Source organism: Myotis yumanensis, unplaced genomic scaffold (genome assembly GCF_028538775.1).
Source record: "Myotis yumanensis isolate MYYU_CA2020_CCGP unplaced genomic scaffold, mMyoYum1.0.hap1 SCAF_3, whole genome shotgun sequence".
Taxonomy (NCBI): domain Eukaryota; kingdom Metazoa; phylum Chordata; class Mammalia; order Chiroptera; family Vespertilionidae; genus Myotis; species Myotis yumanensis.
In genome coordinates this window covers 101,773,942-101,841,856 of record NW_027223754.1, presented here as the reverse complement: position 1 = coordinate 101,841,856, position 67,915 = coordinate 101,773,942, and the positions used below count along the sequence as shown (strand labels likewise).

Below are 67,915 nucleotides of genomic sequence, written 5' to 3'. Positions count from 1 at the left end.
AAATCCAGTACCCTTTCTTGATAAAAACTCTCAGTAAAGTGGGAATAGAGGGATCATACCTCAACATAATAAAAGCCCTGTATGAAAACCTACAACCAACATCATACTCAATGGGCAAAAACTAAACCCATTTCCCCTAAAAACAGGAACAAGACAGGGATGCCCACTCTCACCACTCCTGTTCAACATAGTACTAGGAGTACTAGCCATAGTGATCAGATGAGAAGAAGAAATAAAAGGCATCCAAATTGGAAAAGAAGAAGTAAAACTGTCCTTATTTGCAGATGACATGATATTGTACATAGAAAACCCCAAAGACTCCATCAAAAAACTACTAGACCTAATAAATGAATTTGGCAATGTAGCAGGATACAAAATTAACACCAAGAAATCTATGGCCTTTTTATACACCAATAATGAACTCACAGGAAGAGAAATGAAAAAAAAAACCAAACAATCCCATTTACCATTGCAACAAAAAAATTAGGATACCTAGGAATAAACTTAACTAAGGACGTAAAAGATCCGTACTTGGAAAACTTCAGGACATTGAAAAAAGAGATAGAGGAAGACATAAACAAATGGAAGAACATACCATGTTCATGGATTGGTAGAATCAACATCATTAATATGTCCATACTACCCAAAGCAATGTATAGATTCAATGCAATACCTATTAAAATACCAATGGCATGTTTCAAAGATCTCGAATAAACTCTCCAAAAATTCATCTGGAATAAAAAAAGACCCTGAATAGCCATAGCTATTCTGAGAAACATGAACAAAGTTGGATGGATCACAATACCAGACATCAAACTATATTACCAAGCCACGGTTCTCAAAGCTGCCTGCTACTGGCACAAGAACAGACATATAGACCAATGGAACAGAATAGAGAACCCAGAAATCGACCCAAGCCATTATTCTCAATTAATATTTGACAAAGGAGGCAAGAGCATACAATGGAGTCAAAACAGTTTCTTTAATGAGTGGTGCTGGGAAATTTGGTCAGATACATGCAAAAAAATGAAACTAGATCACCAACTTACACCATACACAAAAACAAATTCAAAATGGCTAAGGGACTTGAATGTAAGACGGGAAACCATAAAAATCTTAGAAGACTCCAAAGGCAGAAAAATTGCAGACATATATCATAGCAGTATCTTTACAGATATAGATCCTAGGGCAAGAGAGACTAAGGAGAAAATAAACAAATGGGACTACATCAAAATAAAAAGCTTCTGCACAGCAAAAGAAACCATCAACAAAACAACAAGAAAGCCCACTCCATGGGAGAACATATTTGCCAATGTTATCTCCGATAAGGGTTTAATCTCCAACATTAACAGGGAACTCATACAACTTAACAAAAGAAAGATAAACAATACAATAAAAAAATGGGCAAAGGACTTAAATAGACACTTTTCAAAAGAGGACATTCAGAAAGCCAAGAGACATATGAAAACATGCTCAAAGTCACTAATCATCCGAGAGATGCAAATCAACACAACAATGCCGTACCACCTCACACCTGTCAGCATGGCTATCATCAACAAATCAACAAACGACAAGTGCTGGCGAGTATGTGGAGAAAAAGAAACCCTCCTGCACTGCTCATGGGAATGCAGACTGGTGCAGCCGCTGTGGAAAGCAGTATGGCGTTTCCTCAAGAATTTAAAAATGGAAGTGCCATTTGACCCAGTGATACCACTTCTAGGAATATATCCCAAGAAAACAGAAAAACCAATCAGAAAGGATATATGCACCCCTATTTTCATAGCAGCACAATTTACAATAGCTAAGATTAGGAAAGAGCCTAAATGCCCATCAGCAGATGAGTGGATTATAAAATTGTGGTACATCTACACAATGGTATACTATGCTGCTATAAAAAAGAAAGAATTCTTACCATTTGCAACAGCATGGATGGAACTGGAGAGCATTATGCTAAGTGAAATAAGCCAGTCAATGAAAGAAAAATACCACATGATCTAACTCATTTATGGATAATTAAGACCATTATAAACTGATGAACAAAAATAGATACAGAGGCAGAGCAACATCGAACAAACTGTCAAACTACAGCAGGAAGTCCGGGGAGGGTTTGTGGGGGGTGGTAAGAGATCAACCGAAGGACTTGTATGCATGAATATAAGCATAACCAATGGACACAAGACACTGGGGGGTAGGGGAGGCCAGGGGAAGGTCAAGGGGAGGGTAAAAAAAGGAGACATATGTAATACTCTTTGTAATACTTTAAGCAATAAAACAAAATTTAAAATAAATAAATAAATAAATAAATAAATAAATAAATAAGAAATAAGCCAGGCAGTGAAAGAAAAATACCACATGATCTCACTCATTTATGGATTATAAAGAACATTATAAACTGATGAACAAAAATAGATACAGAGGCAGAGAAGCATCAAACAGACTGTCAAATTACCGCAGGAAGGCTAGGTGAGGTGGCAGGGGCGGGGAGGGGATGTAAGAGATCAAGGGAAGGACTTGCATGCATGCATATAAGCATAACCAATGGACGCAAGACAGTGCGGGCGGGGGGGAGGTGAGGGAATGTGCTGGGGGGTAGGGGTGGCTGGGGGAAGGTCAATGGGAAAAAAAGGAGACATATATACTACTATTTGTAATACTTTACACAATAAATTAAAATTTAAAGAAAAAAAGTAAAAATAAAAAAAAATAAAAAGCTTCTGCACACAAAAGAAACCATCAACAAAATAAGGGAGCCCACTACATCGGAAAACAAATTTTCCAATATGACATTTGATAAGGGCTTAATCTCCCAAATTTATAGGGAACTCATATAACTTAACAAAAGGAAGATAAATATTCAAAAAAGTGGACAAAGGACCTAAATAGACACTTCTCGAAAGCGGACATACAGAAGGCCAAGAGGGATATGAAAAAATGCTCAAAATCACTAAACATCTGAGAGATACAAATCAAAACAACAATGTACCAGCTCACACCAGTCATAATGGCTATCATCAACAAATCAACAAATTACAACTGCTGGTGAGGATGTGGAGAAAAGGGAACCCTCGTACTCTGCTGGTGTGAATGGAGACTGGTGCAGCCACTGTGGAAAACATTATGGAGTTTCCTCAAAAATTGAAAAATGGAACTCCTATTTGACCCAGTAATCCCACTTCTAGTCTAAGAATATATCCCAAAATATCAGAAACACCAGTCCAAAAGAACATATGCATCTCTATGTTCATAGCAGCACAATTTACAGCTAAGATTTGGAAACAGCCTAAGTGCCCATCAGCAGATGAGTGGATTAGAAAACTGTGGTACATCTACACAATGGTATACTATGCTCCTTTAAAAAGAAAGCATTCTTACCATTTGCAATAGCATTGATGGACCTGGAGAGCATTATGCTAAGCGAAATAAGCCAGTCAGAGAAAGATAAGTATCACATGATCTCACTCATTTGTGGAATATAATGAACAACATAAACTGATAAACAAAAATAGACCCATCCCTAGCTGGTTTGGTTCAGTGGATAGAGCGTCGGCCTGCAGACTGAAGGGTCCTGGGTTTAATTCCAGTCAAGGGCACATGCCAGGGTACAGGCTCGATCCCCAGTGGTGGGTATGCAAGAAGCAGCCAATCAATGATTCTCTCTCATCATTGATGTTTCTATCTCTCTCTCCCTCTCCCTTCCTCTCTGAAATCAATAAAGACATATTTTAAAAAAATAGATCCAGAGACACAGAATCATCAAACAGACCATCAAACTTCAGAGGGAGGGTGAGAGGGGCAAGGGTTAAGAGATCAACCAAAGAACTTGTATGCATATAAGCATAACCAAGGGACACAGGCAATGGGAGGAGGGGGGTTAGTGAAGGCCGGGGCTTTGGGACAGGGGCAGGCTGGGAGAGGACTACAGGGGCAAAAGGAAACATATGTAATACTTTCAACAATAAAGGATTAAAAAATAAATAAAGGTAATAACACCCACAAACAAACAAACAAAACTTTCAGATTTCAACAAAAGGACCTTCCCTCATTCCCCACTCCCCAAACCACTTTGATTATAAAATGGTATATATTTTAAAATTTTATCTTAGCTGCTAACGACAGAATTCTTTAAAAGGTATTTAACATCAATGTTTTAGAAAAATATGGTAATAAGTTTGGTTACTTAGTTTTCCTGGCATTTCAAACTATAGCCATGAAAATAATGTACTTACTTTCTCAAGGTCTTCAAGCTCCTAATAAAACAGACGTACATTTCTTTCAACAAAATCATTCTAAGCACTTAAATTTCTTTCCTACACTTTGTCTTAATTTAAAGATTCCATAAATCAAATTATCTTAAAAATCTAAACACTGATTACAAAAGTAATCAGATTTTTAGACACATTTCAAATTATCCAAATCTATTATCATTCAATTCTATACATATTTCCAAATAAATTACAAAACTTATATCAAATCCTCTTGTGTTAACATCACAAGTATAATATGTCAGATTCTCTAATGTAACATTCTTCTAAATATTTCATATGCCTTAGAAGCAATACATACAAATTACCATAATGATTTAAAATGTTATTTCTAACCCTAACATAAAGTGGATTCACTGTACTTTTTTGTTAACTCCATGCTTATTTCTAAATCTTCAGAGCAGTGTATTTATACTCACTAACAAGTAGATGAGAATTACCATCTCTCTTTGGCTGGGACTACCAAGTTCCAAATTTGGGACTAAAATGAGTTACAGATTCCAGTGATAGAGACTTTGAATTATAACTGAACAGTTGGGTCTACTTCCAGGGCAATCTTTCCTGAGCCCCATAAAAATAAGGCCAGGCTTTTCTTGGAGTCTTATAGTAATGGAACAGTTTAAGTTCATGCCTTTTCCTTGCAAATCAGTACCTTCTATTCTAAAGGTAACCTCTTAGACAACTTTCAGCTGCCTGATTGAACTTTTCCTGTTTTAGTAAGAAAAATTTCAAACACAGAAAAACTGTACAGTGAGCACCCATATACCCACCATCTAGATTCCACAAACTAACATCTATCTATATAAAACCCTAATATGCAAATTGACCGAACAGCAGAACGACCTGCAAAACAACTGGTCAGCGGGGGGCGGGGCCAGCGAGCAGGCGGCACCAGGCCACCAGCCAAGGCAGATGCGGGGGGGGTGGGGGGGGGGAGGGCAATCGCCCTGCCAGTGGCCCCGCAGATCAGCCCTGATCGCCGGCCATGCTTAGGGACCCTACCTATGCACAAATTTTGTGCACCAGGCCTCTAGTTTTATGATATTTGCTTTATTGAATATCCATTCCTTTATCCATTCCTCTATCCATCAATCCATCTCATTTTTATGCATTTAAAGTAAGTGCCAGACATCAATACACTTAGAACTTTGGCATGCATAATATTTACTAGAGTTCAATATTTGTTCATGTTATTTTTAAATAACATTCACAATTAAATACAGACATTTTAAATGTACTATTCAGTACTATTCAATAAATGTACTATTGGATGAGTTTTGACAGACATGCATACATGTGTAACCCCAACTCCTATAAGATATAAACATTACCATCACTCATTCCTAGGATGGCCAGATTTACAAAGAAAAATAATAGGATGCCCAGTTAAATTTAAATTTCAAATAAAGAATGGATACTTTTTAGTATAAGTGTGGGAAATACTTAAGCAAGAGTTGCACAAATTACTGTTTAACAAGTAAGTATTGGTGAAACTGTGGAGAAAAGGAAACCCTTGTGTACTGTTGATAGAAATGCAAATTGGTGCAGCCACTATGGAAAACAGTTTGGAGGTTTCTTAAAAATTAAAAATGGAACTGCCTTATGACCCAGAGACTCAACTTCAGGGTATATGTTTGAAGAAACCCAAAACATGATTTTGGAAGAATATACACACCCCTATGTTCATTGCAGCATTTATAATAGCCAAGATATGAAAGCAACTCAAGTGCCCGTCAATAGACAATTGAATAAGAAGATGTGGTATATACAATGGAATATTACTTGGCTGTAAAAAAAGAAGAAATCTTACCACTTGCAACAACATGGATGAACCTCGAAGATATTATGCTCAGAAAAATAAGTCAGACAGAGAAAGAAAAATACCATATGATTTCACTCAATGTGGAATCTAAAGAACAAAATAAACAAACAGCCCTAACCGGTTTGACTCAGCGGATAGAGCGTCGGCCTGCGGACTCAAAGGTCCCAGGTTCGATTCTGGTCAAGGGCATGTACCTTGGTTGCGGGCACGTCCCCAGTGGGGAGTGTGCAGGAGGCAGCTGATCGGTGTTTCTCTCTCATCGATGTTTCTAACTCTTTATCCCTCTCCCTTTCTCTCTGTAAAAAATCAATAAAATATATTTTAAAAAATAAATAAGTAAACAAACATACCTATTAATACAGAGAACAAACTGAGGGTTGCCTGAAGGGAGAGGGGTTCAGTGAAAAAGGCGAAGGGATTAAAAGTACAAATTGGTAGTTACAAAATAGTCATGGAGATGTAAAATACAGATTAGGAAATATAGTCAATAATGTTGTATGGTGCTAGCTCGGTACTTGAGTTATGAGGGGAACACTTTGTAAATTATATAATAGTACTAGAGGCCAAGTGCACGAAATTCGTGCACGGGGTGGGGGGCTCCCTCTACTTGGCCTGCACCTTCTCCAATCTGGGATCCGTCTCGCAATCTGGAACCACTGGCTCCTAACCACTCACCTGCCTGTCTGCTTGATTTCTCTAAGTGCTCCCCGGCCGGCCTGATGCTCCTAACTGTTCCCCTGCCGGCCTGATTCTCCTAACTGCTCTCCCCTCCTGGCCTGATCGCCCTAACTGCCTATCTGCTCTCCCTTCCTCTTTGCGCCCTTTGGACCCAGCCCAGGCATGCTGAGAGCTCTCCACAGAGGCCCCGCCTCCGTCCTGATTGGTCGTTCCATGATAGCATCCTGGCCAATTTGCATATTCCTCTATTATTAGTATAGATAACTACTACACTGTACACTTGAAACTAATATAAAATAATACTGAATGTCAACTGTAATTGAAAAATAAAATGTTTACAAATTTAACTGGGAATCCTGTATTTTGTCTGGCAATTCTATTCATACTCCTTCCAGTCAGTCCTAGATCCTTATCCTCTAGATGCAACCACTGGTTTGATTTGTTTTTTTCCACCATAAATTAGTTTTGCCTGCTATTTAACTGTCCACATTTATAAATTGGAATAATAAAGACTTTTTTCACCGACATATCATTTTTTAGATTTATTCATTCTGTTGTATCTAACAATAGTTTGAACCATTTTATAACTATACCACATTTTATTCATTCTCCTATTGATATATACCTGAACTGCTTCTAATTTGGGGCTATTATAAATAAAGCTTCTATGAACATTTTTACATGCCTTTTTGTGTACATAATTTTTTATTTCTCTTGAGTAAACATATAAGATGGAATAGCTAAATTACAAGGTAGATAGATGTATGTTTTGCTTACATTTCCACCAACAATGTATGAAAGTTCTATTTGTCCAAATCCTTGGTGTTGTCAGAGTTCTTAATTTAGCGATTCTAGTAGACATGTGGTGGTTTTTCATTGTTTTAATTTGTATTTCCCTATTGAATAATAATGTTAAGTATTTCTTGTGTGCTTATTGCCTATTTATATATATTAATTTGTAAAGTAGCTGTTGAAATGTTTTGCCTATTTTTAAAACTTGAGTTGTCTTTTTACTATTGAATTAAGGAGATCTTTATATATCCTGAATATCAGTTCTTTGTCAGATATATGGCTGAGCTACCAGAAGTCAGGACCATTTTGTAGCCTAATCTTGTAAGTGGCAGCCTGTTAGGGACAGAAAGAGAATAGTAGGGACTAGGTACAGTTATAAGAAATATTAATCATATTCTATTAACTGTGATTGTTCTGTTCTGATTAAAGAAAGCACATTCGATCTGTCTGAGAGTTGTATGCCCCAGGACATGGTAGTTAACCTCAGAATATGCTTCATTCTCCTTTCCAAGAACTTCCTATCATCATGGAAAGATTAACAATCTTGTTGCCAAAACAATCTTGTCCAGGAGGTGCCTGCCCTTTGCTACCCCTCAGCCTACATTGCCTGTCCTGTAACCATTATACCTTGACTACTTCCCCATGCCTGTAATTCCTACTTTCCTATATAATCTTTGTCCTTTTACCCAATATAAGCACCTGGCTTATGGTAGGGTACAGAGCAGATTTTTGTGGATGACCTGCTCTCTCCCATACTGCTGGCATTAGTGGAATAAATGTTCATATATGATTCAACCCTGTCTCTGTTTCTGCTTAATTGGCTCATGTGGTGACAAGCAGCCATGACCTATTGGTTATCTGGTTTCAATCCATGTTGGGGGCCAGATGTAAGCACCTGAAGGGGCTAGCAAGGCTGGGACCCTTACCCACACAGTTTTCCCAGACTTGTTTGGATGGTGATTATCAGTAGAATGAGAGCAACATTTGTAGAATGAGAACAGCCTTTCATAGCTTACCAAGAAGTCTGTAACTATTTACTGAGATATGCTGTACTGAGAACTTGTCCTTCTGCTATGTCTCTCCCTTAGAGATTAAGAGGAACAAAGAATACATTCCTCTTGACAGACCTCCTTGAAAGGGTGAGGGCTATGCGCTCCCCGCCATCTCCTCCATGTTGGGGCCACGTGTAGCCTTCTTCCCGGAAGCCCAGGCCTCTGCTGGCCACGCCCGGGATTTTAAACTAACCAATGACAATCAAGGGAAGTGCGCGCCATAGATATGACCACATCCTGTGTAACAAGACCCGGCTCACACCTGGCCAATCGGCAGGGCCCACAATCCCCTTGCGTCACCCCCCTATTTAAGCTGGATTTTCCCATGGGAGGGCACTCTCTCTTCCTGTCACCGGGCTGGCCGGGAGCAGGGCCGGGCCGGCCGGGAACGGGGGGTCGGTCTAGCTAGCCCAAAAATAAAAGGTCCTTCTGCTGTTGCATCGAACTGGCTCCCAGTGTGGAATTTTCTTTGGGGATCTTGGAATCTGGGCACAACATTTGGGGTCTCGCCCGGGATCCTCAAACCCCATTCAGGGACGCCCAGCTCGGAGGACTTGGCTGACCGCGGTATGTGTCGTTTATGTTTGTATTTGTTTGTTTCTGTGTGAGCTCACTTCTGAAATCTGTATTCGCCCACATTGATCGTGGACGCACGAGGACAAAGGGCGGGAGGAGTCGGGGGACGCCTCGATCCTCCATCTGTATCTGTAGAACTAGCTTTGCTTCCGAGGTCGGGAAATCTGTAGGTGGGTAGCTTCCGCTGGCTGTAGAACTAGCTTTGCTTCCGAGGTCGGGAAATCTGTAGGCGGGTAGCTTCCGCTGGCTGTAGAAGTAGCCTTGCTTCGTTTTCGGTTTTTACCATCATGGAGTTGGAAGATTATTTTGGTTTCGCGTCCATGGAGTTGGAATACTGTATTTTAGGGCCCCTTAGTTGTCTGTGTTTGTGTTTTTTTGGTTTTATTTTGTGGATTTACTGGATAGACATTATGGGACAGACTCAAACTACTCCTTTAAGCATTATGGTCTGTCATTTTAAAGAGGTAGAGGAAAGAGCCAGCAACCTCAGTGCGGAGGTTCGGAAGGACCGGTGGCGGGCCTTTTGTTCCAGGGAGTGGCCGACTTTTAATGTCGGGTGGCCGCCGGAGGGGACTTTCGATCTCCCTACCATCCGCCGGGTTAGGGATATCGTCTCCCAGCCCAAGGAGGGACATCCTGGTCAACTCTCTTACATTGTTACTTGGCAGGACCTCGTGGAAGATCCACCATCTTGGCTTAGGCCCTTCCTACCTCCACACCCTCCGGAGCCAGAACCCATTCTTGCCTTGCAGGAAGCGGAGAAGAGGAAGGAGAAAAGAACCACCCTGCCGTCAGCTCCAGCTCCCCCCTACCCGGTTTTGCAGGGGGGAACTGAAGAAGAGTTAATTTTTCCTCCCCCTTATCATTTCCACAGGATGCCGGAGAGATTTGATCCTGCCCTGTGGCGGGAAGCTGACGCAGTTCCGGGAGTACCTGGGGGCGGAGTTCCTGGAGTGCCTGGGGGTGGAGTTCCAGGAGTGCCTGGGGACGCAGTTCCGGGAGTGCCTGGGGACGCAGTTCCGGGAGTGCCTGGGGGCGGGGTTCTGGGAGTGGCCTCAGTTCTGGTTCCGGTAGGAGGCCCGCCTCTCACCCGGCAAAGAGCTCAGCGGGAACTGTCTGTCGCAGCCCCCGACTCCACTATTAAGACCTTGCCCTTACGGGCCGCTGGACCTCCGGATGCGAATGGCAACCAGCCCCATATCTATTGGCCTTTCTCAACTAGTGATTTGTATAACTGGAAGGCACAGAACCCTAAGTTCTCTGAAAAGCCAGGGAGACTTATTGACTTGCTAGATTCTGTTCTTTTCACCCATCAGCCCACATGGGACGACTGTCAGCAGCTTTTACAGGTTCTGTTCACAACGGAAGAGAGAGAAAGGATCCTCAATGAGGCCCGGAAGATGGTTCCTGGTGTGGACGGAAATCCAACCACAAACCAGGCCCAGATAAATGCCTCTTTCCCTTTAACTAGGCCTGAATGGGATTTCAACACGGCAGAAGGTAAGGAGAGACTCTCAGTCTACCGTCAGACTCTAATGGGGGGTCTCCGTAGGGCTGCTAGGAAGCCCACCAATTTGACCAAGGTAGGGAACGTACAGCAGGGAAAAGATGAGTCTCCAGCTGCCTTTCTAGAACGGATCATGGAGGCATATCGCACCTACACCCCCATGGATCCAGAAGCCCCTGAGAATAAGGCAGCTGTAATCATGAGTTTTATAAACCAGTCAGCCATGGACATTAGAAAAAAACTGCAGAGAATAGATAGATTAGGAGAAAAGAGTTTACAGGATTTACTGGCAGTGGCAGAGAAGGTGTTCAATAACCGAGAGTCCCCTGAGGATAGACGAGCCCGCGCCATGGTGGCTGCCGGTGACAAGCAGACCCGAAACCTGGCCAAGATTCTGCTAGCCACCACCACGGAGTCCCCTGAGGAGCGGACCCGCCGCCTTCGCCAGCTTGCTGATGGCCAAGAAAGAGGTAAGGAAACCGCCCGGAGTGGGAAGAAAAAACTGCAACAGAACCAGTGTGCTTACTGCAAAGAGATAGGGCACTGGGTCCGAGAATGCCCAAAGAAGGCCGGTAAAAGGGGAAGCAAGACGGACCGGGTGGAGGTCTTGGAGCTGGAAGGACTGAGTGATTAGGGGAGTCGGGGTTCGGACCCCCTCCCCGAGCCCAGGGTAACTCTTAGAGTGGAGGGGACCCCTGTTGACTTCCTTGTCGACACTGGAGCACAACATTCGGTTCTCCGCACACCTCAGGGGAAGCTTGCTAATAAAAAGTCCTGGGTGCAAGGGGCAACTGGCATAAGCCAGTATCCATGGACTACCCGAAGAACAGTAGATCTAGGAACGGGCCGGGTATCCCATTCCTTCATGGTAATACCGGAGTGCCCCTACCCCCTTTTAGGACGGGACTTGCTAACCAAGATTGGAGCCCAAATAACCTTCAGACAAGGGGGGCCTCAGGTTACCGATAGCGAAGGCCACCCCATCCAGGTTCTGACTCTGAGACTGGAGGATGAATATCGCCTACACCAGGGGGCGCCCCCAGTAGAGAACAATATAGATAGATGGCTGCAAGAATTCCCCACAGCCTGGGCAGAGACGGGGGGAGTAGGACTGGCCGCCCACAGGGCCCCAACCCTGGTTGAGCTAAAACCAGGAGAAAGCCCGATAAGAGTAAAACAGTACCCTATGTCCCAGGAGGCTCGGAAGGGAATCCAGCCTCACATCCGGAGACGGCGAAGCCTAGGGGTACTGGTTCCATGCCAATCTGCCTGGAACACCCCCCTCCTGCCGGTCAGAAAGCCCCACACGAATGACTATCGACCAGTCCAGGACCTCCGGGAAGTAAATAAAAGGGTCCTGGATATACACCCAACCGTTCCTAACCCATACACTCTCCTAAGCTCTCTGGCACCCTCTAGAGTCTGGTATACCGTACTAGACTTGAAGGATGCCTTTTTCAGCCTGCCGCTAGCGCCTCAAAGCCAGCCCCTGTTTGCCTTCGAGTGGCACGACCCAGAGGAAGGCTACAGTGGACAATTAACCTGGACGCGATTGCCCCAAGGATTCAAGAATTCACCCACCATCTTCGACGAGGCGCTGCATGAAGACCTTGGTGAGTACAGGAGAGAGCACCCCAATCTCACCCTCCTTCAGTACGTAGATGACATCCTGATTGCTGCCGATACTGCCAAAGATTGTGAACAAGGGACCAAAGATCTGCTGGCCACCCTAGGGACCTTAGGGTACCGGGCCTCTGCGAAGAAGGCTCAGATATGCCAAAAGAGGGTGAGTTACCTGGGGTACATACTGGAGGGCGGACAGCGGCGGTTGTCAGATGCTAGAAAAGAGACAGTCTTGAAAATCCCTGCTCCCACCTCCCGGAGGGAGGTGAGGGAGTTCCTAGGATCGGCTGGCTATTGCCGCCTCTGGATACCAAGTTTTGCTGAGATCGCCAGGCCCCTATATGAAACCACCAAGGAGGGGAAGGCCTTTAAATGGACTGAGACAGAAGAAATGGCCTTTAATCAGATAAAGAAAGCTCTTTTAGCTACTCCAGCCCTGGGCCTACCAGACATTACAAAACCCTTTCACCTCTTTGTAGATGAGCGCAAAGGAGTGGCAAAAGGGGTTTTAACCCAGGCTTTAGGCCCCTGGAGTCGCCCAGTAGCATATTTGTCTAAAAAGCTGGATCCTGTAGCCGCCGGCTGGCCACCGTGCCTAAGAATCATTGCAGCAACCGCGCTCTTAGTCAAGGATGCTGACAAACTGACCCTGGGGCAGGAGATCTGGATCACAACCCCGCATGCCATTGAAGGGATCCTAAAACAGCCTCCTGATAGATGGATGAGCAATGCTCGCATGACCCACTATCAAAGCTTGCTGCTCAACCCCCCTAGAGTGCGGTTCCTTCCCAGTGCGGCCCTCAACCCTGCTACCTGACCCTGGCCTAGATGCCCCACTACATGACTGTGCGGGAATCCTGGAGCAGGTACATGGACTTCGGAAGGACTTGACCGATCGGCCCCTCCCGGATGCAGAGGCCACCTGGTTCACGGATGGAAGCAGCTTCGTGCGGAACGGGTGCAGGTACGCAGGTGCGGCGGTGGTTGCCAACACAAACACTGTGTGGGCGGAGGCTCTGCCCCCTGGGACATCAGCTCAGCGAGCAGAACTCATTGCACTCACCAAGGCACTGACACTGGGGGCTGGAAAGCGGCTTAACGTTTACACAGACAGCCGTTATGCATTTGCTACAGCTCACGTTCACGGGGCAATCTACCAGGAGAGAGGGCTATTGACAGCAGAGGGACGAACAATAAAAAATAAGCAGGAAATCCTCGACCTGCTCTCAGCCTTATGGCTTCCTGCCAAGTTAGCCATAATCCACTGCCAGGGACACCAAAAAGCCAATGACCTGGTCGCTAAAGGTAACCAAAAGGCTGACCAGGCTGCAAAGGCAGTAGCCCTTACCTCGGTCCCTACCATGGCCTTACAACTACCAGACCCAGGGGACCCAGTCCTACCAGACCAGCCCAAGTACTCCCAGGAGGAGTTGCAACGTATCAAAAAGCTCCCTAAAGCCCAGGAAATAAAGGGATGGTAGCATACACCAGAAGGAGAACTTATACTGCCGGACTGGCTCGGGGACACGATATTAAAACATATGCACCAATCCACTCACCTGGGAGCCCGGAAAATGAAGGACTTAATCCAACATGCCAGGATCAAAATTCACCAGCAGAATACCAAGATAGACCAGGTTGTGTCAGCCTGCAAGACCTGTCAACTCACAAACGCAAGGGTTGGATCAAATAAAGAAGGAACCAGGCTCAGAGGCACCAAACCTGGAGCACAATGGGAGGTCGACTTCACTGAAATTAAACCAGGGAAGTATGGTTATAAATATCTTTTAGTATTTATAGATACCTTCTCTGGCTGGGTAGAAGCATACCCAACCAAGCGTGAAACAGCTCAGACGGTGGCCAAGAAGCTGCTGGAAGACATCTTACCCAGAGGGCTCCAGAGGGCACACGAGGACATTTGGCCACGCCTTCGCGCCATCTATGAGACCAGCCCAATTCCAACTCCTCATCGACACAGACCAGGAGATTGGGTCTACGTCAAAAGGCATCATCAAGAAACTCTTGAGCCACGTTGGAAGGGTCCCTACACTGTGGTGCTGATGACCCCCACTGCTCTCAAGGTAGACGGCATTGCGACCTGGATCCATCACACTCACGTCCGGTCAGCGGACCCGTCCACGGTCCAAAAAGACTTCATCACCAAATGGAGCGTCGAAAGAGATCAACGCAACCCACTGAAGCTCAAGCTACGGCGTGCTCCACCTGCCTGATGCTGGTGACATAACTCGCGATCACTCCTGTCGCCAGGAGCCCCCACAATAGACTTAGATGATGCCTGCATCTGCATGGACATGGCTCCAAAGAGACAGGGACAATTTATAGAAAAATCGGGGATAGACTTTAGTATCACATGTTTAATAGCGGAAGATTTGGCTGCCTGAAAGCGGCCATGATGCCAGTGTTATGTTTCATTGTGTTAATATGTTACATTAACCTTTAATTCTCTTGCAGGTTTGAATGTATATTGATTATCCTAAAAAAAGAACTGTGCGGGATGACCCCCGAAAGTAAGGAGTGCCTAGCTGCCAAGAGGGCAGGTGCCCAACTGAACAGGGAACGGTGCCCATCAGGTTTTGGTCGCTGTTGAGAGACAGTTGACAGTTGACAGCCTGTGTACTGCTTGCAGGCCTGCATGACCATGCCCATGTCAGGGGTAATAAAGCTAGAAAAAGCCTGGTTAGAATAAAAATCTAAAGCATGGTTATGCATGAAAAGAAATTAGCAAAGAAAATCTTAGAATAAATCAATATATTTTTCTTCTTATATAATTCCTCCGAAATCTGGCAATACATCTCTTTGCATAAATTCAATAAGACCAGTTTCTAATGATGATTTTCAGTTACCGTTCTTGTTGTATTTATGCAAACATCAGAATAGTAGATAAATTAATCTCGATTTGGCTTTTTAATGGCCATGGAGGAATTTTAAAAAGAAAAATCCTATTTCAATAAAAATTGTTACTTTCCCTTCCACCAGACCATTTGTTAAGATATGCCCAGTACAGGCCTCTAGCGACGGTGGAATAGAAATGCAGCCCGACTCATGATTGAGCCGGAAGTTCCAAGACAAGGGGGGAATGAAAGGGTGAGGGCTATGCGCTCCCCGCCATCTCCTCCAAGTTGGGGCCACGTGTAGCCTTCTTCCCGGAAGCCCAGGCCTCTGCTGGCCACGCCCGGGATTTTAAACTAACCAATGACAATCAAGGGAAGTGTGCGCCATAGATATGACCACATCCTGTGTAACAAGACCCGGCTCACGCCTGGCCAATCGGCAGGGCCCACAATCCCCTTGCGTCACCCCCCTATTTAAGCTGGATTTTCCCATGGGAGGGCACTCTCTCTTCCTGTCGCCGGGCTGGCCGGGAGCAGGGCCGGGCCGGCCAGGAACGGGGGTCGGTCTAGCTAGCCCAAAAATAAAAGGTCCTTTTGCTGTTGCATCGAACTGGCTCCCAGTGTGGAATTTTCTTTGGGGATCTTGGAATCTGGGCACAACACTCCTATTCAGTGTGTTGTGGATAAATAAGATTGTGTGACTAATAAACTCGCTTCAGTTCATCAAGAGAACTGGAGTCCTCCCGATCCCGCTTTCCTGTCTTTCTTTCTTTTCTCAATTCCCACCTCCCTGCCTCAGCCCGGCTCAACCTTGTCAGGCTGGCCCTGACAAATCCATTGTTTTTGTCTTATTCTATTCATATTCTAATGTTGCAAACAAGTCATTAGGCCCAGCCCACACTCAAGGGGAGACACAAAAGGATGTGGCTATCAGGAGGTGAGACCATGGAGAGCCATTTTAGAAATTGCCCACTACAAATGTCAAATTTTAATAACAATTAACATCTATTTAAACTTAGGGTGAAAATTTTTGATGTCATCTTAAAGATGTATGAGTGGATGCAGTGTTTTCCAAAATTATTTTAGAAATAAACAAGTAAAGATGTTTGAAGACCTCAGAGCTTCAGGCCTAATGCAGCAGGGTCCTTTTCGGCGGGAGGGGGTGGAATGGGGTGCGAGGTGGAGGGTCTGGGGGACATACGGGACCCACAGAGATGGTTACCAGGAGTCTGCCAGCAGTGAAAACGGCAGTGGATGCTTTGGACAGTGAGAAAATCCATACCGCCCATTTCTGGGAGCTCCAATTCAGGTGGGTGGAAAGTACAGGAAGATGCAAAGTGCGTCTAGATTCCATGGGCATCAAAGGCAAGGAAATGCGGCTGGTTGTGGGTTTAGGATGGAGGGAGAAAGGGGATAAAAATGCAGTTTTCGAAACGCAAATGTGTCTGGAGTGTGTAGGATGAAAAGAGAGGGCAAGGCTGGAAGCCAGGATCCGGCAGGAGGGATGGCGGGAACCCAGGACAGGGGATCGCACCCAATTGCAGATGGAGAGGAGAGGATGCAGTTGGCACATGTTCGACAGGAGACTAATAGAAGAATAAGGCCAAAGATAGTCCTTCAGCAGACCAGGAGTAAGTCTCTTGGGAAACACGGCACTCTGAGCGCTGTTGGGAACTAATAGTACGAGGCCAGGGATCTCATCTCCCCAAGTTCCCGTCACACTTGAGGGAAATGACTGCTCCGACTTCCTCTCGAGCGGAACAGGAATGCGCTGGAGCCCAAGCGATCCCTGCCTCCTAGAGAGAAAAAAAGAAAAGCCAGAGAATAGGAGGAGGAAGGGGGCGAGGGGGGAGAGGGGGAGGGAAGGAGGCTGGGCGTAAAGAGGGACCAGGACTAAAAAGAAAGTCTTCCTTTGAGTCTCGAGTAGGGAGGGACCTGGCGTCGAAGGGCCGAGAAAAAAAGAGAAGTCTGATTGGGGGCGACAGCAAAGAGGTAAAGGATGGAAACCGAACTTTAATCTAGCGTGACGATAAGAGCGGCATGAAATGTGGAGCAGCCCGAGGGTGGAAGGTGAGCTGATGGCCCGCCCGCGGGCGGGGTCTGCTGTGGGGAGCCGGCCGGTGGGGACAGGGAGTCCGGTGTCCGGGCGCGCTGGGAAGGTGCCGGAAGTGGGGGAGCGCGCACCTCTCCCGAGCGGGCTGGGGAGGGACTAGCCTAGGGACGCACCCAGCCGGAAGCCCTCCCCTCGGAGCGGCCCGCCCTTTGTCTGTGTTGGAGGCCGGAAGCGAGCGAAGTCTGCCAACTGGGACTTGGGGAAGACCCGGGCGTTCCTTCCCTGCGCCCCCAACTCTGGACCGCGCGCTCCACTACAGTGCTGGGGGCTATGGGTGCTCTGTGCCGCCGACCTCTTGTCCTTCTGGAGCCCCCTCTGGGGCTGGGGCTGCTGCTACTGCTCCTGTACCGTCTGGCTCCGTGTCGCGCTTCCCCGCGGCTCTTGGACCACCCGGCACCAGTTTGCTCCCAGCAGGTGAGACCCCGTCGCGCCCTGGAGGCGCGGGAGTCGCCAGGATGCTGCGGGCGGGAGCGCGGATGGACGGCTAGGCTGCCTGGCTCGAAGCTGGCGCGGGGCCGGCAGGAAGTATGTGTTGGGATCTCCGAGAGGGTTCGCGGCTTGGGCACAAGGAGTTGGCTCACCAGGGAGGACACTCGAAGCGTTGGGAGTTGAGGTTTGGACCCGGGAGAAGAAGGAGTTTGCAGGGAAAAGAGATCGCGTGGTGTATGTTGCACCACCTGACTGAAGTCCTGGGCGGGAGGCGGGAGGCGGGAGGGACATCTCTGCTGGGCTCCAAGGTTTGGGGAAAGAAATCGAGGCGTGCGGCCCGCCCGAGAGATAGAGTGGAGCTGGTTAGAAAGGGCAGGGGGAAGGGACTGCCCCCCCCGCTCCCCGCGCCGTGCACCCTGCAGACCCCCTGCTAGTCCCGAGTGGCCGCCGCATGTAGAGCCCTGGAAGATAATTTGACCCTAAGGCTACCTCTCCAGGGGAGCCCGGCAAGCCCGCAGCAACCAGATGGGTGGAGGCCCCAGCGGATGTTAGCCCGCTCCCGCGGTGGGGGGGGGGGGGGGGGCGGGGGGGGGCGGAGGAGGAACACTCTGGATGGACAACGCTGCGCACTAGCCTGGGCTGCCTCCGGGGCTCAGGGGTCAGAGCCTCCGGTGAGTCGGTGAGTCGCGGCCTGTAACCTTCAAGGAACAGCTGTGCAGAGAGCGTCTAAGGGCGGCCGACGGACTCGGGCAACTTGGTGCCACCTCCCCAGCAGGGCTAAACCCTGAGAATATGCAGATGATTAAGACACCGCCTCTCCAGCGCCCTGCATCACAATCACCACCACCACTCGGGCCTGGGCCTGGGATCTCCGTTTTACAACTGTCGAATAGTAGCCACGTGTGCCCACAGGAGGTGACACACCTACCCTTGGGGTAGTGGCCCTGTTGTGGACGACAAACTTAAGGGGTTCGGGTGGGGGGTAGGAAAGAAACAGCAGCCTGGCGGGTGTTGCTTAGTGGTTGAGCGGGGACCTATGAACCAGGAGGTCACCATTCCATCTGATCAGGGCACATGCCCGTGTTGGGGGCTGGGTCCTCAGTGTGGGGCGTGCAGGAGGCAGCAGATAAGTGATTCGAATAATTGATGTTTCTGTTTTTCTCTTACTCTCTGAAGTCGATTAAAAAATATATATTTTAAAAGGAAGAAACAGCAAAACACAGTGCCCGCCTCCACAGCTTCTTTGCTCAAAGTGTTCCCCCTCTTTCCTCCACTTTCTCTCTGGTTTCTTCAGCTCCCTCCCTGCTCAGTGTCTGAGTCAAAGTATGTGAAACAATTATAAAGATATTTCTCCTTATCTAATTTTTGTAGAGAATTTACCAAAAGAGGATGGACTGTGAGTTAGTTTAGCAGAGGAAATATATGTCCTTGTGACTCCCACTATTGGGCAAAGCAGAAGATATATGCTCAGCAGATCCTTCCCATAGATTTGGTATAGAACTATTCTACCATGGAAGATTCCAAGTTCATATTTTGATGGCCATTTGTCAGGTGCCTGCAAAGTACAAGGTACTTTGGTGGGAACTGAAACTATAAAGAAATCCTAATGTCCAAGGGACTTGAATCATCCAAGAGGGAAAAGGCTTGAAGATGGTAATTATGATACAAGGTAGCCTGAAGCAAGTGCTCTTTGTACAACCAGTGCATGTACAAAATTCCAGGGAAAGGAAAAATTACTTCCAGCTGGGGTGTTCTTTCCGGCAGAGAAGACAGTGCAATAGCCCTGAGGGGTAAGTAGAAGCCTCCTAGAGTTGTTGAGCATCCCATGTGGTGGAAAGGGGCTGAGCCACAGCCCTTGGTTGGGCAGGATAAAGTATGTGGTTGAAAGTGAGAAAAGAAGCTAAGGAGGGAGGGATTCTCTCTGGCTGGTGTGAGAGCTGGACTAACTGACTTTGACATTAATTGCTAAGTGGGAAGCTACTGAGAGTAGGGAGCAGGGGCACAGAATGATTCCAGAGAGAGCTGGGAAGAGATGCTTATTGGCCAGGTTTGCCTGCTATCTCCATGCTCTTCCTCCTCCCACTTAACTCTGCATAGAACTGGCTCACCAACAGCGCACTTCTGTGACAAACAGCTCCCCTGCATCATTGACTGAGCCCTTTAAAAAGAAAGAAGCTAGCCCTGGCCTGGTGGCTCACTTGGTTGGAGAGCCATCTTGTACACCAGGCATGTCAAACTTGTGGCATGCTGCCTGCTGTCTACGAGTTTGACATGCTTGTTGTACACCAAAAGGTTGCAGGTTCAATTCCAGTCAGAGCACATGCCCAGGTTTGGGTTCAATTCCCCATGGGGGCACATTTGGTAGGCAACCGATTGTTTCTCTCTCTCTCTCTAAAAATAAATAAGAGGATTAGAAAAAAAAAAAAAAAAGAAACTACACCCCTCAGATTTCTCTCTCTCTGCTGGTGTTGCAAGGAGAGTTAAAGCCACAAACTTGATCTCAGAGGACCCGGGTTTACACCCCTCTTCATCACTTACAGTTTCTGCAACCTTGGGCATTTTAGGCTGCCTGCACCTGGCTTTCCTCATTTCCACAATAGAAGGGCTGGTTAGGTGAGCCATCTTAAAGTGGGCTCATAACACTTTACCGAATATAACTGTCTATCCAAAGCCCAGTTTGGTTTAGCTCTCAGTGACTCTCTCATTGACAGAGAGGAGCCTATTCTGTTCCTAGCCCAGTGCTACAACACAGGATGTGGGAGCTTGATAAATATCTGGAATAAAAAACCACAGGGATAAGTGAATTATGAGTGAATGGTTAACTCTGCTTGAACAGCAATGAAAAACTGGCTGCCTGGATTGGTACCTCAAAACCTGATGACATTGAGTTCCCACAGAAGTTGGTACTAGAGAAACCTTAAGTAATTGCAGTTCCCTGGGTAGGCTTTATCCAAGGTTTCCCTTGGCTACCAGCTCAGAAGAAAGCCCACAAAGATAGACCGTTAGCACACAATGTTTCAGACAGAATGTGTATGGCATTCTAAATTATTTCTTGGTGTGAGCACCTCTGGTTTTGACTTGTGGTACAAGAGTTGTTTAGTTTAACCCTTACTGATTTCCAAAAGCTGCTTTCAGCTGGGCCACTCTTCCAAAGTGTACAAAGGTATGTTCTGTGTATGCTCTTGTGCAGTGTAGGCATTTAGGCAGTCAGGGCTGCTGTCACTGCTGGCAGTAGACCCAGCAAAGTTAACAGGTTCCTTTGCCATTATGCTGGACTTCTCACTTCCCTTCTATGCTAGCCTAGAGACTAACTAACATCAAAGAGCTACAGAGGCAAAGTGAGAGGTGATGCAGTGCAGGGGAGAGGACATTTGGCTTAGAGTGAGACCTGGGCTCCCCTCACCAGCTCTACAGCCCTTGTCTGTTACTCCACTGCTGTGAGCATGTGTTTTCGTCTATAAAAGGAGGTGACCCTCACCTACAGGCTTATCAGGAAAGTGAGTAACTTGCTAGATACATGAAAGGGCTAGACCACATGGGTTATAGTGTGGGAAGGTGCAAGGGGTACTAACATGTAGTCTAGCTTTGTTCAGGCACTATGCCAGGGGTGTTAGCATGTATAACTTCATTCAGAGCTCACAGTAACTTGCCAGGCCTACATCACGTGTTAGAGAGGCTAGGTATTGGGCCCAGGATCACACTGCTGACCCTGGTGAGTGCAGAGCTGAGAACCAAAGCTCTGCCTGGCCCTGGCCACCATGGCTCAGTATTTACAGCGTCAGTCTGCACACTGAAGGGTCTCGGGTTTGATTCCCATCAAGGGCAAGTACCTGGCGCACATGTGGGAGGCAACCAATCCATGTGTCTCTCTCACATCGATGTTTCTCTCTCCTCTCTTCCCCTTGCCCCTCTCCACTCTCTCTGAAAATCAATGGAAAAAATATTCTCAGGTGAGGGTTTTAAAAAAAAAAAAGCTCGGCCTGGGACTTCAGAGTTTACTTCTCTTTACCTCGCACTTGGTAGTGGCCACTAATGCACAGGGTGAATACAGCCTTTTATTTCTTCCTTTTAATCTTCACCACTATGGGTAGATAATGTTGGCCCACAATTTTTTATTGAGAGGCAGTGTAGCAATGATTAGGAGCATGGGTCTGGAGCATAGTTGCTTGAGTGTTAGCCCTGTGGGACCTTGAGCCCTGTGGGACTTAGGTAACCTACCTGTGCTTCAGTTTTTTCACTAATAAAAATGAGATAATGGTACTTACCTCAGAGGGTTGTTGTAAAGATTAAATAAGATATGTGTATAAAGTGCTTAGCATGATGCCTGACACAGAAGAAGAGCTTGATAAATATTAGCTGCTACCATCATCATCATAAACATTCTCCTTCTTGGATTTCTGCAGGAGGCCTTAACATAATGTCATTAACAAACAGGTAGCTTGTAAATAATACCCTGATCCTACTATTTTTTAAAAATGGGCATTTGAAATAAATTAGGAATGATTTAGTGCAGGGGAATAAAACAAGATCAAAGACACCAAATGTATTTTTTAAAATATGTTTTTATTGATTTCAGAGAGAGGAAGGGAAAGAGTCAGAAATATCAATGATGAGAGTGAATATTGATCGATTGCTTCCTGCAAACCCCCTACTGGGGATGGAGCCCTCTACCCAGGCATGTGTCCTGATTAGAAATTGAACTGTAACCTCCTGGTTTATGGGTCAACACTCAGCCCCTGAGCCACACTGGCTGGGCCTGAATGTATTTTTTACATTATTAAAATGTTTTGTTAATATAAATTCTATATAGAAATTAAATTATAAGGAAAAAATGTCTGCTATTCCTTCCCCTAACAAATTAATGTTTTCATTTGTTTATCTCACTTTTCAATCCTTTCATTTGTTTGGAGTAACATCATAGATAAAATTCTATCTTTTAATTAATTTTTATCAAGGTTGATCCTTTTAAAATGGTACAAAGATGTTTAAAACAAAAAAGAGTTAATCCTTATTTCACCCGTTACCCCTTTCTAAATGATGGATCCACTTATACTTATTTTAGTTAATTTTACATTTGTCTCTGTCTTTCTAAATGTACTTAGATTGTTACTAAAGGTCTGGTGCACGAATTCATGCATGGGTGGGGTCCCTCTGGGTGGCCTGCATGGATCGGGCTGAAACCCGCAGTCCAATGCCGCCTGCAACTCCTACCTGCTGTTCCCGCTCATCCTGGCCCGGCCCCACAGTGACTGCCAGGGGCTCGCGCCCAATCACTACCTATCAGGAGAGGCTCACGTTGCCACAGCAGCACTCGCCAGCCATGAGCCCTGTGTCTGCCCCCCCGCCCCCCCAAGGGGAGTGGCCTGCGGGATCAGGCTGAAATCGGCTCTCTGACATCCCCCGAGGGGTCCCGGATTGCAAGAGGGCACAGGCCAGGCTGAGGGACCCCACTGGTGCATGATCAGGTCGGGGAGGGACCGCAGGAGGACTCCAGGGCATGTCTGGCCCATCTCTCTCAGTCCCAATCGTCCGGACCCCAGCAGCAAGCTAACCTTCTGGTCAGAGCATCTGCCCCCTGGTGGTCACTGCACGTCATAGCGAGTGGTTGAGCAGCCTTAGCATATCATTAGCATATTATGCTTTGCTTGGTTGTTTGGTTGTTTTTGGTCTGTTTGCATATTACCCTTTTATTATATAGGATTCTTAATCTGTCAATTTTAGATATTATCTGCTGACTTATAATAGATGAATATCTAAATGTTTTATATTAACCTCCTTCCACTCCTTCTCCCCATCTTTCCATTGTAGTTATATCACAGTTTTAGTTAAATCAATGGTCAGTGTTTATTATGACAAGTAAATAATCTTCACTGATGAGGCAAGTATGTGTACTTTTGATTATATTTCTTTTTTGTTATAATTTCTTTTCCCATGGAGGTAATAATTGCTTTAATTCTTCATTTTCATAATTTTCATTGTAACTAGTCTTAGTTTTTTCTATCAGATTTGTCATATGGTTTTTTCCCACAAACATTAAATATCCCATCAGTTTCATTCCCCTGTCCCCAGAGAACTCCCTCCTGGTGCCCTCTGTCCTCAGCTCCAGTCTGGAGTGATTACTCTCTAGATCTGTAGCACAACTGCCATACTAGATATTTTGTCATGTTTACAGCTCCCAGGTCCTGGACCCTGTGTTGTCTTTCTCAAAGATTACCTCCCTCATTTTGCTAGAGCATATCCTCCTGCAATTTCTTAAGAAAAGTTATGAGGGTATGAGGGCTGGATACATAAAGAGGTAGAAAAAATAGTTGTGAGTACACAAAACACAGTTTATTCTTGTATTTATTAGCATTACAACTGTAAACCTACTTTTGCCAACCCCTGTATAAAATATATATATTAATTTATTTAAGTCTTTACATATCTGAAAAAAAGTCTTTATTCTGCCCTCACTTTTAAAATATATTTGGCTGGCTATAAAAACCTTAGTTTAAAAATTATTTTCCTTCAGAATGTTGAAGACATTGGCATTTTTATAGGAATTGCATTGAATCGATAGATTGCTTTGGACAGTATGGACATTTTAATTATGTTAATTATTCCTATCCATAAGCACAGTATATGCTTCCATTTATTTGTATCTTCTTCAGTGTCTTTCTTTGGTGTTTTATAATTTTCCAAGTACCGGTCTTTTGCCTCCTTGGTTAGATTTATTCCTAGGCATTTTAATTTTTTTAATGCAATTGTAAATGGGATTATTTTCTTAGTTTCTGTCTCTGATAGTTTATTATTGGTGTATAAAAATGCAACAGATTTATGAATATTCATTTTGTATCCTGGTACTTTACTGAATTTTTCAGTTCTAGTAGGTTTTTTTGTAGAATCTTTAGGGTTCTCTCTATATAGTATCATGTTATCTGCCTTTTATTTCTTCTTGTTTGATTACTGTGGCCAGGAATTCTAGTACTATCTTCTATATATATAAAAGGCAAATATGCAAAGTGTCCCCTTGGGAGTTCGACCGGGAGTTTGGTCGCTTGTTATGATGTGCGCTGACTGCCAGGGGGCAGCGCAGAACGAAGGGAGGTCCCAGCCAGCAGGTTCCAATTGGCCCTGATCGCTGTCCAGGCCTAAGGACCCTTCCTGTGCATGAATTTCATGCACCAGGCCTCTAGTGTTGAATAAGAGGACATTGCTGTCTTGTTCTTGATCATAAGAAACTTTTAGTTTTTTCCCAAAATCTTCTTTTTATTTCTACTATACCAAAAATTTCATGATATTGGGCCTTGGTCTAGGTCTCTTTTTAATCTGTGTACAGACCATTACAGTGGACCTTTTAAATTTGAACATATGTGTTCCTTTGTTCTAGAATCTTTTATTTTTAATAATTTTTTCCACTCTATTTGCTCTGTAATCTTCTTCTAGCAATCCAGTTAATAATACCATATCCTTCCTGAATTGATTCTCTAATATTCACATTTTCTCTCTCCTATTTTTGTTTGTATTTGTTCTACTTTCAGACAAATTTCCTGAATTTTATAGCCCAACTCTTCTGTGAAATTTTTATTTTCAAGGTTTATTTTTATTCTCTGCTTGCTCATTTCCCCACAGTATCTTGTCCTTGTCATATGGTTTCTGTGTCCTCTCTTAACTCTTTAAAATTATTGTAATTTTTAAAAATTCTATTCTGTTCCCAACATTGTCTTATTTCTTCCAAGAACGTTGTTTAAACTTTGTTTTGATCTATTTTTCACACCAGAAACCTCAAATATCTGGTACTATTTGGCTGTCTGAGATTATTTTAAGAAGAATCTTAAAATAAAAGGTCTAAAAGGCTGATTGAATGCTCTGTATAGATAGGACTTATTGATCATTGGGTTACTATAGGGACCAGGTAAACCTGGCCTACCTACTGGTTGACTCTCAGATGTCCAAATCTGGAGATCTTTTCTCTGGGCTTGGCACCAGCATTCTAAAGTCAGGGCAGGAAAAGAAAGGCTAAGGTTCCCCAAATCTCATTTGTAGACCTTCATATAACCCCACCCCCTGCCTGCTTTACACTACCTACCAAGTACCTGATACCTTTAAGACCTGATTTTTGCCCTAGCCGGTTTGGCTCAGTGGATAGAGCGCCAGCCTGTGGACTGAAGGGTCCTGGGTTCTATTCCAGTCAGGGCACATTCCAGGTTGTGGGCTCGATCCCCAGTAGGAGGCATGCAAGGGGCAGCTGATCGATGATTCTCTCTCATTGATGTTTATATCTCTCTTCCTCTCCCTTCCTCTCTGAAATCAATAAAAATATATTTAAAAAAAAGACCTGATTCTTAGAAGGGTTCTATGAGTCTTTGGCCTCTTTCTTGTCTGCATCTCCATTCTGCAGCGCTCAGATTGAAGTTCTTCCCCTGGGCTTGCGCCAGTCTTCATGTTATTTTTGAAATTTGTTCACATCTCTTTGTCCTTGAGTGGCTATAAAAATTTTCTCTTTCCTATAACTTTCATATAGTTTAGGGATGGGGAGAAGATAATATGTATACATGTCAACATTCTGTGATCTCTGATGGAATTTTATAGAGATTCCATTTTATATTCCATTAGAGATCACAGGACAGAATCTACAAAGTTATGTTAATAAATGCTGGACAGGTATTTGGTAAGGTTCAGGAGCTGTTTTATATTTCACTTATATCATATTTTATTTTGATTACATCCTTTCTACCTTATTATCCCTCTCTCCATCTCTTCCATTCCTTCATTCCTCAGTAACCAGTGTGTCTGATATATATCTGTCCACATGTTTTTCTATGTTCATACAGTTATATTCATGGATTTTTTCATCACTTATTTCCATAGAAAACGATTCTACAATAAAAAGTTTTTGCAACTTATTTTTCTTACCCTTTAACACATTTAGTCATCACTCCAGCTCAATAGACATCTATGTATCTAATGCTCTTTAATATTTGCATAATCCAGAGTAGAAAGCCATCTATTTAACCATTTCTGTTTTGATGGACATTGAGATTTAAGTTAGATCTTACTTTATTCAGCCATACCCTATGATGGGTATTCAATACCACAGAAAAAGAGGGGGAAGGTATTTTTTAAAGCTAGCAAAACTAAATTCTAAAACTTGATAAGTCATATACAAAAAGAAAACTACAGACTGATCTCACTTATGAATTTAAATGCAAACAATTCTATTAGTAAATATTAGTAAATTTAATAGAATATCAAAATTAAAATATTAGTAAATTTAATAGTAAAATATCAAAAGAATAGTGTTCCATAATCAAGTAGGATTTATTCCAGGAATTCAAAATTGGTCCATTATCAGCAAATCTATCAACATAATTCATTATATCAATAAAGGACAAAATCTATGAAGTTATGTTAATAAATGCTGGAGAGGTATTTGATAAGGTTCAGGAGCTGGTTTATATATAAACTATAAAGAACATATTTATATACAACAATGGCTATCAAAAACCAAGACCAAAAATAGTATTAAATTTTTAAATTTTTAAAAAAAATATATTTTTTAGTGTTGGTAGTATTACAGATATCTCTGGTTTTGCCCCCTTTTAGCCCCACTCCCAGCCCTTACTCCTACCCCCCTCCCCCACTTACTGAGCACTTATTATAAGAAGAGGAACCAGTAATTAAAGAGCAGCCATTATGTGCCAGACACTGGACAAATTTAGTCTCATTTAGCAGGCAGTGAGATGGGTATTGCAACTTATTTTTCTTACCCTTTAACACATTTAGTCATCACTCCAGCTCAATAGACATCTATGTATTGATCATTATCACCCCAGAAATCACCCCCGATATTATTTCACTTTATTGCATAACTAGTACAAGAATTCATTCCCTTTGTTCAGAATTTTTCATAATACAGACAGATTAGAAGTGAAAAGCACCATACATACACCACCATCACTACTAGCTCACTTCCTGCCCCAAGATCTTTATTTCTATTTGTCTCATTTAATTTTCAAAAACACTATGAAGTTGGTATTGTGGTTATTCTGATTTTACCGTTGAAGAAATCAAGGCTTGGCAATGTTATATTTCTTGAGGCAACTCAACTCCAGGGGTTTTATGAGGATTCATGAAACAATACAGTATATAACTCATGCAGTAAACAGTCTGGCACATCTTCCTTAGGGAATTTGTAGGGACTTAGTGAAATTTCTGTACCAGGGACTGGAGTTTTTCATCTCCCCTCTTTCAGCACTGTTTCCAGACTGAAGATTGGAAGCCTCAAGGGATTAGAGGCCTATCACCAGGGCACCCCAGAGGAACTCTCAGTGTTTTTAAAGTTGGAAGGTTTGTCCTGCTGGTGTGGCCCAGTGTTTGAGCATCAACCTATGAACCAGGAGGTCATGTTTCGATTCCCAGTTGGGGCATATACCCAGGTTGCAGGCTTGATCCTCAGTAGGGGGTATGCAGGAGGCAGATCAATGATTTCTTTTTCATCATTCATGTTTCTATTTCTCCCTCTCCCTTCCTCTCTGAAATCAATAAAAATATATTTTAAAAATAAATAAATGAAGTTGGAAGGTTCCCAGCTCATAAGAGTTAGGAAACAGCAGTTCTGTTTTGTTACCCACTATCCCCACTTCTCATCCTATTTCTCATCATGATGAGAAAGTGTGAGGATAATATCGTCCCCCTTCCCAGGCTGGCCCCCAAAAGTGAGAAAGCAGGGCCAGAATGAGCCAAAAAAAAAAAAAAAGTGTTTGGAGCCCAACTTGTGAATTAAAGTTCTTTTCCAGCTGTAATGACCTCCTTTTTTTCCCACAGGGGCTAAACTGCACAGTCAAGAATAGTAAGTCATCTTTTTTGTTGTTGTTGTTCTTGTTGCTTTGATAAAGTGCTAACCTCATGCTGATCGCTGACAAAAGCGCTGCCCTTCCTCTTCCAGTCTGGGATGAGGGCTGCACTTTCCAGCAGGAGGTACCCTTGAGAGCCTTGAATGCGCACACTTGCACTTCTTATCAAGAATATTCATCATCCATGCCCTGACTGGTGTGGCTCAGTTGGTTGGTCCACATCCAGCTCACTGAAGGGTTGCTGGTTTGATTCCTGTCAGGGCACGCACCCAGGTTGTGGGCTTGATCCCCGGTGTGGTGCGTGGGTGCGTACAGGAGGCTGCTGATTGATGTTTCACTCTCACATTTATGTTTCTCTCTGTCTCTCCCTCTCCCTTCCTCTCTCTAAAAATCAATAATAATGCTTTTTTAAAAATTAATATTCAACTCTAGCTGGTTTGGCTCTGTGGATAGACTGTTGGCCTGCGGACTGAAGGGTCCCAGGTTCGATTCCAGTCAAGGGCACATGCCCAGGTTGTGGGCTCAATCCCCATAGGGGGCATGCTGGAGGCAGCTGATCAATGATTCTCATCATTGATGTTTCTATCTCTCTCTTTCCCTCTCCCTTCCTCTCTGAAATCAATAAAAATATTTAAAAAAACACCTAAAAAAAAGAATATTCATTATCCAAAGTCAGGAAGTGAGAAGCTAAACTGCCCTTTGGATTTTGAGATTATCCTTAAGGTGCTGCCATGGTGTGTCAGTAATTCAGCTTGATTTGCCAGAACTTGTCACTGTAACATGAGAGACAACTATGGTTGATTTTGTTTTAATTCAAGAAGGCACATATTTTAAGTGTCTGTGCTAATTAGGGACCCTGGCATATAAAAATAAAACAACTCTTTTCATTACCCCATCCTTCCTTTGTCCCCATTTCCAACCACTATTTCATTTCAAAACCAACTTGTGATTTTTGTGTTCTCTCTTGATATACCTTTGAGATTTCAAAGCTTTACAGTGACCTGGGACAAGCACAAGAAAAGAGGGGGCAGTATGGGAAAGCTGAGAACCCCACCCCTGATGTTTAAGGTCCAGCTCTCTGGATGTACTGCTGGGCATCTAGCTTGCATGCTTTAGTTTCTTGTAGTGTCTTGCAGGGCATGCAAGTCTCTGATTTCTGCTTTTCCTGGCTTCCAGGTACCTGCCTGGATGACAGCTGGATCCAGCCTCAAAAATTGACCCCCTCATCCCCAAAAGATGTCCAGGTCCAGCTGCACTTTGCCCACACCCAGCATGGAGATTCTGTCCCTGTGGTTCATATTGAATGGACACTGCAGACAGATGGTGAGTGGCCATGCCAGTGAGACCTGAGGGATTCTGCCCACCTCCAGGTGAACCCTCAGACTAGACCATCTGACTCTCCCATCTGACTCAGAATTAGGTTTCCAGTCCTGTGCTCAGACGTGAGGGACCAAATTAGTGCTGAAAGGATCCATCATTTCATACAGTGAATACTTTTTCAGTGTTTTAGATATTGGTCCACAATATAGTCTCATGCTACTATCCTTTATGAAAGACCTTCCTTCAGCCTAAAATCATTATCACCCCAGAAAAAAAAGTCACATGGTTAATTCTGTGACCACAGTACCAAACATTTAATGGTTAATACTTTTGTCAGCCTGCTTTTTCCCTTACTTTAGAGGTTACCGTTTCTTCAAATGACACCCCCCAAAAAACTCTTAGGGATAGAGAGTTGTGTTACAGAATTGAGAAAATTGAGGTTAATAAGAGCCAGCCCTAGATTTGTGAACAAGGCCTGGGGGAGTTCTTTTTGTAAGTCCCCAGCCACTGCTGCTGTTGCAGCATCTTCAAGGATGGTGGGTGGCCATATTAAACACCATGCCCTGTTGCCAATGCCTTAGCCACAAACTTGCAAAGCCTTTGTTTTTATACCAGTATAAAGTGTTGCTTGTCCCTGTGTAGCTGGGAAGTAACTATCTGCAGGGCAGGAGGCTAACTTAGACCCAAGAATGAGCTGGGAGGAACAGGAAGTACAGGGTTGGGTAAGATGGGCAGATTTTCTTTCAAGAGTGAGCAAGCCTAATCAACAGGGAAGTGACACACCCAGTGGTTTGTCTTATTCATCTGAATCTGTGTCTCCTCTCCTCCCTTTGGTCTTCAGCCAGCATCCTCTACCTGGAGGGTGCAGAGCTATCTGTCCTGCAGCTGAACACCAATGAGAGGTTGTGTGTCAAGTTTGAGTTTCTCTCTAAACTGCGGCATCATCAGAAGCGGGTAAGAATCAAGCTCCTGGATGGATTATGTTCCTCTGATGATCACGAGGAGCAGAAAATGTTTTTGAAAACTTCCCAGACATGCCAACCCCCTGCTTTTCCTTTCAACCTTCCCTAGCCAGTCATTGTAAAGTAAGTTGAATGAGGAGACGCCTTCCCCTGCCCTGCTTCCTGCCACCTTTATTTGTAACTGAGATTAATCTGGGCACTGCCTTTGGAAAAGAACAACTTTGCCAAGACCAGAAAACTGCAGTGGGCGGGGCACAAGCAAATGAGTTCTGTACAATTTCAGCTCACATTGCTGTTCATGGCCAGATGGTAAAATGTTGATTCTTATTTAGTTTGTTTAAAGCGGTTGTTTTCAAAATGTGGTTCCAGAACAGCACATCAGCATGACCTGGGCTTGTCAGAAATGCAGATTCTAGAGCCCTACCCTAGACCTGCTGAATCAGAAACTCAGGTGGCAATCCTTCAACAAGCCCACCAAGTGATTCTGATGCAAGCTTCAGTTTGAAAACTGCTTGTTTACATCTGCAAAAAGTGGCCATTTGCAGATTTCCCACAAACACATTTCCCTCTCCCATGTTTCATTAGCCCCCAAACTTGAGTGCATGATGAGGACCAGGTGCCTAGATACTTAAAGCAAAGGATCCCACCAGGGTAATTAGAATGGAGGTTGAAGTCAGTATCTGTTATCTGCACCCTCCAGAAAATCTCTCCACTCACATTCTGTCATCTCTGCAACAAAGGTGCCTGCAGGCCCAGGATGACTAGGGCTTTTTCTATCCCTCCCTCTGCACTTTCATGCTCTGGAACAATCTTAAGAGATTCCTGGCTTTCCCATTTAAGGAAGAAGAGTCACTTAACAAATAGTTTTTAGCTGCCTCTTGTGTGCCAGCTCTCTAATAGCCCTGAGCTGGCTTCCTAACACCATTGTTCTGCACTTTGGGAGGGCTGATGTAGGAGGAGGGCTTTCCCCAGATTCTCCTGTATATGACACTTTATTTATGAGGCCAGGTTTAGGTTTTTTGAAATAGGAAGGAAAGACCAGAGGAAACAAAGAGCAAAGATACAGAAACCTCTGATTTTGGATCTTGTTGTGATGGTTATTTCTTCTTATTTTTTGACTGATCTTTTGGGAGTGGGTAGGGTGGGGTTCTTTGGGCATAGCTGTGTGAGAGGTATGGTGTGTGACCTGTCCAACCTCCCCTTCCTCCCTTCTCTTCAGTGGCATTTTACCTTTAGCCACTTTGTGGTAGAACCTGGCCAGGAATATGAAGTGACCATTCACCACCTGCCCAAGCCCATCCCTGATGGGGACCCAAACCACCAATCCAGGAACTTTCCTGTGCCAGGTAAGAGTGCCATACCAAGCCCTTCCCTTCACCACATGGCTCTGCAGAAGAAACCAACAAGTGGCCCAGACATCAGCCACCCTGCTCAGCTGGACAATGGCTGCCATTGTCAGCATGTGGTACCCACAGAACAAACAGATGCCCGGGATAGGGAGCCCTTCTGTATGTGGCCTCAACTTCTACTCCCTGAAGGCAGAGCCCGTTCTCTGTTGGCACAAACAGTGGATATTGGCCCAAGACCCCAGGAGTTTTATGGGAACTGGAGTTCCTTCCTATCTAGAGAAGCATGCTCCTACCCAGAAAGTATCAGGAGGACAAGCCACTTTTGGAAGAGTTGTAACCCTTGATCCCAGTCTCGTCCCAGCTTCCATCACCTTGTTCTTCACTTTTATCCCACATCCTGCCTGCATTTATCTAACACCACCCAATGTAGGATACCATCTCCCCCACTAATCCATTCTGCCTATGAATACTGCCAGGTTTATCTACTAAAGCAGCATTCAATGTGCACCTTCTATTTTTCTGCCCTCCCCAGAATCTCAGCCACTACTTACAAAACTTTTTATTGTTCAAAACCAACTATATCCGGAACGCCAGACTCTCTGAGGACAGGGTCTGGGTCTCACACTCGTTTGTGTAGTCACTAGAACAGGGGTGGGCAAACTTTTTGACTCGAGGGCCACAATGGGTTCTTAAACTGGACCGGAGGGCCGGAACAAAAGCATGGATGGAGTGTTTGTGTGAACTAATATAAATTCAAAGTAAACATCATTACATAAAAGGGTACGGTCTTTTTTTTTTAGTTTTATTCATTTCAAATGGGCCGGATCCGGCCCGCGGGCCGTAGTTTGCCCACGGCTGCACTAGAACCTCACAAATTGGCTTGCATTTAGTAGGTGATCAGGAAATGCTTTTTAGAATGATGATGACCTTCATCTGTGAGCGATTCCACACACACACACACACACACACACACACACACATACACACACACACACTCACTATCCACATACCTTACTTTATTTTCCTTTTTCTTACTCATCACTCCCTGACATTTCATAATATATTTGTGACATTATTGTTTGTTTTTATTGGTTTCTTTTACTGGAATGTAATCTCTGGAGGACAGGGACTTTGTCTTATTTACCACTGTATCTCCAGTTTTTAAAATGATGCCTGGCACATATTGAGAGCTCCATAAGTATTTGTTGAATAAGTGAATGTCCCCCAGTCCCCTCCCCTGTCCTTAAAGTAAACTGACTCAGTCTCTGTCACTCCATGGTAATTCATACCTGTCACGTGTCTTCTTAAACCGAAGTAAAGCCTGGCTGACGTGGCTCAGTGGTTGAGTCTTTACCTGTGAACCAGGAGGTCATGGTTTGATTCCAGGTCAGGGCACATGCCTGGGTTGTGGGCTCGATCCCCAATGTGGGGCATACAGGAGGTAGCCAATCAGTGATTCTCTCTCATTGATGTGTCCATCTCTCTCTTCCTCTCTGAAATCAATAAAAATATATTAAAAAGACAAAAAAAAAGTAAAATTACAGTCAAGGAAATTGGTGAAGGAGATCAAGAAGATATCTATGGAGCAGTGGTCCTTAAGGTAGTCCCAGAACCAACAATGTCATTGAATGCAGATTCTCAGGACCCATTCCAGACCTGCTGAATCAGAAACTACTGATGATTGTGCACATGGAAGTTCAAGAAACACTGCCATGGAGGAACAAAGAACAAACTTCTCCCCTCGTAAAAAGGCAGAGGCAACTCTAGAGAGGAAGCTGCAGTGGGGAGAGATGGTTATCTAAAGCAAGCTCATAAAAATAAATAAATAAATAAATAAATAAATAAAGCAATCTCAGGAGAAATACACTTGAAACTAGACAGTTCCCTGGTAGAGGAGGGATGAGACAACCAGGTCAGCCCCAGTGCTCTGGGGACTCTGGTCAATGGCCACAGTCCAGTCCTAGAGCTTGCTTTGAAGGGGCCATCCTTGAATAGGCTCCTCAGAAGGAAAAGGATGTTGTCTTTGGTATCAGCATTCTGGAAGAATAGCAAACTTTATAAGGCAGAGACTTAATGGTGTCATTTTTTTTCTGGGTCTGCAGACTGTGAGGACCCCAGGATGAAGATAACCAGGCCCTGTGTGAGTTCAGGTAACTTTGGCTGGCATGCCAGGGGAGCTTTATTTGGGTACACATACATGCCCTCTCCTCACTCCCAGCCTATGTCTGTGCCCTGGGCAGGCAGCCTGTGGGATCCCAACATCACCGTGGAGACCCTGGAAGCCTACCGGCTGCGGGTGAGCTTCACTCTGTGGGATGAATCTACCCATTACCAGATCCTGCTGAACAGTTTCCCACGCACAGAGAATCAGAGATGTTTCAAACACATACTGGATATACCTGCGGTAAGTCTGCCACTCTTAACCCCTCAAACATAGCTCAGAGCCACCTCTCCAAGCCTTCAGCGTCCCCTTATCAGTCCTGACAAAACTATTGCCAGAAGTCTAGTGCTCAGTGCTGTGCCCTTTGGTATGCAGTTGATACATACTAGTAGTTGATTCTGTGGTTGAGGTTTCCTTTTGCTCTTAATATCTGTAGTTAGCCCTGCTCACCATTCCATCCTTTTTGTCCTTCCCTCCCACATTCTCCACTGTTCTCTTTTTGTTCCACTTTGTTTATTCTACTTATTTCAAAAAGATTGGAAGATTTTTAAAATGTGGAAATGAAGACAAGGGGAAATAAAAATGAGGCAAGTAAGATGGAGCCAGGGTGAGATGAGTACAGAAAATGTATGCAACGCTGCTGGGGGTGAGCACAGATCTGTCTCCATGGTCCTTAGCAGCCAATACAAAGAGGGAAATACTGGTCACCAGCTGTGTTCATAAGTTAACAACAGGCCCGATGCACTAGGGAAACATCGTTTTCCTGGAGCAGAAACCTGAAGGCATTTCTCTTGTGGCCTTTGTGAGGCACACTGACAGTAGTAGGGAATGTTGTCATCAATTCCTGCAGCACTGTGGCCAGCTCTCATCCAGCTTGCCTCACCTATCCTCTCCCCTCTCTTCAGCCCACACGAGAGGACTCCCACCAGCGATCCAATGTCACGCTCACCCTACCAAACTTTAATTGGTGCTGCCACCACCGAGTGCAGGTGGGTGAGTGTGATATAACAGAGAGCATGCACAGGTGGGCATTCCTTCTAGAGGGATGAGGGAGGGGAGGAGGGCAGTTTGTGACTGGTGCTCTCTCTGAGGACCCAACGCCACTACCATCTGGGACTCCCTGCCTGGAAGCCCTTCTCTCCCAGCCTCACCTGAGCAGGGCTCCTCTTGATGATGGATGGATGATCACCTAACCGCCACATTGAGATACTGAAGCAGTCAGCCAGGGTCCATTACTCTTCTGTCAGGAAAGCATTGATGGGAGTCCTGTGTCTCCCAGTCCCTGTCTTCCCTGCCCTTCTCTGGTCTCACAGATCCAGCCCTTCTTTAGCAGCTGTCTGAATGACTGCCGTAGACACTCCGTGAATGTTTCCTGTCCAGAAATTCCAGGTAGGAAGCAGATGTCTATCTTGGAACACAATTGGGGTGAGAATTAATGAAGGTCAACAACTTGAGCTGAAGCCTGACATGGTCCTAAGGGTGAGGGCAGAGTTTAACTTGGAGTTATTCAGGCCTGTGATGCAGGGCTTTAGAGAGACACTCCTGGGTTGGACTGCTGACTGCATTGTATTAGCTGTGTAGACTTGGGTAAAGTACAGTACTTAATCTTTCTGATCCTCAACTTTTGTGACTGAAAAAAATGGGGATTGTTACTGTCATAGAGTTACAGTTATATTCCATGTACAGAACAAAATCTTCATAAATTGTGAACCAAAGTACCAAGAAGTAGAAACTCCTGCCCCCAGGTTCATAGATGAAGAAACTGAGGCCCAGAGATGTGTAACTTGTCCAAGATCATACACCAAGGAAGTGGCAGAGGCTGTTCAGAAGCCTGACTTGTGGCTATAGTCAAAACTGAGCAGAAAGCAACAGGCATTGCACTGGTTTTGACATAAACCCCAGTCTGCTAAGTGAAGGGAGGGGCATTACTTGGTAGCCTAGAAACTCAGGTGTTTTGTTTAAATGGTTTCATCAAGTTTAACCTGTATCTAAAGTGGTTGAGCCCTAGCCGGTTTGGCTCAATGGGTAGAGTCTTGTGGACTGAAAAGTCCTGGCTTCAGTTCTGGTCAAGGGCATGTACCTTGGTTATAGGCTTGATCCCTGGCCCTGGTCAGGGCTCATGTGGAAGGCCACCAATCGATGTGTCTCTCTCACATCAATGTTTCTCTCTGTCTCTCCCCCTCGCTTCCACTCTCTCTAAGAATCAATGGAAAAATTTTCTCGGGTGAGGATAAATAAATAAATAAATAAATAAAGTGGTTGGTATAGGGCCATGGCTATTAGCAGGTCCTCAGTGAATGTCAGTAATGGTTTTGTGATTACTGTTAATAATTGAAATACTATTTTCCTTTGTTCTCATAGCAGACCCGATTGCAGGTAAGGCCACTGATCCTTCCCATAGTGTGCTGCAGGAGACCCAAGGGGACATTCCTCAGGGGCCATATGAGAAGTTCCTGACTGAGCCTGGTGCCGGGCCAGGCTTTCAAAGTTGCCCAGGGGTGGGTGAGATCACCAGTATGTCATGGTGCAGGCCGGAGAGGCCAGCTTAGGGGCTGGAGGACCTCAGGGCTGGCATAACAGGCCTCCCTGCCACATCCCTCATGCTGTTCTGCTCGCCACAGAGTACATACCCCTGTGGGTGTATGGTTTCATCACGGGCATCTCCATCCTGATGGTGGGCTGCATCATCCTGCTGATCCTCTGCATGACCTGGAGGCTATCTGGTAAGGGGCAGACACTGTGGTACGGGTCCTGGGGTTTTCCCTCTGCTCTTCTCTTCTCTTCCCATCTCCCCCTTTCCACTCCAGTTTCTGTAATGCTGTGCTCAGAAGGCACCCTTCAATCTCAAATTTGTACAGATTACACCTCTGTTATCAATTAGAGCTTGCAGTAAGGTTGACCTGGCTGGGCTCAAATACCAGCTCCATCACTTACCACCTGGGAAAATTACTTTATTCTCTAAGCCTCAGGTTCCTTTTTTATCAAAATGGAAATTATAATGATACCCACATCATCAAACAATTATAAAGATTACATGAGATAATGCATATGGATTCTTAGCACAGAGTTTGGCACATATTTGCTCATTATATGTTAGCCACAATTATATTTATTGCCACTGAAATTAATATTAAAATCAACAGGTTGGGGCTGTGGCCAGGTAGCTCATTTGGATAGAGCATCATTCTGATATTCCAAGGTTGTGGGTTCAATCCCTGATCAAGACACATACAAGAATCAACCAGTGGGTGCATAAATGAGTGGAAGAACAAATCAATCTCTCTTTCTCTCTCCCCCAACCTTCCTCTCTCTAAAATCAATTAAATCAACAGGTTGGAAGGAACTAGAGTGGAGTTTTCCTGCATGAGACATGATCAGCCAGGCAGGTGGAGCAACCTGAGCTACCCCATCCTGCAGCAGTCTCCAGACTGTAGTCCTGAGGTCAGGGAGAGTAGGATGACAAAGGACAGCATGATATGATAGGGAAAGCTCTGGGGAAACAGAGCACAGGGCTGTGTACCCCAGTTCATTGATTTGCAGTCATAGGCAAGTTGCTTAATAAACCATAGATTTGGAAAATCTATGGTTTTGTCTTTTTTGGAAAATAGAGTCATAATGCCTCCCTCTCACAGCTGTGGATGGGTTAAATGATACAGCAGGGAAGGTGCTTTTTGGTGGGTATTAATAAATATTGGTTCCCCCTCCACACTGCAGCCCTCTCTGGCCAGGTTCTAAATAGAGAACATGGATTTTTAGGTTAGGGGACTTGGCCTTTCCCTGCCCCTCCACAACCCTGGACTCCTTCATTGATCTGGGAGGCCATTTCCACACTTACAAGGCTCATCAGGATTAGGTGTTTAATCAGTATTAATTATTGTGTGGTGGAAAGAACACCAAACCAGACACCAAAAGACCTATGGAGAGTGTCCTCCCTAGGATTACTGGCAGTAAAATGAGTTAAATGTCTCTGCAAATGCTTTGTAAACCATAAAGCTCTCTATAGATGTCAGGGTGACTTCTTGTTTCATTACTGCTTTTGCACTTCTGACCTTTCCTGAAGTGCCACATGCAAGCTAAAGGAAAGGATAGGAAAGAAACCTCATCATCTGACTTGTCTTTTGTTGTTCTGAGAAGAGGCCCAAAGGGTGGGGATTAAAATGAAGGCTCTACGGTAAAGGTCTTCCTTGACCATCTGTGGGTTCTCTTTCTCCCATCAGTATCACCAAAGAGTTGACTTCTGCACTAAGTTTCCTTCATTGCATCTCTGAGGGGGGCAATTGCTCAAGTATGTTGGTTTCCTTTCCTCACCTCAAAAATACTAGGAGAAAATGTAAATGCACCTGTTGGAGGCTACTTTTGGATATATATTGTAAGATTTATGCTTCCTGCAAAGACACCTCTGGGGAAGGGCTTTTCCTCAAGTGAGGAGTCTCCTTGGGAGTGGCCAAACTGGGAAGAGTAGAACCAGGACTGTAATGAGGTACCTCAGTTACCATTCTAGGGGTTCTGGCTGGGTCCGTTCCACAGAATACTTGTGACTTCAGCTGACTGAGTATGTGTCGGGCACATAGCAATCTCATTTAATCACCCACCACAGACCCATTTTACAGAGGAAGAAACTGAGTTTCTCAGGTGTTAATAACTTTCTCATATCACAGCTTGTCATGGCTGACTGAGATTCACATCTGAGTAACTCCACACAGCACGATCTCCCTGCCTCTGGCTGCCTTCCCTTATAAGTTGCCCTTTGTTAGGGGTTGGGCAGCACTCCTCTGTCAGATGCCTCTGTGAGTTAGTCCCTAGTTTTTCAAAAGAACTTTCATGTTTTTCATTTCAGGGTCTCATCATGAAAAATATGGCAGTGACACCAGAGACACAGGTCAGTATTTCCTGGTTGGGGTACGCTGGGTTTAGCGTATGTTTATTTTTATTTTTTAATATATTTTTATTGATTTCAGAGAGAGGGAGAGGAAGAGAGAGATAGAAGCATCAATGATGAGAGAGAATCATTGATCGGTTGCTTCCTGCATGCCCCTTACAACTATTGAGGCACACCAGCCAGGCTTACTTTTTTTTTTTTTTAATATATTTTTTATTGATTTCAGAGAGGAAGGGAGAGGGAGAGAAAGATAGAAACATCAATGATGAGAGAGGTGTATGTTTATTTTTAAAGATGTGATGGAGGGTTCTCCTGAGATAATGGTTGGGTCACCTTCCGCAGTTTAACTCCTGAGTCCCTTCAGAAGACCTCATCCCCAAAGAGGCCACCTTAAATGGCAAGGCTGGGGCAAAGTTTTTTAAATCACTTGGACAAGGAAAGGAGGTAAGGTACCAACCATATTTTGTGAAAAAAGGTCATCCCTGGCTCAGCTGTGGTGGCTCAGTGGATTGAGTGTCGTCCAATGGACCAAGAGGTGCTGGGTTCGATTCCTAGTCAGGGCACATGCCGGGGTTATGGTCTCGATCATAGGGGATGTGCAGGAGGCAGCCAATCAGTGAGTCTCATCATTGATGTTTCTATCTCTTTCTCCCTGTCCCTTCCTCTCTGAAATCAATAAAAATTTAATTTTTTAAAAAAGAGGTCATACCTGTTCCATAGTCAGGTCTTTGTTTCTATTTTTTTCTTTTTGATGAACTTTATTAGGCTGAAGGCCAGATAGAAATGTGAGAGATTCTTTTTTCCAGAAGGTACCAGACTGATTTTTTTCATGCAGCCAAAATAGGTAAAACAGCAACATCTTAGCTTACTCCTAGGCCTCGGTTGCATTTTTTAATCTAGGGAGCCAAGCTCTGCCTGGTCTGGTTCCCTCCCCTTGGCCTGTGGTGTAGGGTCAGCACAGACACACATCTGAACCTGTGAGCTTGGCTTGCCTTGTTTCCCCCAGATGTCCTGCCCACCACTGGCCTGATGCCCCCTCCCCTGAAGCCCAGGAAGGTTTGGATTGTCTACTCCGCCGACCACCCTCTCTTTGTGGATGTGGTCCTAAAGTTCGCCCAGTTCCTGCTCACTGTCTGTGGCACTGAAGTGACCCTCGACCTGCTGGAGGAGCAGATCATCTCAGAGATGGGAGTCATGACCTGGGTGGGCCGGCAGAAGCAGGAGATGGTAGAGAGCAATTCCAAGATCATCATCCTGTGTTCCCGAGGTACCCGAGCCAAGTGGCAGGCCATACTTGGCTGGGAAGAGCCTGCTGTCCAGCTTCGATGTGACCACCAGCAGCTTGCTGGGGACCTTTTCACAGCAGCCATGAATATGATCCTGCCAGATTTCAAGAAGCCAGCCTGCTTTGGCACCTACATCGTATGCTACTTTAGTGACATCAGCAGTGAGAGTGATATCCCGGACCTCTTCAACATCACTTCTAGGTACCCACTCATGGACAGATTTGAGGAGGTTTACTTCCGGATTCAGGACCTGGAGATGTATGAACCTGGCCGGATGCACCGCGTTGGGGAGCTCACAGGGGAGAATTACCTGCAGAGTCCCAGTGGCTGGCAGCTCAAGGAAGCTGTGGAGAGGTTCCGAGAGTGGCAGGCTCAGTGCCCTGATTGGTTTGAGCGTGAGAACCTCTGCTCAGCAGATGACCAGGATCTCCCGTCCCTAAATGAAGAGGTGTCTGCAGAGTGGCTACTGCCACCCGGAAGAGGGATTGTGAAGCAGGACCCCCTGGTGCAGGAGCCTGCTGCTGAGGGCCACCTGGAGGTGGCACTGCTCATCACTGAGGAAGGCAGAGGAGTGGCCAGGCTGCAACCTAAGCTTCAGCCCCAGGGGCAGCTGGTGGCCCAAACCCTTCAAACCATGGTGCTTCCTCTGAAGGCTGTCCCTCCCACTCAAGCTGTGGAACCTGCCCCTCCTGCTATTAGGAGCAGCACAGCCAGTCAGTTGGCCATTGTGGAAGGAAATGAGGCCTGCCCACTGCTGGAGCGCTGTAACCCTCAGCAGAACAGTGTCCTCTTCCTCCCCATGGACTCAGAGGACCCACCTCTCTGCAGCACCTCTATGGCATTACCAGACCACCTCTCAGAGGATGTAAGGGGGCAGCTTGAAGGCTTGATGCTCTCACTCTCCCAGAAAAGTCTGAGCTGCCAGACCCCAGAGGGGTGGGAGAGACCTGGGGAGGGGCAGCGGGAGTCAGTGCAGTCTGACCAGGGCTACATCTCCAGGAGCTCCCCGCAACCCCCTGATGGACTGGTGGAAATGGAGGAAGAGGAAGCAAAGCAGAACCTGGGAAAGTCTGCCAAGCAATTCTCCTGTGAGGCCCTGGAGAGCCTGAGAAGCCTCCAGCGACAACTTTTCTTCCAAGAGCTTCAGAATAACTCTGGCTGGGACAGTATGGAGCCAGAGAGGCCAGTTACATAGCACCTCCCAGACAAGAGCATTGAGAGAAGGGAGTGTATGTGTGTCTCTATATGTATGTATATTCATATGTGAAATGATACCTTTAAAATATAGACATCTTGATTTTGATCTCCCTTAATTTTTCTTTCTGGGACCATCTGATCATCTTCCATCCCCACAAAAATCTACAGCCCATTTCCGGAGCTAGTGGCAGTGTTCTTGAGTCTCCGTTATTCATTTATTCAACATTTATTTTGTACCTACTATGTGCCAGGGACCTGGGATACAAAGATAAGTTGCACCTGTCATTGGCCCTGGTCACTAAGGAAATTAACATCTAGTGAGAGGAACAGATTAGCAAGTAAAGGATGGTCATGCAAGATGGAAAGGCTGAATAGAGGCCTGCCCAGGACTAGGAAAACACAGAAGGAGTACCTGGCCCAGGGAGAAATCCTGGAGTGGGTGATATATGAGCTGAAGGAGAAGCTAGTTTCCTATGCTAAGAGATTGTGATTGGAGAAGGCACAAGTCCTGGAGAAGGTAAAGGCTAGGAGATGAGTAGGAGCCAGGCCCATCAGTACACTGCTAGTTGAGCCTGGAGAGGAAGGAGGGAGCATGAGAGATGTGGTGGCAGGTTATCCAGAGTCCAGGCCTGGAGTTGGGCCATCAGCCTGAAGGCCTGGGACTCCTTGGATGGGATAAGCTGTTGCCCTGCAGAGGAGGCTGAGAGCCAAACATATTTGGAAGCCATCTCAGATCATTTTGGAAAGAGACCAGATAGACAGCTGATGTGAAACAACAGCATTCATCAGGGAGGAAAGTCTGAAGTCCTGAGCTCTTAATTAGTGGGAGAGCTACAGCAAAGAATGCTTCAGGGCTGCTAACTGGGAGCCCTCAGCTCCCCAGTGGGGTCCAACAGCAAAATGAATTGAGTGTGAGATATGGAGTGTTCATGGCAGAGTGGGAGTGGGAGGTCACTGAGCAGATCCTTTTCGGGGAGAGGGAAGTGTGCCACTCTGTTCTTAAAGGTCTATGTTCAAAGAAAATATTTAAGGAGAGACACTAAGGCCCAGAGTTTGAAGTTTTTCCTGGAAGAGCACACTGGGATGCAGTCTGCCCCTGTCATAGCAGCCTGAACAGACTATAAAATAGTCTGGGAGTAAGAAAAAAAAAATGGGAGAAAAGGCACAGCCCTCCCAGTCTCTTGGGTTTCATTTCTTCAGTAATTCTGGAGATGGGCATCATTGTGTCCAGATGCCTATCAAGCTCTCTGTGAATAAGCACTTACTAAATGTCCAGCATGTGAAATACCATGGTGGACTCTTCTCTGGCTGGAGTCAGGGTTCTATCTGGCAGCAGAATGGTCCAACCAGTATAGTCCTTGTGCCCGGAAGCACATTTCCATTTGGATTGTGTTCCCCACAAACCTTGAATTCTAGCTTTGCTGGCCTTTGAGGCCAGATATTTTTAATTGGCATTGTCCACTATGTCTCCTCTATGTCCAGGACTGCTGCTTCCCTCCCCCCTCTAACAGCTTAATTATTGCACTATAATTCATATACCATTGACCCTGTGCAGTTCAATGGCTTTTAGGAGTTCAGAGTTCAGCAATCAATATAATTTTAGAACATTTTCTTACTCCCAAAAGAAACAGCACCCCTTAATCATTACCCCCAAACCCTTTAACCATCCTGTCCCTAGGCAACCATTAATGTTTCCATCAGTGGATTTGTCTACTGTGGACATGTCATATATAAATGGAATCATAAAGTTCCCCAGGCTTCTTGACACTCTCTTTTTTTTTCTTTTTCTTTTTGTTAATCCTCACCTGATGATATTTTTCCACTGATTTTTAGAAAGAGTGGACAGGAGGGGGAGAGACAGAAATACATCCATTGGTTGCCTTCTGTATGTGCCCTGACAAGGGCCAGGGATAGAACCTGCAACTGAAGTACATGCCCTTGACCAGAATCAAACCTGGGACTCAGTCCGCAGGCCTATGCACCAAACTAGCTTAGGGTGACCCTTTCTTTAATGTCATTCTTTTGTTGCTTCCACATTCCCTCCCCAATCCCTAGAGCTCCCAAATCTCACACTGGTCATCATAGTGCTGGAAATTCTGTCAATCTGAGTGTGGTGTTTGCTGTCAGCCAAATGCCAAGTGCTTCAAGAATATGTATAAAGCAAGGCAGGCCTTTCGTTTTGCATTATTTTGAACCATCTACTTATATAAAAACCCCGGGTGGTGTAACATCACGACCAGTCGGGCGACCAAGTGGAAGTCAGTCCTGCAGGGGTTGTCTTGGAAACGGCTGCACCCTCCCCCGAGCTTTTTCCCAGAGCTGTTTCCGGTAAGGGCAGGGTGTGAGTCAAGAACCCGCCCTCGGAGCGTGGAGGCATATCTTTATAAGGTGTGCCGCGCCAGCATGGCCAAGGGTGAACCTGAGTGGGGACAGCTGAAAGGCTTAGAAAAGACAGACAAGAGAATGAAAGCCAGGTCTCAGTGGGATGCTGCTTCTCTGAGAGACAGCGACCACGCCCACAGCTGTGTCTTTATTTTATAGCAGATGCCACAAGGCAAAGTAAGGGTATGACCAAGATGTTTACAACATTCTTCTGGGTTTCAATCCTACTCAACTACATGCACCTGAACTCTATCAAGCCTACATCACTCAGGCACGTGAGGCCACGTGTTGGGACCATAGGTTCAAGCTTACAACTATAGCTGTTGGCTATAATTGTGCTGGGAGGGCCCTGCCCTCCAAGCTGGGACTTGCACGTGGCAATGAGAGGACTGTGCCCTCTCATCAGTCCAAGGCTTGAACCTATTCAAAACACTGTAGTGGCTCCCCACAATAAAGTTTTAATCTACTTATATAAAAACCCTGGGTGTAACATCACGGCCAGAAGCTCGTCCAACCAGAAGGAAGTCAGTCCTGCAGCGGTTGTCTTGGAAACGGCTGCACCCTCCCCCAGCTGTTTCCTGGAGGGCAAGGTTCAGGCAGGAACCCACCCTCAGGGCGAGGTTTCAGGCAGGAACTCACCCTCGGAGCAGAGCAGGGAAGTGAAATAATTTGTAATGGATCTATTATTGAAGCTAACTTTGGAAATACTATATCTATAGATCAGTGGTTCTCAACCTTGGCTGCACATTAGAATCACCTGGGAATCTTTTTAAAATCCTGATTTATGGGCCTCATCCTCCGGAAATTCTGTTTCTTTGTTACTAATGTTGTGGCCCCACCCCATAACAAAGAAACAATTTCCGGAGGATGAGGTCCAGGAATCAGGATTTTAAAAAGATTCCCAGGTGATTCTAATGTGCAGCCAAGGTTGAGAACCACTGCTATACATAATATTAAAAATATATCTAAACGTGCAATTCTTTGTCCAAAAGATGAGCATGTTCAAAAATTAAATGAAGAAAATTTGGATATACTCGATGGAGATTTTCACACATATTTTTTTTTTTATTAAATTTTTATTGATCAGATTACATTTGTTCCTCTCCCCCCCCCCCATAACTCCCCTCCTTCCAGTTCCTGCCCCACCCTCCGCCCTCACTCCCCACCCACTGTCCTCATCCATAGGTGCACGATTTTTGTCCAGTCTCTTCCCGAATCTCCCATTCCCCTTATCCCCCCAAGAATAGTCAGTCCATTCCCTTTCTATGTCCCTGATTCATTATAATCACCAGTTCATTCTGTACATCAGATTATTTATTCACTTGATTCTTAGATTCACTTGTTGATAGATGCATGTTTGTTGTTCACAATTTGTATCTTTACCTTTTTCTTCTTCCTCTTCTTAAAGGATACCTTTCAGTATTTCGTATAATACTGGTTTAGTGGTGATGAACTCCTTTAGCTTTTCCTTGTCTGTGAAGCTCTTTATCTGACCTTCAGTTCTGAATGATAGCTTTGCTGGATAAAGTAATCTTGGTTGTAGGTTCTTGGTATTCAGCACTTTGAATATTTCTTGCCATTCCCTTCTGGCCTGCAAAGTTTCTGTTGAGAAATCAGCTGACAGTCGTATGGGTATTCCCTTGTAGGTAATTGAGTCTCTTTCTCTTGCTGCTTTTAAGATTCTCTCTTTGTCTTTTGCTCTTGGCATTTTAATTATGATGTGTCTTGGTGTGGTCCTCTTTGGATTCCTTTTGTTTGGGGTTCTCTGCACTTCTTGGACCTGTAAGTCCATTTCTTTCACCAGGTGGGGGAAGTTTTCTGCCATTATTTCTTGAAATAGGTTTTCAATATCTTGCTGTCTTTCATCTTCTGGCACCCCTATTATTCTGATGTTGGTACGCTTGAAACTGTCCCAGAGGCTCCTTACACTATCTTCACACTTTCGGATTCTTTTTTCATTTTGCTTTTCCAGTTGGGTGTTTTTTGTCAAATCTTTGGTTTGATTCTTGTGCTCCTCTGGTCTGCTATTGGGTATAATATTCTTTATTTCAGTCCGTGTATGCTTACTTTCTAATTTCTTTATCGTAGCATCGAGGGTCTCATTAGTTTTCATGAGGCTCTGCACAAGTTTATAGCAAGCCCTCAAAATTGCGATTCTTAGCTCCATATCCTCCATTTCTGTCATGTTTTTTTGTCTCCGCATCTTTTATGCTTTCTTGGTGCACCCCCTTGTGGTCTTTGTGCACAGTCTTGTTCTAGTTAAGCCTTAATTGTTGTAGTTAATACTAGAGGGATTTGACCACCAGGCCGACTGGCTGTGAGAATCAGCCGTGTGGAAAACTTCAGTCCTCTGGGGAGGCGCTAGTCCAGCCTTTGCCTGAGGCAATCGGCAAATGGCTCTGCGCAGGGCCTGGGCGGGGCGGGCTCAACAGGGCGGGGGGAGGGAGCAGCTATGGCTGCTCTCAGTCCGTCTCCAGGGGCTCTGCCTCTCTGTCCCCACAACCGCTGCAAACCTCGGAGGGACCGTAGCCAGACAGTCCCGCTTCTCCCGTTTGAGTCTGGGTCCCTAGAGACTCGCCCGGATCTGTAGCCCAGAGTCTGAGACTCCCTCCTGATTGAAAACGACAGCCGCACCCTCAGCCACCAGCCCGCTTTGCACGTGCACCGCCGCACCACCGTACCTTTAAATTTTCCACACTGCGCCTCCTCTGGGCCTTGTAATGCTGTTGTTTTTCCTTCTAGTTGAAGAGTCTCTCCTCAGCCAGCCTTCCTGTGGTTCTGGGTGATGTCCGTTCCGTCTTTTAGTTGTATTTTTAAAGTGGTTGTTCGAGGCAGCAAACTCCGGTGTTTACCTATGCCGCCATCTTGGTTTCTCTCGATTTTCACACATATTTGAGTAATGATTCCATTGATTCCACAGATGATGCTGAAATGGAAAATTTTCCCATAGAATTTCTTAATAATATTACTCCTTCGGGAATGCCGTGCCATAAATTAAAATTGGAAGTGTGTGCAATCATCATGCTATTGAGAAATCTCAATAGTAAATGGGGTCTTTGTAATGGTACCAGATTTATTATCAAAAGATTACGACCTAACATTATCGAAGCTGAAGTATTAACAGGATCGGCAGAGGGAGAGCTTGTTCTGATTCCAAGAATTAATTTGTCCCCATCTGACACTGGCCTCCCATTTAAATTGATTCGACGACGGTTTCCCACGATGCCAGCATTTGTGATGACTATTGATAAATCACAAGGACAAACTCTAGACAAAGTAGGCATATTCCTACCTGAACCCGTTTGTGCACATGGTCAGTTATATGTTGCTTTCTCTCGAGTTTGAAGAGCATGTGATGTTACAGTTAAAGTTCTAAGTACTTCATCACAAGGGAAATTAGTAAAGCACTCTGAAAGTGTTTTAACTCTTAATGTGGTGTACAGGGAGATATTAGCACTACGGTGTCGGGTGAATTTCCCGCCAAAATATAAGATGGCGCGGGCAATTATTTAGGTTTCCCGCGCAAAATCAGAGTTAGTTTAAAATGCCTATATCTTTTGAAGTATGGGTTCGATTGAAATGAAATTTTCGGTTTCTTGTGTAAAAAATGAAAATTTATTCAATCACAGACTTTTTTTATCTATTCAGTACATAAATAATTCGATATATATAAACTAAATACGAAAAACCCCAAAAATACTTATTACCTAAAAATATACACATATTTTTAAAGTTTAAAATAAAATTTTCATAATAAATCAAAACAAATAGAAATTAATAGTTTTTTAGTGTATGATATTTTTCAAAACACGCCCCTTTATGTAGAGGTATATTGCAAAATTTGCACATGTAGCGTGTCTCACTGCGCAATTTATGAACGGAACATATGCGACACCTTCTCAAAATGTTTTTCTTTTTTCCACTTCCGACAATTGCCTGTAACATATGCTTTCTCATGTCCATCGATAGCCTGCATGGTGTTCTCTACTTACAAGGGATTTTTATGATACCTATTACCCCAATGGGTATGAAACGGTTCGCATACGCAGGTAGGTATCTTTGTGAACGGCAAACAAACAAATATTTGGTAATATGCAGTTACAATTGGCCCGAGTTTACACGTTTCCCGCACTCCACCGCAAATATATATGAACCGAGTTAAGACGGCTCCCGCGGAGTACGCGCAATTCACGCGAGCCGACTTAACTCGTTTCCCGCAATCCAAGTGTTAGAATAAGTTTAATCACTTTATCAGTCCTTGTTTGCATCACTGTTGTTTTTATATCATGTTTTTGTTGTTTTCATATCATGTTTTTGACGTTTTTATATCATCCCTCTGTGGTTGTTATATCCTTTTATTACTGTTTATTTATTAATAAATTTATATATTATTTTCATATACATTTTACTAATTTCCTTTCATCTCTCACACTTCTATTATAGAGAAAGGACAAATAGCAATATTAAAATATCTCCACTAATTAATTCCCTTTTTAAAAAAAATATATGTTATTGATTTTTTACAGAGAGGAAGGGAGAGGGATAGAGAGTTAGAAACATCGATGAGAGAGACACATCTATCAGCTGCCTCCTGCACACTCCCCACTGGGGATGTGCCCGAAACCAAGGTACATGCCCTTGACCAGAATCGAACCTGGGATCCTTGATTACGCATGCCGATGCTCTATCCACTGAGCCAAACCAGTTAGGGCAATTAATTCCCTTTTAATGTGCATGAATTTTGTGCACCTGGCTACTAGTCCTATATAAAAAGAGCTAATATGCAAATGGTCATCATGCCCTCACACTGGAACTGCTCAGACACTCAACACAGGAGAGAGAAATGGAGACCAGCCAGGCACAAATGAGCTTGAGAGAGAGGAATGGGGACCAGCCAGGCTGTGGCCTGGGAGAGGGACAAGCCACCCGCCCTGTGGTTCTGGGTGCCAGCGCCTGCACCTGTGGCCTGGGAGAGGGACAAGCTGCCTGCCCCATGGTCCCAGATGCCAGTGTCTGTGGCTGAGGCCCAGGAGAGGGACAAGCCACTCGCCCCATGGTCCTGGGCGCCTGTGGCTGCGGTCTGGGCAAAGCTACCCACACACGGTCCCCTGAGGCGTGGCTGGTTGGGGTCCTGAGTGCCTGTGACCAGCCAGAGGAGGGAATCCTGGGTTCCGGGTGTGGGGTGAGGCAGAGGCAGATGGGGTGATCAGGCCAGCAGGGGAGCAGTTAGGGGCGATCAGGCTGGTAGGGGAGCAGTTAGGGGCAATCAGGCAGGTGAGGGGTTAGGAGCCAGTGGTCCCGGATTGCGAGAGGCAGTCGGACATCCCCCAAGGGGTCCCAGATTGGAGAGGGTGCAGGCTGTGCTGAGGAACCTCCCCCTACCCCCCATGCACAAATTTCGTGCACCGGGCCTCTAGTAGCTAAATAAAACCCTGCTGTGGCCAGTAGAGCCCCTCCAAGAACATATGTCCTCCAAGCTATGACTCTCCCACCTCTCTGGCTCTGCTCCTAAATAGACTGTATCAGAGGTGACTCAAGGTGGGCAGAAGTCAACCTTGTGACCAAAACATGCAGGGAAATAGCTGTCTGTGACTGCTGTCCAATGATAGCCTCTGAACTTTGGGTGGATTTCCATAAGTTTTTTCTGCCAGCTGTCTTGATCCTAGTTAGGGGGATGGAGGGGGGGGAGGTGTAATTAGATGGTGGGCAGTCTGGACATTGCTTGATATAATGCTGCTTATGCTGATTTTATAAATCAGTTTCTCTGCCTAGGAAGGCCCTCAGCTGTGTTTCAGTTTTGAGGGGGTATGTTCAGTCACTTAAACATTCATATAGTAATTTGAGCTGGGATCTCCGAATGCCAGGGTATGATGGCTTTCACTTATTTCCTGCTGATCTTTGAGTATTAAATAAGGCATAAGGGAAAAGAAGCTGTATTATGGGTGATTTTTATCCTGTGGCCTTTAGGCCCAGCAACTGGTGTTCTCATTCCCAGAACAGATCTGTTCTGTTCCAGGATCTTCAAGACAGTAGGGGCCCAAGTATACTTGAACTCAGAGTAAAATGCAGAGCTGGTGTTTCAGCCCTGTCCCTGGGCCTCAAGTTAGGTGTGTTGGAGTGTCCTTCAAAGAAGGCCGACGACAGTTGACACAAACTTAGGCCCCTGGCTCTGCTGCTTGCCAGCCAAATGACTTAAATCAAGATATCTTCCTTAAGCCTGCCAACTGATGACCACCATTGGCCCCAATTCAACAGTAACAGGACTCCCTAATTTGTGGTGTGGTGAAGAAAGAAACTTGATTCAGTGCAAAACAGCTCAATTGTGATACAGCACAGCTATAGGACAGTTCTGGGGCCAGGCCCTTCTCAGGCCAGATAGCTCTGCTCTATGCAGGTCTGCTTTGTGCTGTGCTGCTCTGCTTTGCTCCATTCTGCTTTGGCCTGCTCTCTGCTCCAGCAAGACATCTCTGGTGTTTAGCTCAGCAAAGGAGACTCAGTCTTGGTGTAGGGAAAGTACACTTTCAGAGCCAGAGGGGAGTTGGCTTATATAGAGAGAAGTCCCCACCCCTGGCCCCTGATTGATCTGTCATCATGCAATGAGGACTTCATATCCTCCCAGTTTGCTTGGTCCAAAACTCACTGCCCTGATGGTCAGAATAGAGCCACTCCGGTTGGTCAGAGCTGTTAGCTCCAATTGAATGTGGAAAAACCTCAGTCTTATTGGTTAAAATAGGATTCCAGGATCTTTTATAATGGTTGATTCAGATGGCAGAAACAGTGCAGGCAGGCAGTTCAGTGCAGGCTTCTCCCTTAAGTATAGTTTGTATAAGAGGCCCCTGTGTAGAAATGGCTGCTAGGCTATTTTTATTTTTGTTTTAGCCCAGTTAGCCACTAGGAGACTTTCTTAGTAGTTGTCTTTTTTGTCAGGGTTCACAGGTCTCATCTTGTCTCTAAAATGGGTACAGCAGGAATTCCTACCTTACAGAGGTCTTGTGAGGAGTGGATGAAACATACATGTGAAGCACTTAGGTCAGCGGTTCTCAACCTGTGGGTCGCGACCCCTTTGGGGATCAAACGACCCTTTCACAGGGGTTGCCTAAGACCATTGGAAAACACATATATAATTATATATTGTTTTTGTGATTAATCACTATGCTTTAATTATGTTCAATTTGTAACAATGAAGATACATCCTGCATATCAGATATTTACATTATGATTCATAACAGTAGCAAAATTACAGTTATGAAGTAGCAACGAAAATAATTTTATGGTTGGGGGTCACCACAACATGAGGAACTGTATTAAAGGGTCGAGGCATTAGGAAGGTTGAGAACCACTGACTTAGGTGGTGTCCTACACCAGGTAACACTGGACACACTGTAGCCATACCATGTCGGTCCAGGCGTTTCCACCCTTCCCACACTGCTGCCTTTGTAAGGAGTCTAGAGGTGTCTTTAGGTCTCTTTGCCTCTGAGCAAGGAGAAGAGCTCTAACCTGATTCTGGGCCAGAGCAGTTTATGAACCCAGGGTACTGATTATCTTTCCTCTTGCTACTGCTTTTTTTTTTTTTTTTTTTTTTTTTTTTTTACCACATGTTTACCTTTTCAGATTATAAAAGTAATGTGTGACCTAATACTTGGCAGATATTAAGAGCTCAACAAATGTGTTGTCTGAGCGAATATGCTCATTTGGGGAAAATAGAAACAATATATATTATATGTTATAGAAGACTATAAAATAAAGCAACTGCCCCCAGCCCATAGGTATAGGCTGTGAAGTTGTACCCCATTGCTTTCTGCCAGATGGGACCCTTGTCCAATGTCTGCTTCCCACTCAGTGCTTCCAACATCACTCCTAAATGGCTTCCAGGTTCACCTCCTTTCTTTTGGCTTCTCCTGAGCTCTCCATACCCTACTACTGCTCCTAGATCTTGGCACTGGGTCCACACTCTCATCCTGTCAATTTAGGTTGGTTAAAGCAAGCAGGGCACCTTATTAAGCCAGCTTGCCTGTTAGAGGAAGATAGATGAGATGTTCATCCTCTCTCATGATTTGAAGGATACAAAGAAATCTTGTCCAATATGCCTGCTCTCTACCCAGGTACCTAGATTCCTTTCCTAGGAGGAATGACCCCGTAGGTTATTAACACTTTAGTATAAATTAATTTACTGGATCCTTCCTTTCTGAAAAGAGTGGAAGAAGATTGTAGTGCCCTGAGAGGATGAGAGAGCAGAAAGGAGACAGGGAGGCAAAATTGGCTGGCCCCCACTTTTGCCTGCACACTGACATGGTGTTTCACCAGTTATCTTTTGCTCAATGCCTCTTCCATCGCACTCACACAGAATATGAAAATTAGCCCCTGCTTTTTAACCAGAACTGCATAGCTTTAATGAAGGATAAGTTCAACCTGTTAACAGCTGAAGTCTGAAGGCTACCTGGAGTACAGATTTTGGAAGCAGACACACCTGGATTCAGATCTGGATCCCTTCCTGACTATGGTGTGGCATTCAGCAAGCTTCTCTGGAAAGAGAAATGAAGCTAATTTGAGGTGGCTGTGAGAATGAAATAACCCAATGTGCATCAAGGGCCTGACACAATCAAACACAATATATATTTCCATGCTCCTCATTAGGGCCAGAACTGCAGGGTCAGGCTCAACCCCTCAGGCAAGGCCCATTCATAATTAGATCTTGCTTACACTTCTTCACTTTTCCCAAAGTGCCTCATATATGCTCTAGCTGACCAAAATCAATGAGAGCTTGCATGCTTAACTATGAGAAATGTATAAATATTTGTAACATGCTTAGTCAAATTAATCAACTTATTTTACATCTAGATTTAGGAAGGAATGAAGGTATGGCCTTAGGTTGTGCTGTAATTCTTTCCTGTGTAAATTTTGTCCCCTCATCTATACTAATAATAGACAAATATGTAAATTGACCATCCCTTCATGATGCCCACAGCCAATCAGGAGTGAGTATGCAAATTAACCCGACAAAGATGGCGGGTCTGTGGGCAGTGTGCATGCGCGCAGGTGCCAAGTGGCCAAGGGCAGGGCAGGACACCCGCCACTTCGCCGTGGCAACGTGGAGGGTGTTCCAGCGCCCCAGTCGCTCCAGTCATACGCGTGCAGGCGCCAAGCAGCCGGGGTCCCGAGCACGCCACTAGAGTGCCCGGTCCTGTCAGCCCGGCCTGGGAGCAGCTGAAGTTCTCAGTTCTTTTCATTTCTGCAGCCCCTGGACTGAAAGCAAAAACCAAGAGTGCGGGGAGCACCAGGAATTCTGGGAATCATAGTTCTGGTAGCAGCCTCTGAACTGGAAGGAGAAACCCAGAGTACGGAGAGCACCAGGAATGCTGGGAATCAGAGTTCTGGTGGCATACACATTGCGGGATCTCCTAGACACTAGATCGAAGTGAGCCTGGAGCAAGTTACTGTTGTGGGTGGGGGATGGATGGAAAGCAAAGGTGAGAGACATAAGTAAAGTCAGTGTCGAGGAAAAATTAAAAGGAAGGTATCCTGCAACTTCTAGGAAATCTCCACCAATGGAGCAAAGAAAAAAAAAAGACCTCTACTATTCTGTGAGCACAAAACCAAACTGGGTTGGGGTCTCAGACAATCCTATATAATAAAGAGGGGATATGCAAATTGACCATCACTCTGCCACAAAGATGGCAGCGCCCACAGCGGAGGTGGGGGTTTCCATAACACAAGATGGCTGCACCCATAACAGAGGCCAAGTTCCCCTAATGAACCTTAATGAGCAATCAGCAGGGACCTGAGGCTGCACCCACCTCCCTCTCCCCCGCCCACCCCACCGCTGTGGGGCTTGACCGGTGACCTCAGGCAGTGCCCCAGCCCCTGGTACCAGGCTGGGGGACCTGAGGCAGTGCCCCCTCTTGGTGGGGCTTGACAGGGGACCTCAGGCTGCTCACCTTGCCCTGGGCAGGGGACATCAGACCACACCCCCACCCACCAGGGCTTGACGGGGGACCTGAGGCTGTGCCCCCTTCCTGGTGGGGCTTGACGGGGGACCTGAGGCTGCATCCCCCTCCCAGTGCCAGGCCAGGGGACCTGAGGCTGTGCCCCCCGCCCAATAGGGCTTGATGGGGGACCTCAAGGCATGCCCCCTCACCTGGAGGGGCTTGACAGGGGACCTCAGGCCACATCCCCCACCTGGCAGGGCTTGACGGGGGACCTCAAGGCACCACCCCTGCCCCGGCTCCAGGCCAGGGGACCTGAGGCTGTGCCCCCTGCCCAGCGGGGCTTGACAAGGGTGGGACCGGCTGGGTCTGGATCTAGCCCAATGCCGGGGGGCTGGCCTGGTCTGGGTCTCACGTGATTTTGAGGCACATGTGGGTGGGCGGGGACTTGACTCTGGGTCCTGTGGTGCGCCCCTGACTCTGACAGGAGGAAGATTTTCATATACATTTTACTAATTTTCTTTCATCTATGACACTTCTATTATAGAGAAAGGGCAAATAGCAATATTAAAATATTTCCTCTAATTAATCCCCTTTTAATGTGCACAAATTTTGTGCACTGGGCCACTGGTTTGCTCATATGATTGCAAAGACAGACAGAAACTCCTGGATTGGAGAGAGCTCCCCTGAGGGCTCCCAGATTGGAGAGGGTACAGGTCGGGCTGAGGGACCCACTCGCCGTGCATGAATTTCATGCATCTGGCCCCTAGTTATGATTATAAATGTCTTCAGGAAAAGGACCATTTTTGCACATGTCATCTCATTTAATTCTTACCACAGCCTTGTAAAATAGGTAATATTGCTCCTGTTTTATAAAGAATGAAAATGTTCCAGGAGGTCAGGTGAGAGCCCAAAGGCATAGCAAGTTGGAGGCAAAGAAAGCTTGTGACCAGGCTCTGATCATGCTATAACTTTGGAACAGCCAGAGCATCATAGGGCAACAACATAGAGTGGTTTGAAAGGTGCTGGCTATCTCTGTGCTAAAGAAAAACAACAACAACAAAAAATACTATAATTTTATTTTTGTTCAGACTCAATGTTCTGTCTTAGACTTCACAAAATAATAACAAAAAAAAAACCAAAACAAAAACATGGCTTTTTTCTCATTCATACATAAGGATTCATGCTTCTGAAGGGGCAAGAGTAATAGAGAAGGGCAAAGTATTTAAAAATTAGTTCTCAGTCTTTCCCCCTTTGGTAAGTTATTTTTAGAAAGAAAATGTAGAGAAAGCTCTGGATAGCTGGGGAAATCACTCACAGGCTGCATCTGAGTTAATTCTGCCTACAGAAAACCTGGCTAGACACCAGGTCAAGGCCAAAGCCACACTGCCTCCCTGAGTAGCATGCCACTAGAAGGAAATAACCAAGGTTTACTCATAATGTTAACACAAATATATAAAATGGTGACAAATGTCACAGTGACATTTAAGAATTTAGTAAGGAAACCTGGACAGGAAAGATTCACACAGGAAGTTTGTCATAAGTCTCAAGTTTTTATTTTCAGAACAGAAGCTGTTTTTATTTGTAAAAAGAGAAGGGGGAGGGAACATGATAAATGCTAGTGAGGTGCCACTTTCCCTCTTCCAGGCTCTAACTGCCAGCTAGCTCTTCCACAAAAGCACATGAAATCGGAGTCAGGACATGTTAAATTAGACCAGACATTAGAGGGTCTAGTCCAACCCTTTTTTAAAACAGATAAGCTGTCAGCAGCTCAGAGCGAGGACATGCTTACTTGCTTAAATGTTAGAAGCAGGCAGTGTGAATTCTGAACCTGGGTTCCTGGCTGTGAACTGTGCTTCCCCTCAACCTCAGGAGAAAGTGCACTCCTGTTTATCTGACCCATAGAGAACATCTCCAATTTGACGCCCACAATGCAGATGCTCCTAGAAGGCAAGAAAAATGAAGCTTTAGGGGAAATTTCTTCTTGTGAATGGGGCAAGGGAAGTAAGTAAAAGCACTCAAGGAAAACACCAGAAGGAAGGGAGGGACTGACCCTCTGAACACAATGTGCTTTCATCAAATATTTGGAAGAGGATGGCTAGAGAGAGGGGGGCGGTGGGGCAGACAAATCTACCAGAATTGGCCCAATTGCTATCAGTTTTATTTTTTTAACTTTCTTTTTATTTTTTCTTTATTGATTAAGATATTACATATGTGTCCTTATCCCCCCATCTATCAGTTTCTTGATGTATCTAGGGAAGTGGCAGCTCATGGGAACCTATCACAGCCTCTTACCAGAAAACCCAATAGCACTCAGAGATTTTTACAGTCAGTCATTCAGTGGGGAGAATACCATCTGAACAGTAAAAAGGGGGTGGGGTAGGGGACCAGCCAGGGGCTGGCACATGGCTCAGATGCAAAGTCCTTTCACAGTCACTGAGATTAGGTAGCAGGAAGCAACAAAGCTGGAGGGAGAATGTGGAAACAGAGGGAGTAGTTATTGGGGCCCACCCAGGGTCTGGGCCCCAGAACTCTGAGCACATGAAATTCAAAGAGAAAGAAGAGGAGTCAATACAGAAAGGAGAAAAAAACAGAGGAAAAACCAATTAGCTGCAAAATTCCACCAGTTTATGTTGGACCTGGTAGGGTGAGGGGTTGGAAGCATGATAGTGCATTGAGTGTAAACATTTTTTTCTCCATTGTTCCCCACTGTGAGAATATCTGGTTAATCCATGAGCCCCTCTTGTGTCTCTGTCCACATGGGTGTTTTCTGTCACCAAGCCCCCAAGAAGTTGGGAAAAAGTGATCCCATGTAAAAAACTGAGGCCCAGAAAGCAAAAGTGATAGTCAAAACTACAATCCATGATTTTTCTGATCCTTTGTCCCGGGTTTACTACACCACACAAAACTTCCCGAGCATAAGAAAGTGAAGGGGAAACAAAAATTCTTACAATTTCACCCCTCTATCCTATTGTGGGGTGGAGGAGAGTATTTCCTGGTCTTGCTTCCAATTGCACTCTTACCTCCCCTAAAAATACTTATTCGTACTTATTCTACCTCCAAGATTCCAAGAGTGATGCCCACATTAAGACTATTAGTGGGAAACCCCTGGATGTCCCTTCTCATCAACCTCAACAAGAGGAATACCAGAGAGAAAGACTGGGCAGTGGTGGGTTTGCCTACCCTATTACATGAAGCCTGCATTTTCCCTGGAGATTCTCTTAACAGAGCAAAGGACAAAAATGACCACCACCATTTCTAGTCTTCACAAAACTTCCTACAGGGAGGACAGGTGGGCCCATGAGAGACCCAACTTCATATCTATCCAGGAACCTCACCAAGGGTGCTGTTCTGAGCCAAGATCTGACCGAGCCAGTAACAAACCTTGGGAAAAGAGATATGGATGCATAGGGAGAGAGACAGCCAAGCCAATGGCTGATACTTCACAGACCTTGTAACAACCTTGACATCAAAATCCCACCTGGATCCAGTGACCATGTTGAATGCAACTGCCAAGTATTTTGTCTTTATTTTTTGCAACCAGCATCAGTACATGATGCAACAAAAGTCAAAAGCATGGAGGTAGAAATGCCCATTCACCCAAGAAAGGGTGCAGTTTGGTCCTTAGAATATGAATCCTCTGACACTCTCCTCCCCATAAGCTGAGAAGAGAGGAATAGGATTGAGGAAGATCCTGGGTGAGCTTCTCTCTTGAAGAAGAGAAACTGGGCAGCTCCCAGGAGCTCAGTTCTTTCTGGGAATTTATTGCCACAAGTTTAGGTAGGAACAAGGAGGGTGGTGGTATGTATAGTGGGCTGGGCCTCCCCAGATCTCCTACTGATTGCAACGGGCCACAAGGTAGACATAAGAAAACAATACTACACTTACATAGAGATGTAGACTTTGCATCTACCATTTGGAAGAAATCCAATAAACACATGAGGGGACAGTGGATTCTGAGTCAATTTCAAGGCATGGGAAATGGTCACTAACCACAGCCTAAGAGAAGCTGGCACTTCTAAGTAAGACAGAAGGCCTAAGGCCCAGCACTCTGTGCCTGGGCACCTCCTTTCCTCCCTTCCTCCCTCCTCCACAAAATGGCTAGGAATTAGGTTAGAGGTGGCAAAAGCAAGAAGCAGAGGTATCAAGACCCTTAGAAGTAAGAATTAGGGTCAGGCATGGAGAAGGGATAATAGAGTGAGTGGACCCTCCTCCCTCACTATTAGCTGCTGGTCTTCCTCCAAGCAGTCTTGACCCAAGGAGTGCAAAAGGACACACTAACCCTTAACTCTATTAACAGTTACCTGTTCTTTTTTAAAATATATATATTGATTTTAGAGAGGAAGGAAGAGGGAGAGAGAGATAGAAACATCAATGATGAGAGAGAGTCATTGATCAGCTGCCTTCTGCACACCCCCCTACTGGGCATTGAGTCTTCAATCTGGACATGTGCCCCGATGGGGGATTGAACCGTGACTCGCTCAACCACTAGAGCCACATAGGCTGGACAACAGTTACCTCTTCTAAACAAATCTTGATGTAACCTGGGTGAGAGAAGGTTAGAGGACAAGGGAGCTGAGGTCTCTCAACCGAAAAGCAAGCCCCACCTCCTTTATTCCCCTTAATTCTGGGAGGCCACATCTAGGGTGTTGACATAGCCATGGGCCCCTGCCTCATTGTTCTCTGTGATACAGTGACTCAGCTGAGAGCCTCCCTGAGGTGGTGGTGGAGGTGGCAGTGGAGGAGGGGCAGAGGGTGGAGCGCCATAGCACCCTCGGCCCCGATTGGAAGAAGCCCGACTGGAAGAAGCTGGACTTCCAGGGTCCCAACAGCCTTCTAGGGCCTCCAGGCCACGGCATCCAAGGAAGAAGAGATTCTTGAGCATGAAAATGGAGAAGGGCTGCTGGTAGCTCACCACCAGGAGGCAGCGCAGCGCCAGCAAGGGTACGTCCACCAGGCAGCCGCCCAGTAGGCGCAGAAGGCGGCTGCAGCTGCCAGGTTCAGGAGTCTGGTCCCAGGACAAAGCTGCGGCTGCGGCTGCTGCCGCGTTGAGTTCATACAGCCAAAGCACGGGCGAGGAAAGGGTGAGGAAGTAAACTATGATGAGCAGGTAACGAAGGTGTGTGGGGAGTGGCACGCGGCCTTCCAACATCAGCTCCACTAGGGTGAAGCTGTCAAGCAGATCCAGACACGTGCCTAGGAAACATCCCGAGGCGCGGTGTTGCTGGGGCTGCAGGATCAAGGGGCCTGTTGAACTCAGGGGAGTGCTCACCTCGCTGATGGCCCGCACCAAGCTGTAGAGCAGAGGCACCGACAGCGCCATAGTAAGGCGGAAGCCTGTGGTGCCCAGGGGTGCGTGCAGCTCAATGAGGTCCAAGATGGACGTGCCCAAGATGAGCACCACCTTCGGCGTGAAGGCGATGGAGTAGATGAGCCAGGCCAGGTAGGCGAAGGCGAACTCGCCCACCGCCTCAGCCGCTCCTAAACCACCCCCTGGACCTCCGGAGCCCCTGCGGCCACCGTGAGCCTTGGTCCCTGCTGCAGCCCCAATGGAAGCAGCGGGCAGGTGCAGAGGCGGCGAGGCATGATTGTGGTGCTGGTGATGGCTCCCAGCACTGCCCCGACGGCCCTGGCTCGTCTTGGCGAAGAAGATGGCCCAGCCCACCACCACCACCAGGTCGGTGGCAATCCAGGAACACCAGTACAGGTCGGTGACTGCGATGAGGTACAGGTCTAGTAGCCCTCCCTGTGCCAAAAGCAGCACCACGGACAGTGCCTGGTAGCCCCAACGACACCCCGAACTAGGGGCGCAGCCGCCACTGTGATGCTGACCTCTGTAGTCTGGCGGGGCTAGGGCCTTGTGGCTACACCAACAGCAGCACGAACAGCAGGAGGCGCCGCTGCTGGTCCCTGCGCCACCGGTGGTAACCCCAGCTAAGCGGGCCCCGGGGCCCCCAACACTCCCGGCAGCACCCCCACTGAAGATGCCCCTGACAGCACTCCCACTGACGTCCGCTGCTGTCATGCTGCAGGAGTAGGTGGGCGTGGAGGAGGGGGTGGCGGCTGAGGAGGAGAAAGCCACACGCGCTGCTGGGTCAGCGTTTGGGACTAGGGGTCCCGCGATCCCGGCAGTGGCGGCAGTGGGAACCAGTGGTTTGCTTATACTGACGCTCTGGTTGTGGTTGTCCTCCCGCTCTGCGCCGGTGCTGCTGCTGGGGGAACCGCTGCCCCCGCCGCCGCTTTCCCCCAGGCTGGTACTGGCGCTGGTGCTGGTGTTGCTGTCGCCGGAGCCTCTCCCGCCACGAGGGAAACCCCCCTGGAGGAAGAAGGGCTGCGACCCGGTGGCGGCTGGGAGCGGCAGGACGGAGCTGGACCAGGACAAGACAGAGACCGAGCGGGGATGGCCAAGAGCTGGGTGCATTGTCCTCCGGGAGGCTGCCAGCTGTACCCTGCCCGCCTCCCCAGCTTCTGGAGTCCTACCTGGGTCGGGCAGTAGGGAGATGTGGAGTCGCCCGGACTGGGACAGCTTGGGTTGATGACCAGCTGACACCACCACCCCAAGTCGCCACCTGCAGGGCGGAGGGGGAGGGGCAAAGAGGAAAGGGAGGCTGGCTTCGGGGAAACCAGGACTGGATTCAAGGGGGGAGGGAGTAGGAAGAGAGACCGGAGAAAGCATGGCTGGCTGCATCAGCTGGAAGAAAAGGGGGAGGGAGAGTTGTTGGGGTGGGAAGCACTGTGGACCAGGAGGATGAGAGGGGAGGAGGAGGTAGCTGTCACAAGGAGGAGGGACAAGGAAGTGAGGGATCAGTGCGGGGGGAACCTAAAGGAAGCATAGGATTTCTGGAGAAGATTCTTCAAGGCCCCACCAGCAGAACTCCTGGAGCATTAGTGGTTAGTGACCACATGGCCTTGGTCTCAGTATAGACCATGCCTCCCAGCACCAGGCTGAGGTGACAGGTTCAGGCCTCTATTCCCAGTCAGCAGTTTCTTTTGCGGGAATTTGGGCAGCTTTGGCCTCTATGCTGTCTAGTGCCCTTTCCACCACACCAGCCTACCTCTCTTTAAGGCACTTAAAAACTAATAGAGCAGTCAGGTCTTTCTGACTAAAAGGACCAGGAACAGCAGCCACAGACATGTATTTCTACATATTCATGTGTCCTGCATTGGATTCAGTGAGTCACCTTGGGGAGGTCCCAATTTCCAGAGAATGGAGTAGTTCTCTGAATATAACTGCTTGGGAAGAGAGAGCAGGTAAAATAATTATTGAATTGGAAACAATAGGAAGATGTATCTAGCAGAGAGGAAAACAAAGAGGCATTTATAGGTAGGGGTACCTTGATAAAAAACAAAGTCTCCAAGTGGGTGATGGTGAATGCTACAACCTGCCAGGGTGGACAGAAGGTACAGTGGTTCTGCACCTACAAGCACGGAACTCATACTGACTCACCCCCATGGACTCAGTCCACGACTGAGCTGGAAGGCAGCAGGTAGAGTTATACCTTCAGGGAGTTAGGGGAGAAAAAAAATGACTAGAGCAGTTGGGGCTTGAAAAAAAATAAGAGAGAGAGAAAAAAAAGATGAGGCTCATGTGTAATACAAACATCCCAGCCACATCAAAGCAAGGCTGGAAATTTGCCTGCTCCCTCATCTTCCACATACCTCAGACTACTTGTTTCCCGACTTCCTTAAACCTTCTGCTGCTAGGTTCATCTTCCTAGACAATACCATGGAGCCTGAGGGAAGGGATCAGTGGAACCACAGTAGTTGGTTGCGCAGGGCTTGCCACTAAACCTGCCTCTTGAATAAGGGTCAGTTTGAGCCAAACCTCCTTTCTCCAGTTTCTTAGAGGTCAGTCTGTATAACTAATCCTTGGGGGTATGGAATTTAGAACTCACAACCTTCATTATTCCCACTTGCTTCTGGCACACGCAATCTTTGGAAAGTTCTTTGTCCAATTGTCATGTAAGGCAGAACAGATACTAGTATAGTGAGTGGTAAGAGCTTGAGCTCTGGGGTCAGTAGTCTTAGCTCTGCCACCGAGCTTGTGTAATCTTGGACTGGTTACTTCATCTTTTAAGCTTCCAACTATCCAACTGTAAAAAGGTATTAATATCTATCTTAACAGGCTGTTGTATAAAGACAGGACATGAATTCAAAGGGTTTTTAGCCCAGTGCCTGGAGCAGAGTATGTACTCAGTTAAAAGTAGTTGATTATGGTGATATTATCATCATAATTTCATTTAGCTCATGTCTTAACTTCTCAGGGAACATTTACTCATAGCACAGCCCACTAATGACTGCTTTCTGGGCTGGATCCCTGCCTAAGGCCACATTCAAAGTTCTGCTCCCCCATAGCTTTGCACTTCAGTAACTGCTAGAGAGCAGAGCTGCTTTCATTAGGAGCAGTGGTACTTGGGGCGGTCTTCACAGGCTTCAGTGTGAGATATTCAACTATGCCAGCTGGTGCCAAAGCCCACCCACATGGGGCAAGGATACAATCTGCACTCATTTGTGAGCATTGCCTCAGGTTCTGCAAATGTTAAGACTGAGCCAGTCCAAGCCAGAAAGCAGATTGGGGAGATGCCAACTGCTAACTGGAGTGATTATAGGCAGTCTCCTAGCTCTCTCCCAGAGAAAACACCAGCCAACAGCTACCTTGAACGACTTCTGCTCAAGTTAATGAAGCAGTTGAAGAAGCACAAGCAGCTAATGAAAGCTAAGAACTGGGCTCCTGAGAAAACACTGATAAATCTGTCCCCACTCCTTCACCCCTATGCCCCCTTGTTCTGGGGTCACTCACAGATACTCCCTTTCTGCTCTCACCTCTCAGGTGCCTCCATCAGGACAGGTTTCCTCCCTGGTGACTTGTAACAGACCTTTGATGTTATCCTTTGTATTTCTGGGAAATGTAATCAGTCAGATTAACTTCCTATAAGAGATTCTTTAGCCCACTTTTTTTTCAGGTCTGAGGCCTTGAATAAAAAGACCACAGATAAAAATGATGAGAAAACAGGGTACACCATAGAATAAGTTGGTAGTCTGAATATTAGAGGGATTTCCTCTTTCATTGGATTTTTTCTAATCTTCTGTGTACACACACACACACACACACACACACACACACACACGGGGTTGGGGGAGGCGGGGTGGGGGAAGACTTTGTTTCAGCCAGGAAAGGGATTGACAAAGATGTGACGATGATGAGAAGGAAGACAAAAAGATATTCTCATATATAAAGTGAGTACATACATTCCAGAAGGGTCTAGAAAAGGGAAGACATAGTCACTGAGTACCTCATAAGCACCTTGGGTCCATGTTAGATATCTTATATACAATAATTGAAAATTGAGAGACAGAGAGGTAAAGCAACTTACTCCAAGTCACACAGCTACTTAAGGGTAGAGTTAAGGTTACAGCTAGACTTCTGACTCTCAGTCCAGTACTCTTACCCACCTATTCTTTCTCATATGTCTAGGATGGCAGCAGCTCACAGGCATCCTGGGTTAAAGAGACAAATCAAGCCGGTTTCAACCCCCCAAAATGTTTCCCTAAACACCAGTTAAGTGCTAGGCACTGGATAAGCCTCATTTGGAAACCTAATATTCTTTTTTTTTTTTTAAAAAAAATCCTCACTGAGGTTATGTTGAAAGAGAGAGAGAGAGAGAGAGAGAGAGATCGGTATGAGAGAAGTAGCAGGGATTGCAACTGAGTTAGACTGAAGGCTCTTGGAGACCAAGGCATCCATCCTCTTGAGGAGTCTGAGCACAGACTTGCTCACTCACAAACTCACTCATTTTGGGCTCCACCACAGGGGCAGCAGCTAGAAAACCACCAGTGACATCTGGGGAAGAGCTGAATTCCCAAGCTTCAGGGTGAGGGCTGGAAGGTCAGGGGTCAGGACAGCTCTCTGTTGGGATGGAAGTGCTGGCAAACACCATTGTTCCACCCAAAAGCCAGAAGGCACTTGTTAACTTGGTTAATATCATTCATCCTATCCTGGTGATTCCCTGAGACCCCACCCTACCCAACTCGAGTGCACAGACCAAACCTTGTTTGAAGGCTTTCCCACACAAACAGCCTATCTGACCTCATGCCGTGGACTTTCCTGAAACATCTCAAAGGCCCAGTAATCCCAAACAGTCAGCAGCTGTACTTGGTATATCCTTTACCTCTTGCTAAGCAACTCCAAGCCTGGCACTAGTGGCAGCCAGCATCAGTTCAGAGCTTACCTTTTCCCAGCACCCTCCAAGCCCAGCACAGGTGACAGTTAACTACAGATCACTTTGCAGCTCCGACCAGGTGGCCCTGAATCAGGCACAGGCAGTGGCTGAACTTGGCCTATACCAAAGTTCCTCCCAAGAGGTCCCAGAACCAACACACCTGGTGCCTGGCTTTAGAACATACCAGGGCACCACCCAATCAGCTCCACAAATGACATACCCAAAAGGGTGGACTTAGTAGGCACCAGGGCCCAGCTGAAGCAAATCCCACTCAGTGGGGTCAGCCCCCCAACAAATAGGTCATTTGCTATAGTCATGCTCACTTCTCATAGCCAGTCAGCTTGAGAATCAATTCCTCCCCAGCGATGTCACAGCAGCAATCAAGGCTCCACTATAACAGGAGGACACATACAATCCACAAAAGGGATACCAATGGAGTACCCAGCTCAGATGACCAAGGAAAAGGACATATACTACCTACAGCCACTCTACCAAGACTGAGAGATACAGCAGTTCTACCTATAAACAAACACAGGGAGGCAGTCAAAATGAGGAGACAAAGAAACATGAAAACAGGATAAAATTTCAGAAAAAGAACTAAACAAAATGGAGACAAGCAATCTATCCGATGCAGAGTTCAAACACTGGTTATAAGGATGTTCAATGACCTTAGGGCAATAGTAGATGAACTCAGTGAGAACTTTAACAAAGAGATAGAAAACAAAAAATAACCAGTCAGAAATGAATGCAATAATTGAAGGATACATTAGAGGAAACCAACAGTTTATTAGATGAAGCAGAGGATAAAATTAGTGATTTAGAAGAAAAGATAGAGGAAAACACCCTATCAGAACAGCAAAAACAAAAACAGAACCTGAGGAGAGTTTAAAGACTTCTAGCTCACATCAACCATACCAACATCCACATCATAGGGATGCCAGAAGGAGAAGAGATTTCATTTTTCAGTGCCAATAGTTTTTTCTTTTTATTGTTTAAAGTATTACAAATAGTAGTACATATGTCTCCTTTTTCACCCATTGACCTCCCCCTGGCCTCCCCTATCCCCCGACACATGCCCTCACCCCCCTGGTGTCTGTGTCCATTGGCTACACTTATATGCATGCATACAAGTCCTTTGGTTGATCTCTTATCACCTGACCCCAACCTTCCTCTGCCTTCCCTCTAAGTTATGACAGTCTGTTCCATGTTTCTTTGTCTCTGTATCTATTTTTGTTCATCAGTTTATGATGTTCTTTACATTCCACAAATGAGTGAGATCATGTGATATTTATCTCTCTCTGACTGGTTTATTTTGCTTAGCATAATGCTCTTCAGTTACATCCATGCTGTTGCAAATGGTAAGAATTCCTTCTTTTTTACCGCAGTATAGTATTCCATTGTGTAGATGTACCACCGTTTTCTAATCCACTTATCTGCTGATGGGCACTTAGGCTGTTTCCAAATCTTAGCTATTGTAAATTGTGCTGCTATGAACACAGGGGTGCAAATATCCTTTCTGATTGGTGTTTCTGTTTTCTTGGGATATATTCCTAGAAGTGGGATCACTGAGTGAAATGGAGCTTCCATTTTTAATTTTTTGAGGAACTCCATACTGTTTTCCAAAGTGGCTGCACCAGTCTGCATTCCCACCAGCAGTGCACAAGGGTTCCTTTTTCACCACATCCTCTCCAACACTTGTGGTATGTTGATTTGTTGATGATAGCAATTCTGACAGGTGTGAGATGGTACCTCATTGTTGTTTTGATTTGCATCTCTCAGATGATCAGTGACTTTGAGCATGTTTTCATATGTCTCTTCACCTTCCTTATGTCCTCTTTCTAAAAGTATCTATTTGGTCTGTTGCCCATTATTTGATTGGATTGTTTTTTCTTCCTTTTGTTAAGTTGTATGAGTTCCCTGTAAATGTTGGAGATTAAACCCTTATTGGTGATAACATTGGCAAAATGTTCTCCCACGCAGTGGGCTTTCTTGTTGTTTTGTTGATGGTTTCTTTTGCTGTGCAGAAGATTTTTATTTTGATGTAGTCCCATTTGTTTATTTTCTCTTTAGTTTCCATTGCCCTAGGAGCTGTATCGGTGAAGATATTGCCTCATCATATGTCTGAGATTTTGCTGCTTGTGGATTCCTCTAAAATTTTTATGGTTTCCCATCTTATGTTTAAGTCCTTTATCCATTTTGAGTTTATTTTTGTGTATGGTGTAAGTTTGTGGTCTAGTTTCATTTTATTGCATGTATCTGTCCAATTTTCCCAACACCATTTATTGAAGAGACTGTCTTGACTCCATTGTATGTTTTTGCCTCCTTTGTCAAATATTAATTGAGCATAGTGGTTTGTGTCGATTTCTGGGTTCTCTCCTCTATTCCATTGGTCTATAGGTCTGTTTTTGTGCCAGTAGCAGGCAGTTTTGAGAAACGTGGCTTTGTAGTATAGCTTGATACCTGGTGTTGTAATCCCTCCAACTTTGTTCTTCTTTCTTAAGATTGCTGCAGCTATTCGGAGTCTTTTTTATTCCTGATGAATTTTTGGAGAGTTTGTTCTTGGTCTTTGAAGTATGCCATTGGTATTTTAATGGGAATTGCATTGAATTTATAGATTGTTTGGGAAGTATGGACATTTTAATGATGTTGATTTTACCAATCCAAGAGCATGGTATTATTCTTCCATTTGTTTATATCTTCCTCTCTGTTTTCAGTGTCCTATAATTTTCGGAGTACAGGTGCTTTACGTCCATGGTTAAATTTATTCCTAGGTATCTTAAATTTTTTGTTATAATGGTAAATGGGATTGTATTTTTAGTTTCTCTTTCTGTGAGTTCATTGTTGGTGTGTACTGGTAAAAAATCCATAGACTTCTGGGTGTCAATTTTGTATCCTGCTACATTGCTGAATTCATTTATTAAGTCTGGTAGTTTTTTTTATGGAGTCTTTAGGGTTTTCTATGTACAATATCATGTCATCTACAAATAATGACAATTTTACTTCTTCTTTTCCAATTTGGATGCCTTTTATTTCTTCTTCTTGTCTGATCGCCATGGCTAGTACTTCCAAAACTATGTGGAATGAGATTGTGAGAGTGGGTATCCTGTCTTGTTCCTGTTCTTAGGGGAAATGGTTTTAGTGTTTGCCCATTGAGTATGATGTTGGCTGTAGGTTTGTCATATATGGCTTTTATTATGTTGAAGTATGATCCTTCTATTCCCACCTTGCTGAGAGTTTTTATCAAGAAAGGGTGTTGGATTTTGTCAAATGCTTTTTCTGCATCAATGGATTTGATTAAATGGTTTTCATGTCTCAATTTGTTTATGTGGTGTATCACATTTATTGATTTGTAGATATTGTACCATCCTTGCATCCGTGGAATAAATCCCACTTGGTCATGGTGTATGATCTTTTTAATGTAATGCTGGATTTAATTTCCTAGAATTTTGGCATCTATGTTCAAGCAGGATATTGGCCTATAATTTTCTTGGTATCGTCTTTATCTGGTTTTGCGATTAAGGTAATGCTGGCTTCGTAAAAAGAGCTTGGAAGTGTTCCTTCTTCTTGAATTTTTTTGGAATAGTCTGAGGAGGATAGGTTTAATTCTTCTTTGAATGTTTGATAAAACTCCCCTGTGAAGCCATCTGGTCCAGGGTTTCTGATTCATGGAAGTTTTTTTTTTTATTTTTTTTTTT

General features: G+C 45.4%; 3 protein-coding genes across 10 annotated transcripts; 2 read left to right on the top strand and 1 right to left on the bottom strand.

The window, feature by feature from the left end:
* Positions 1–11,067: 11,067 nt before the first annotated feature.
* LOC139006686 (uncharacterized) lies at positions 11,068–15,911 on the top strand. 2 transcript variants are annotated; one of them, XM_070409205.1, is made up of 4 exons: positions 11,068–11,159; positions 12,344–12,475; positions 13,179–13,276; positions 13,913–15,911. In XM_070409205.1, the coding sequence occupies exons 1-4, from the start codon at positions 11,145–11,147 to the stop codon at positions 14,541–14,543; spliced, it is 876 nt and encodes a 291-aa protein (XP_070265306.1). In that variant the 5' UTR covers positions 11,068–11,144; the 3' UTR covers positions 14,544–15,911. The 2 variants fall into 2 exon arrangements, with proteins under 2 accessions (XP_070265306.1, XP_070265307.1); XM_070409206.1 differs by lacking the exon at positions 11,068–11,159 and having other exon boundaries at positions 12,299–12,475; positions 13,141–13,276.
* Positions 11,156–41,801, top strand: IL17RA (interleukin 17 receptor A). 7 transcript variants are annotated; one of them, XM_070409201.1, is made up of 13 exons: positions 11,156–12,302; positions 28,513–28,537; positions 29,718–29,864; positions 30,703–30,815; positions 32,043–32,169; positions 34,275–34,322; positions 34,413–34,576; positions 35,239–35,322; positions 35,647–35,722; positions 36,695–36,709; positions 36,955–37,056; positions 39,171–39,212; positions 40,219–41,801. In XM_070409201.1, the coding sequence occupies exons 1-13, from the start codon at positions 12,291–12,293 to the stop codon at positions 41,691–41,693; spliced, it is 2,430 nt and encodes an 809-aa protein (XP_070265302.1). In that variant the 5' UTR covers positions 11,156–12,290; the 3' UTR covers positions 41,694–41,801. The 7 variants fall into 7 exon arrangements, with proteins under 7 accessions (XP_070265302.1, XP_070265301.1, XP_070265299.1 ...); XM_070409200.1 differs by lacking the exon at positions 11,156–12,302 and adding an exon at positions 17,050–17,234; XM_070409199.1 differs by lacking the exon at positions 11,156–12,302 and adding an exon at positions 17,428–17,691 and having other exon boundaries at positions 34,275–34,312; positions 34,508–34,576.
* A 13,290-nt stretch (positions 41,802–55,091) lies between these two features.
* TMEM121B (transmembrane protein 121B) lies at positions 55,092–60,421 on the bottom strand. Its single transcript, XM_070407502.1, has one exon. The coding sequence runs from the start codon at positions 60,419–60,421 to the stop codon at positions 58,622–58,624; it is 1,800 nt and encodes a 599-aa protein (XP_070263603.1). The 3' UTR covers positions 55,092–58,621.
* Positions 60,422–67,915: the final 7,494 nt, after the last annotated feature.

Bases quoted from the DNA above. Each gene is read 5' to 3' on its own strand.
- IL17RA (XM_070409195.1), top strand. From the start codon at position 17,548: ATGGGTGCTCTGTGCCGCCGACCTCTTGTCCTTCTGGAGCCCCCTCTG. The intron at 17,692-28,512 runs GTGAGACCCCGT...TTTTTCCCACAG, and splicing joins CACCAGTTTGCTCCCAGCAG to GGGCTAAACTGCACAGTCAA. The intron at 29,865-30,702 runs GTGAGTGGCCAT...TTTGGTCTTCAG, and splicing joins ATGGACACTGCAGACAGATG to CCAGCATCCTCTACCTGGAG.
- LOC139006686 (XM_070409205.1), top strand. The intron at 12,476-13,178 runs GTGAGTTACCTG...ATCCTGGAGCAG, and splicing joins CTCAGATATGCCAAAAGAGG to GTACATGGACTTCGGAAGGA. The intron at 13,277-13,912 runs GTACGCAGGTGC...CCAACATGCCAG, and splicing joins TTCGTGCGGAACGGGTGCAG to GATCAAAATTCACCAGCAGA.
- TMEM121B (XM_070407502.1), bottom strand. From the start codon at position 60,421: ATGCACCCAGCTCTTGGCCATCCCCGCTCGGTCTCTGTCTTGTCCTGG.